At 45.6% G+C, this 72089-nt stretch overlaps 3 protein-coding genes across 3 annotated transcripts in view; all 3 read right to left on the bottom strand.

Moving 5' to 3' along the window:
* Positions 1–8140, bottom strand: part of LOC142558147 (uncharacterized) — a 16082-nt gene extending 7942 nt beyond the window's left edge. Inside the window, exons 1-3 of the mRNA XM_075670307.1 lie at positions 8040–8140; positions 4264–4437; positions 2624–2819 (exon numbers count right to left, since the gene is read on the bottom strand). Of these exons, the coding sequence (XP_075526422.1) occupies positions 2624–2819; positions 4264–4437; positions 8040–8128 (459 nt within the window). The 5' untranslated portion in view covers positions 8129–8140. The remainder of the gene's footprint in view (positions 1–2623; positions 2820–4263; positions 4438–8039) is intronic.
* Positions 8141–13808: 5668 nt separating this feature from the next.
* On the bottom strand, positions 13809–34783 carry LOC142558504 (uncharacterized). The gene is made up of 5 exons (XM_075670632.1): positions 34676–34783; positions 30849–31022; positions 29211–29406; positions 16564–16781; positions 13809–14268 (listed from the first exon to the last, which is right to left on the bottom strand). The coding sequence occupies exons 1-5, from the start codon at positions 34762–34764 to the stop codon at positions 13809–13811; spliced, it is 1137 nt and encodes a 378-aa protein (XP_075526747.1). The 5' UTR covers positions 34765–34783.
* A 12647-nt stretch (positions 34784–47430) lies between these two features.
* On the bottom strand, positions 47431–62378 carry LOC142558146 (uncharacterized). The gene is made up of 5 exons (XM_075670306.1): positions 62297–62378; positions 58471–58644; positions 56283–56478; positions 50202–50419; positions 47431–47908 (listed from the first exon to the last, which is right to left on the bottom strand). The coding sequence occupies exons 1-5, from the start codon at positions 62344–62346 to the stop codon at positions 47449–47451; spliced, it is 1098 nt and encodes a 365-aa protein (XP_075526421.1). The 5' UTR covers positions 62347–62378; the 3' UTR covers positions 47431–47448.
* Between the last annotated feature and the right edge of the window lie 9711 nt (positions 62379–72089).

Below are 72089 nucleotides of genomic sequence, written 5' to 3'. Positions count from 1 at the left end.
ATCAAGACGCCGACTGTTTATCACGCTATCCAGTGGGCGAACCACCCTACGACCCTGACCCCGATGCCGACGCTTGCGTTTTCTCCGTTTCTCAGCTGCTACACGTTGCCGACGAGCAACGCCTTGATGCCGCCTTGCGTGCCATCATTGCCGGCTTGGAATCTTCGTTTTGTGATTCGTCCCTTCCCGTCTGTTCTCCGGCATGGTGTATTATACCGCCATAATGTACGCCCCGACAGTGCTGCCCTATTCTTCGTCATTCCTTAGCACCTCCGGTCAGCTGTTCTCCAAGAACTTCATGATTTAACAACGGCAGGTCACCTTGGCGTCACCCGCACCTTCGACCAGATTCGCCGAAGCTTCTTTTAACCAGGCCTTGCCTGCTCCGTCCAGAAATACGTTGCGGCGTGTGAGAAATGCCAGCGCCTAAAACATAATCGGCGCTCCCTGCCGGATGCCTTCAATCGCTTGATCTAATTCACCAAGCATATGTATAGAAGCTGGTTATGAAGAAATCAAATGTACCCTAAATGTAAGCACTGCGAATCCCTTCTTACATCGTCATGGCTCCACATCGCGAGAGCTTTCACACTACAGTGAACTCTCACTTGAGTAAACTTCAAGGGAGCGAAGGAAATAGTTCACTTAACTGAAAGTTCACTAAACTGAATATTCACTAGACCAACACAAGACATGGCATTCATAGTCAAAAGCTTGAAGTGCAATTCATAGAGCATAAGACATGGCATCCATAGTAAGAAATGTGCGAAATGGAATTTGTACATATCAATGAAAAACACACCACGTGAGTCGTCGGTGTGCACACGCTGAACCGACGAGGCTGGAAAGAAAGCGACGACGGCCTTGCCACGACTAGCCGGTCGGAAAAAAAACACACACCACGTGGTTTGTGGTATGACAGATCGCCGCTTTGCTCTGGCGGCGTTGTAAGCGCCAGCAATGCTACTTTGTTGATGGCCGCCGAGATTACATGCTCGCTCATTTTGTGCGGGCAATCTCAGAGGCCATGCCTCGTTGCCGTTCGTTTTCCGCGCCGCCGCTTTGCCCCAGGGGCGCTGTAGCGCCAGCTACGTTACATTGCCGCTGGAGCGGCCGTTTCATGAGGGCGGGCATCAGTTGCGCCTGCAGGGCAGTGCAGTGCAAGCCTTGGTCCTCTGAGCGAGTTCGTTAAACTGAAATACTGACTGTTCCGAAATTTGTTTAAGTGAAACATTTTTGCATAAAATCTATAAGAATACTGCTGGGGATTTCTAAAAAGTTCGTTATTCTGAAATATTCGATAAACTGACGTTCGTACAACCGAGAGTTTACTGTATTAGAGTACTAGCACTCTGTTCTGAAGGAGTAAAATCTCTCGGTAAGGAGTACAAGACCTCTGTTTTGGGGAGTAGAAACACTGGGCTTGGAGGAGTAGAAGTACTCCGATTGTAGGAGTAGAACCACTCTTTCTGGGAGAGTACTTAACACCACCACAGCTCTTTCTACTAATCATTGTGGGAAACACATAAGTGGCAGGGACATAAGGATGTCTGGCTGAAGGGAATTCATTTACCTTTATGAAAATGCTAACAATCTCAGTGGGGAAACCTGCGGGGAAGAAGGTGAAGTTGAGGCCTTTAAGAAAGCGAGTGTAGTTCCCTTCAGAGCCGTAGGGACTGCAGTGAAAGTATATCTTTTCGGGCCCGCGGTTCAAATACATGGAGTTGAATGCCACCACACCAAAAAAGCCCACCTTGGCTGCGTTGTACCTCTCCTGGGGAGTACTGTTACTGATGTGGAGAGGGTATCGGAACTATGTGAAAGTGCACTAGTACTCCACTGCGGTGGGGTGATAAAACTCCCTCAGGAGGAGTTACTCTACTCCACCTGAAAGGGAGTCTATCTACACTCGAAGAGGGAGCAAAATATGGGACAAACAGTTACTCCCTTGAAGAGAGTTCCCAGAACTCTCTTTGTTTTTACTCTCTAAAAACAGTTGCACCCTTTTGGGTGTATATTTGTGACACAAGAATAGCCGTCATCTGCCTTGTCCGCATTTCCTTATTTTAGCCCTGCGAGCCCGGTACTTCCAAGTGACGAACGACACGCTGGTTATCAGCACGAAAGAAGCATTTTAGACAGGAAGGTAACGAGCACAGCGTTTTCACGAAAGGAAACGCAAGCAACACAGATGATGATTATTGTTGTGTGGCAAATTTACATCCTAAAGGTTGCAACTATTTAGACTGTAGAGTGTACACGTAATGCGTATTTTTCTTTCTAGCTTGAAGTAGCTTGGCGCCTTTGCAAATTGATAATTTTCGGTCGGCAAGTATTGCACTAGAAGTACAATGCTTTCAAGGCTTCATGCGTGCGGAACATACTTCTTATGTGTTCTGAAAACTAATGCAGGCTAAAAATTCTACTGAAGAAATTGTGATAAACACCGCTGCAAGAACGTCGGAAGCCAAAAGCACAAATACTAGACAGGTACATTTACCAATATGAATCATTGCCATGGTAGCGACACTATAGCAACGCCACAGTTCCCTCTAGTGATCATATCGGGAAACACATAAGTGGTAGGGGATTCACGCTGTCTGGCTGAAGCGATTTTGTTTACCTGTATGGGAATGCCAAAAACCTCAGTGGGGAAAACAACAGGGATGAAGGTGAAGTTGATGCCTTCCAGAAAGCGAGTGTAGTTCCCTTGAAAGCCGCAAGGACTGCAGTGAACGTATATCTTTTCGGGCCGCTGGTTCAGATACATGGAGCGGAAGGCCACCACGTCAATAAAGTCCACTTCTACCGCATTGTACCTGCGCAGATACCGAGATGATTGCAGTTAACAGCGAATACCTTTCGAGAGGGCGTTACAAGCTTGGTAATCATGAAGAAAAAATCGCAGAATAATACTTGACGTCTCATTCATGTTGAAGTGTTAACTGCAACAAATGTGCAACAAGAAAGTCGTGATTTGAGTTGCACCCGCAATTCATTTGATCGCGTTATAGAAAGTAGCGGCAAACTGCCGAAACATACATGCAAAAACAAAGACGCATCATGGCGGCCATAACGTAGTTCCATTTCCTGCAGCAATAAATTCCGATGCTTGCAGCAAAGAAAAGCATGGTGTTCAGTACCGGCGTCGGTTCCTCGAGGGGGCCGTTAAGCGTGCCAATTAATTTTTCCACAATTCAGCGTTTCCAGCCTGCTTTGCGATTCAAGTGAGGTATTAAAAAAAATTAGGACAAATTTTCTACCACCAGTGATGCGCTCAAAATATTCCAGCGATATGTGAGACCTGCAATGCACATTTAATGTCCGAAAACTTGGCGATATTGTCCCGTTTACTTAATAGAAGTAATATTAGTAATAGTAAATATAGTACATAGTAGTAATAGTACATAGTAGTAGTAGTAATAAGTAGTACTATAGTACATAGTAGTACCTATAGTACATAGTAGTAATAGTAATAATAGTACATGTCAAACTACAGCCGCATGTTGCCAGATGCTTGAGATTGAGTAATGGTTGTCAGGTACACAGTGTAGTGCAGCCGACAAAAACAACATGCTCTGCATATTTATCGGTCACGTGAACGTGAAGCTTTCGTCAAGCGGTTAAATAAATGCCACGCAACAAAGTATAAAACTCTGCACAGCGTTTTGCACAAACCATGTGACGCACGTGACCGCGCCTTACACTGTATTTGTGATTGGCCCGCTTAGCTTCGACAATATATCCTGGCTGAGCGCGCATACTTGACCCGGCCGATCCTGGAGACAGCGCAACAGTAAACAGCGGTTTGCTCGGCGGAAGGCCGACTAAAGCATATGTGCCAAACATAAACCCCGAAAATTCGCATAAAGAGGTTTGCTTTATCGAAGCAATTGTGCTCTTTATTGTGTATATTTCTTGCAATCAGAATACTTAGGTATGGTGCTTTTTGTCACTATGTAATTCCGTAAAAAAGCTTGGCCAGCATCGTGGACATAAGCAAGGGTATTAAAGCTGAGAGCGGTGTCCTAGCTGTGAGCCATTCCACAGACTGCATCATCACGCAGGCTCGGTCAGGAGAGTCCGGTAGGGGCCGCAAAGAATGATTTACCTTAAACCAAGCTGAAAAACGTCGATATACCTTAAGTGTATTCAGTTCTCAGCAGAACAGGGAGCGATAATTTCACTACCGGCCGCCTTTGAATAGTATAGAGAGCTGTATCATAGCCAGAAGTGTTCGGCTTGTCAAATTCGCTGACTTACCTAACCAAGTGCAGTATGTCTGGCACTATATCATAGTTGTACCCTGAAAGTTCGTCCGCGTCATAGAAGCTCTTTGGAAGATGCTCCTGTTTGGGGGTTCCAGTGCGGGAGAACTTCAAAAGGCCGTAGGTTCTCCCGCCAGCCACGAGGAAGGTTATGAGAGCCAGGTCCACGCTAAAACAAAAGAACGAGATTGGAATACATCACAGTCACAGCCCCCCCCCCATGTTTGAATAATCAAATTATTGCCGCGACATATAACGCGTCCTAGAAATCCCGAAGCTGGGGCACTTCAATTCATAAAGTCAAGCTATCTTGCCCGAATGCCATAGAAAGCATCGAATGCTCCCGACAAAGCCGCGGTGATTTTAGCGTCACTCTTTGGTCACGACCGGCTTTGGCAGCGGCTCATGCATAGCATACCTGTGCACACTGCTTTATAATATTGTGCTACCTAGACCGAAATTTCTATTGCCCGGTCCGGCCTGACCAGAGCGTGGACGTCGAAACCATGGCGGCTTATCAACCCCACATAGATTACAAAAGGCCTGTTGTCTTCGATTCATGACGTCGTGCTACCTCGCCCTTAATTTTGAATGCCAAGGCTGGTGTGACGATAGGGTTGACGTCAGAATCAACCCTAGCGTCACACCAGACGATAGGATACGGGGATGCTCCCGCTACTCGGGAGCATCCCTGTAGGATAGTGTGGCAGTCAACAAGCCTTGTGCAATGTTGGCGCCGTTGGGCTTACTCAATAGCGTCCCGATTAGATTCAGTGGTAAGCGGGAAACGTAGTATCAGCATCATGGATCGAACTGCATCGGTCTTGTGCTATCTATGAGGAATTGGCATTTTAAGTGTAAATTTCTGTTCTATGTAGCATGACGTCACAAAGCAGACTGCACAGACCTGCTATATAGAAGGGTTTGCGTCGAAGCTGCGGCCCTAGTTGGGGATTGAGCAGCGATGGTCGGAAAATTAGTTTTTGCACTACGCTTTTGCCACCATTCTCTCCTTTTAAAACGGCTAATTCATCTTTGTTCTTTCCGCACAAATTGAGAGACAAGGATGTTCGTACCTCAGAGGTGTTTTATTTTCAGTACGTTTATGGGACTGAAGTAAAGTACGAACATATAGCTAGCTTGCTGTGTACTTGTAGCCTATGAAATTATTTGGAAATATGACACAAATTTTATATTTCTTATTTATACATAAACCGAATTGGTTACATCGAAAATTATCTTCGCCGGAAATTTGAGGTTGAAAATGTGCATTAATATGTTTATGCCAGTTGCGCTGAGAGGTTCGACTACAGTGTTCATCATAAGCTCTAGAATCGTTGAACACTCAAAGTTAAGTAAAGTAGTTTACATTTAAAGTACAACAATGTACATTAATACACAAGCCTCTTCGTTCTTTATTGTCTGAAACATGGCAAGGGTATCAGTTCGCCTGTTTGAGGTTGAAAGAACGAGAAACTTGAAAAGTAACTTCAGAATTTTCTCTCCATGGCGTTCTGGTTACATTATAGTGCAGCTTGTATAACATATTTCAGATTTATTCTTACTGTACACTAGCATTTTATGCAGATAGGACTGGTTTAATGCAACGTCTCCGCCAAGTACATAAGTATTCCGGTTATAAACAAACAGCGATACTTCCAAAACTGGTATCTAAAGAACAAAGCAACAAACCGTTAGAGCTATGCATAGGCAAATCTTCGTTGGTTTTACCGTTTCACTTAATGTTTTCAAAATTAATATTATCATATTCTTTTCAAGTCTGGGTGTTAATTTTTTATATATTCAATGAAATGTACATGTGTATTGCGTATTAGGACAATTTATGCATACAATGTGTAATTTCAAAATCAACCATCCATTACCTCAGTAGTCAATCACTATTCGTAAATTGAATTTCGTCTTCAGACTCCTGAAAGTACTCATGTCGACCTGTCAACTTTCACATTCGCAAAATAGCGCAAACAAGAATCGAACGAGATCTTTCCTGTTTTAAGCCTTTCTATAGCACTCTCGAGAAAATTTTGAATCATACAGATGCGCTTTATTAACAATGATTTACCTTCTGAGGCACCACAACCGCAGTCACAAACTTGGTTTAACAAATAACGACAAGGATGATATTTTATTTAGGTGACACCGACTTCTTGAGCAACTTTCTTTTTTCTCATACTAACCTTTATGGGAACTTCTCGGTATCAGCTTGTTCGATGCAAGTGTCTCTGGCGTTTTCTTTATAATCACAAGGCTTCCAAATCAATTTTCTAAGAACGACAAGTTGACGTTATTCGCAAACTGAATTTACTATACGTAACACTTCATAGAAAATTCGTATAATCGTAAAACTAGTTGAAATTGGTATAGGTTGCCAAAACTTTGGGAGACTTGTCAGGCATGCTGAAAGCTAGAAAATTACTAGAGAAATAATTACAAAAAGACCGTCGACAGTAATGCGCAAGGCATTTGACTAAAGTAGGGACACAAATAGATAGATAGATAGATAGATAGATAGATAGATAGATAGATAGATAGATAGATAGATAGATAGATAGATAGATAGATAGATAGATAGATAGATAGATAGATAGATAGATAGATAGATAGATAGATAGATAAATCGTTGATGATCATTTTCAATATGAACAAAAAAGCTTTCTCCCATCTTTACACGAGAATTTAGAGCTAAAAATAGCAATTTTATTATAGCAACCGAGTTAGTTGTGTAAACTTGATGGCTGATGTTCTTTTGAAGTTTTGCGACTTCAGGAAACTGTTGCGTAAAAATAGGTGTTTCAAATAAAAATTTATTGCCACCGCTTGCAGTAGGTAGATATTAACTTGTACTCATCAATGCAATATCTTCCAGGAAAACCAGTCGAAAACATTACGTATTAAAGTATTCCCCGGAGTGCAGCACAAATTAAACGGCCGGAAGAACGCAAACTTCCGCAAATCCCACTCGTTTGGAATCTGACGCGGCTGCGACAAAGCCAGCAACACTTATTCGGAAAGAAGCCTGTGTGCGCGGAAGTTACTGCCTTGCGCATGCATAAAATGCAGCCTCCGTAGACTGTCATCGAACGCGTGACCTTGTGCTGAGTGGCAGAATGCCCTAACGACAAAGCCACTTTGCGTTGTGTGAACAGCTAATAGGTAGAGAGAGAGAGAGAGCGAAGAAAAAAGCGTTTCATGGTATATGACGATGCTGACGTCTCTAAAGCACAGTCCTTGTCAAAAGTATACGAGCCATGTCGGTATGCCCCAAGTTTTACCACACTAGGGATTGAGAAGCGTTCCCGCACTCAGTATACAGAGATAGAGTGTGTCAGGAGCGCCACGAAAATTGAATCCTAAAAACGCACGGGGAAGGCTCTGCGTAACCCAAGTTTTGACACAAGCTGAACGATCCCGTCAACCTGTGAGCGCCACAGTGTTGATTCAATCTGGGTAAATTGGTCAGCTGCTCCCGATTAGGTTTAAGCACGTTTAGGTTTCTCTATATTAGGTGTCTGCAAGTTTGCATCCCATCTCACTCTGTTTCCCATCGTTTGTGCATGGGAATCACCGCAAAGGGAAAGATGAAGGACAGGTAGCGGCGATTCGATCTTTTCCTTCTAGCTCATCGTCAGTCGTCAGAGCGGCTCTCCGCTTCAATTACCGCAAGTTTCCGCCCTTAACGTCTCTGACTATAAGAATCAAACAGAACTGAGAAGAACGAATCTTGGTTAATACCGGAAAGGATTTCAGACATACCATAGTAAGAGTACCAGCAAACGACTCCAGAGGCTGGCCGGACAAGTCATTCGTTTCGGGAGTCGAGGCAACTGATTTCGCGGCTTCATGATGGCTACGTGTACTTGTTCTGAACAATTACTGGCACATGCCCACTGCCGGCGCAAACCAGCATGCACGCGGGAAGAGAAAGAAGAAGAAAAAGCAAATATAAATAAGGTCCTAGGATTCAATGGCGTCCGAATATACAGCGAAATATACAAAGCAACATTGTGAACTTTGAAAACCACACTTCACTTTGATGCTTTCAAAAGAAGTATGTGGATTTTTTTCATTGGTTTTGCATTATCCGAGCAGGTGACGCGAAACCGAAAGTAGCACTAAAGGAGCATCGTCCGGAACGCTTTTCTTGCTTGTTTTCATTCATCTAAAGGCTGATACCCCCTAAGAGGGATCAAACAAGAAAGGAGTGGACATAGCTAAACGACCACACAAATGAAATTAGACTTGTTCTTAAAAATAAACCCCTCTAAAAGGGTTAAATTTCACAGTACAATCCTTATAATGAAATCAGTCGGGGGGCATGGTCTGAAAAAAGTATATGGATAAGGTGAAAATTAAAATGTACTTAAATTACAATGGTTTTAAACATTCGCAATAGAATTTATACTCGCTGTTCTTTGTTTCGCCCCAGACGTATGTGCGATGGGATTTTAACAGAAAGGTTTTTTTTAGGTGACCCTGGCAGAGTTACGACAAGTCCTCATAGCTGTCTCTCACTTAGCTCTTACCTCTCACCATGATGGCTGCTTTGATTAAAAACTTGTTAAATGCCTTCCGCAGTCAACACCTTGATATTGTAAACAGCTCTCTTCAACGAACGTGATCTCCAATTTCTTAGAAACGTCTCAAAATTGTGCCTAAATTATCCAAGGCTGCTCAATTTCTTGAAGGCTGACACGTACTTCCCATGGCCTTCGAGATACTGCAGCGAAAAATAAGATCTCGAACTCCATGCCGTCGTTTCTGTACTTAGAACTGCTTCCGGGAGGAGGATGCTGTCTCGTGATGTTCTCCGCTCGTTGATGCATCGTTGCCATCGTCGGAATACCTTATAGCCGCCGCTGTGCGATAATTAGGCGTTGCTGAAGTTAAGCTTACAAAGCGCAATTTCGACGTGTTTTGCGCTGTGCTCGTAATAACACACGGGCGAAAATCGCACACTGAATTTTTAACCTCTTCTGGTTGACCTTTTCTCACGGTTCCGCAACGCACCAAATCTCACCTCGTGAATCCCCACTGGATGGCTAAGCGAGATAAATCCTGATATTGAAGTGATGTGGTGTCATCGAGGGAAAACCGAGTAAGCGTATCTCGACTTGGGTTACTGAGAAAATAACGCTCCGCGTATGAGGATTCTAACAAAAGCGAACACTCCAACAAGCTCATGCGGATACGTGCAATCAAGGACGTATGTTGTACCCACAATCTCGTCGATACTGACTGCTTTTCAGCTCCATAAGGTACAAGACGGCTCACCTGCCAAGTCTTAACTTGCTCAGTGCGAAAACATTCTAAGGCATTGCTTTGGGCTGAATTCACGTTTGCGATGAGCTTTTGGGACTAGGTGACCTGTAGTCAGAACGCCGCTGCTAAAATTAAGGTGCGTGGCAACAACAGTGGGGTGCGGAGTACATATTTTGCGCGCGAGAGTAACTGATCATCCCTTCAAGTTGGCGTGACGTGTGTGAGGCCGCGAGGCAAGTGAACGAGGGAAGCGCCTGCATGCAAAGGAAATCGCGTACCGGGTAAAGTACGAGGGAGCGATTGCGTGACAAAGCAGCGCCACCTAGAGGACGGTGTAGGTAACCTTGAGCGAAGTGGAGATGGAGACACGAGGCGAAGGGTCGCGGCGAAGGAAGCTAGGTGTATGCGCGCTGCGGTGACCACCTCTGACAGTTGCTAGATTTTCTTTACGATGCATGCGTATCGCGTTCGTCTCCTGATAACATCGTCCTCCTGCCCTGTACGCTGTGTGTTCGTGTGAATGCGTGCGACGGTGGGTCGACGTTGGCGGCCCGATCTCGCGTGCGCAAAGGTAAGAAGCGCGCCGTATTCCGTCACGCGCATGTTACCTGAGCAGGGGAAACAGGGGTAGGGGCGTTGTACTTCAGCCGTGAGTGGTCGCGCGGGCTTTATCTTGAAAGCGGTATCTTTTAGGGGCACAGTCTACGTAATCCCACGGCTATGTTCTCACCAATTAGTGTCTGTTGAAGCGACAGACAGAGCGAGTGTCACTTCGCTCGCTGTTGCTGCCGCGATTCCTCACGCCAGCGTTTTGCAGGCGAGTGTCCGGTGTGATCGAGGGTGAAGCGCTCATGTTTGCTTGTACGCGCTGACGCGATGCTGGGTGATTAGATATTATGTGAATGTTAAAAATGGCGCGTTCTACTCCGGCGGCTGCTTGGTATGGTGCAGCGTTGCGAACATGGCATTGAGTACGATACGTGATGCGGACAGTGTAAGCGTCTAGGTGCACCGAATTCCGATAGCGTCGTGTGCACTGTAGAACCCATACGCTTACTCGTCACCGGCGTTCGCGAAGGATAACGTCACTGTAACTTTTCTTATATTCCGTCTTTAGGATGCGAGCTGAACGCTATACTCGCGTCAAAGAGGCACAAGATGTTCTGTGTCGAGTTACTTATGTTTCAGCTTTGCGTGTAAGTGGTGGGCACATTGTGTGCAGCATGCAGAGGGCCAAAATAACTCTCTTTGATAACTAATGACTGAGCTACTGAATGAAAACCAGGGTAATTCTTGTTGACTCCTATTAACGTTGTGTGGCCTGTTTGTGTATTAGCCAGTGTTTTCATTTCGTTTGTGTACCATGTCATTCTGTCACTGCGCAGTAAATAATGGACTATGCATACGACTTTAGCTTGGGGTAAGTTCGGCATTCCGCGACGAAGAGATGTACATGCGGACCCCGTAGTACCTCGTTGCAAGGTGCGTACTACATTATAAAATGTACGTCTTATACAACGGTGTCTCTTAAACGTGAACTTTTTCGTAAACATGGCTGCTTTGGGCACGTAGTGCGTCTTATACAAATGTGCGAATTATACACAGGAAAATGCGGCATGTTCTTACTGTAGCGCAAGCGCAACAATTTCAGCAATAGAGAATATTTTCACCGGAATACCCTTCGCAACTACACATAAAATTTCAGACAACAAATAAGTAAGAGCTTCAAGTGGATGTATCATGTGTGTGGTTTGTCTGTATTATATCGTTTCAACAATGTGTAATTTCTAAGATTCTCAAAAGAGGCGATGCTACGAGGAATTACTGCTGAACCAACGCTGATTTTATTATCCAAAGGAAACGTATGAATGTTATAAAATGGCGAAAGCTTGAAACGATGTCGATAAATTTTACTGCACTTCGGTGAAACAAAAGCAGAAAACATATCCCTAGTCAAAAGCAATATTATTGCTCATATATTGAAAGGTTGCGCCAAAGCTCATGAAAATCTACAACCTAAAACAAAAACTAGAGTGCAGTTTACCAATAAACTTGCTCAATAACAGAACCAGCTATCGTAATTACGAAAGTTTAAGCGGATCCATTTAATCAAGAAAGGTACACCTTACTTAATATGTTTGCAATTCTCAGAGGGTACTGAAAATTCCCTGCTTACAAATCATAGGTGCTTATGAGAGTGTGTACAATATGACAGTTTTTGTCTGCGTCAGATTTCGTAATTGTGATAAAGAGTTATGCACTGGGCATTCAAGTATTTTTTGGAGCTTTCAACAATTTTCGAATAAAAATGACAATTCTGTAAATACGAAAATTGCCTTGTACAATAACTCTATGTATGTACATATATATATATATATATATATATATATATATATATATATATATATATATATATATATATATATATATATATATATATATATGGTTTCTTTCTGGCGCTATGGGATTAATATAAGGTGCAGAAAAGAAGGACAAGAGTAATGGATAGGACAAACGTAGAACACGCGGCATGCAGGCGAATGTATTAAAGACTTGAATTGAGGAGAATTGAGGACAATGGTCCATGAGATCCCGCGTGGTTTCCAAAGTATTTCATTCTATGCGCTGTCATCGTGGTTAGGTGAAGAAAAACGAACACCTCCCGCTGTTAACATAAAGACCGAGGCGGTGGAAATAGTCCATTTTTTAGATACACGGTGAAGATTTTCACTGTGTTCTGCATCTGGTGAACGCATATAGGAAAGATGCGACGGAAATTTGAGAGTCGTAATTACGTGTAAACCATACGCTTAGAGCGCACAAGTTTAACATTTTGTGGCTTTAGTTGGTACAGCAGCCTCTCAAGTGCTAAATAAATCAATTTTCCTTTTGCATTTGTCAGGTCAAGACCCAAATGAATTATGAGGACGGGGACATCTTCGATGACGAATTGGTACGTCAACGTTTCTGAAAACAACAAAATGTTGCAGGGGATTAGAGCTCCGGTTTTCCTAATCACAGAGACGTGTGGCCGAATGCTGTACGATCGAATATGGCAGCAAAGATGTGCTTCCTTCGTTAGTCTTTAGTTATCTTCAATAATTGATTCTGTTTACGTCGCGACTCACCCTTGGTTGACTGTTTAAAAGTGTTCAACTATTCACTACAAGCATCCATGAATCAGTGGTTGTAATTTCGATGAGAGACGATGAAAATTGGAAGCGTCAAGCACTAAGGCGCCTGCAAATGACCTTTTAGTTTAGTATTTCGCTGATTTCTTCTCAAGTGATCCTTCAATCGGCGGTTTCTGTAACACGGCACAGAACGACATAACAATGTTTTCTGCACTCAATCTTGACGTTTCTCAGTTGGCTTCATATTTAGCGCTCATAGTGCGTACACTGTATTTGTCAGGTGTCTTCATCAGGAAAAAAAAACACGCCTTGAAATTTTTTTGAACGGTAATTACTTATTATGTCAGGCTTGATAAAGCAAACTACACGTAGACTCCTGGTTTACTCTTGATAAAATAAAATTCAGTATCTATATTATTCTAGAAAGATAAAGGTAACATTCAAAAACTTCCATTTAGGCGTTACGCAGCTGCGCTACAATAAAAGTACAAGTTGCCAATTCGTGCATCTCGCTTAGCCTTTCAAACTGCTCAGCATTTCTTTTTATCTTAATGATTTGAAATATTTTTTTATCATACTGCACTTTTAACTTTAATTTCGACCTACAACCTAGCCTCCTTGGGTAGTATGTCAGGAATTTCTCTAGGGAAACACATTCAGTTTTATTTAAATCATTTCACACTTCTACTCGAAAAGTCAGGACTACCAAAAACGATCAACTTCAGAAAATGTATAGGTAAAATATGACGATCCCCTAAGTACCAGAAAGTAAATTAGACAGAGCTCAACATAGAGTATATCTAACCAGAAGTAGGCCTAAATGGTACAGCTGGTGAGTCTCGTGTATTTATTTTCGTTTTCAGATGTCAGGATCTTTTTCGTTTTTCATTTTCCAGAAGCCCGCGGAAAAAGCCCTAACTTGTTGAAAGTTGTCCCTGTACTTCATTAATCTCGCTTGTATAGGTGCTCTACACATTACAGGTAACAATCCAGCAGAACTTTCCCTCGGAGCCACTGCAAATGTAACGATAGGAACATCGACGTCACACATCTTCAAGGTAAGTAGCAAAAGTTATTTAGCATCAGCACATATCACACACATCACACACACAGCACATCAGCCCACACGTCAGTGGTGGCGTTTAAACTTGGTCACGTTTATCATAGGGTAAAAAAATGGCCGCTCATTTCCTGGGCGCACGCTGGTCAGGTCCTCGCCCCGGTCCTTTCTGGCCGCGAGCTCGGCGAGGCTCAGAATGGGCGCATCCGGGGGCACGAAGGCGGAGGTGCCGAACAGAACCGAGCGCGCCATCTCTCCAAAGGCATTGTCGACGTCTCGGATGTTAGTTTCGTTAAACGGAGCGGCGTGCAATGCATCGTATGGCGACTCCCCGCGGAAACGCGACAGAAGGTGTATGGCAAAAGCGTTCCGCCAATACGGGTAGGCGTGTGGCTCGTACAGGGCGCCTAGCATGTCCATTCCGGTTTCCAGGCCATAGTGTATTCGATGGACGAGATGCGGATGCGGTTCGAGTAGAACTTTGGTGGGCAGCTCACCCGCGTTGTAATACCAACGCGAGTCATTCAACCTGCGCAGTGAAAAGTAGAGCCGTTGAAGTGACAAGGTGCCCCCGCATCTCTAGGTGCTTCGCAACAACTTCATTAAAGAGATATTGAATGTAGTTAAGATACTCTGGAATTTGGAACTGCCGCGCACTTCCTCCTGGTTTACCTAACGGAGGGCAAGTGCTTCTTTTCTGTCTGCAATCTAGCTTTGTCCTCAGGCAAAAGGGGGTAGATAAGTGGCAAACATACGGAAGGCTTCGAGCCGAGGCAAGGCAGCAGTGTGTTACACTCACGACTACGCACATGGCGCCACCTACAGCGGCCTGCACACCTGCCTCAACTTCATCTAACCAGTACAACATAACATTGAACACGTGACGTGGGAATGTCGAGCAGACGATGCGCTGTGAAAAAAGTAATTCCGTCAGGAACGCATACGAGAAGTGGATAGGACCACTGGGCGGCCTTGACGACTCTAACATGGCCCATGAGCCTCTGCTGGCTGCAGCGAGGAAATTCTGGCTATAAAACCAGTTGTACATGCGTCTCCTTGCATTGCGCCTTGCACTCCCGACACAGTATTCCCCATTGCCATTGTTAGTAGTTGGCAAAACAGTGGCATCACTATTGAAACAGTTATTCAACCAATCAATAAGGCTGCGCGAATAGTACTCTTTCAAACCGCATTGAGTACCAAATGTATTATAACCATAAGCGTATCAGAGGCTCGATTGCGCAACATTTGGACGACACACACAGAAGAGAAACACACACCACAGAGCGCTACTTGCAACTATCGCTTTATTTTCTTGTCAATGGAATAAATACTGGCCGATGCTCGGAGGGAGGGGGGGCAGGGTTACGACAAAACAAAAAGATTTTACAAACACGGCCATCCACCAATGCCAAGCCAGCTTTGTGATGTGATCATTTTTGGCATCGCAAAATGTTCGCAAATTTCTCTTCTGTGTGTGTCGTCCAAATGTTGCGCAGTTGAGTCTCTAATATGCTATACCAACAAGCCCAGTCTTCAACCTTCTTTGTTAAAAGTACAAATGGAGTATTAGGGAAAAATTATCAGCTTGTTCACATACCCGGAAATCTTCCCGGGAAGCGCGAATGATAGTGGTTAGGCTATAGGCATCTAGATCCTCGAGGGAACTAATAGTGGAAACCACGACCGTTGGTGTTAAGGCAAAGGCGATTAAGGCACTTTCAATTAGGGTAGAGTTAATTAAGGCACTCGTAACAACGACCTTTGTAGGGAGCAAACAAGTGATATGAAGTGACAACGCATTCGACTGAATATGTCAATTAACTTCTCAAATATCTCGTGATCGCCACGGCTTCTGTCTCCATCCCGATTAGCGTATGCTAAAGTGACATGCAAATCTCCATTTTCTTTGGTTGCTGTCAAGTTATTGCTGCAAAATAAATTATTAAGCACAACCATTTTTTATGTTATTTGCCGCGACATGCATTTCTTGCGACCAAGTATTTGTAGTCTTACATATTCGCAACTCCTGCCCATGGTCCCTACGAGAAGATAGTAGAATAATTGAAATGAAAAACCATCTTTAGATAAATAACTGGCCAAGAATATTACACTCGTAAGAGCGTCGCCTTGATGGAATTAGCATTGCGGCAAGCGCGATTATACACAGATATGCGGAAATAAACTTATAAAATGCTCCAACCACTTGCATTTTATTGCAAAAACAAGCATCTGCACTTGACGTTTGCAACAGATTTTATGTGCACTTCATCCCGTATTTCTTTCCTAGAAACACCCAGTATTTTTCTTCTTCTTTATTTAATTATGTGTGTGTGTGAGGGTAAGTGTGTGGACCCCTAAACTAGCTAACTTTTTGACTGCCTAAGCTTTTGTGCATTGGATCTTCTCTGAATCGCCTCTCGTCGTCCATGCCTGCTTTTGATTCACACTGAGAACTCAACTTCACCTGCACTGGGCCTTAGAAGACAACCTTCTTAAATACCAGGAGCCTTCATTGCTCCACCTTAATATACAATCCTGTTGCGTGTGGTTTTCATTGCTATGTTCGCACTTATGTTGGGCATTCGTCTGGCGAACCGGCAAACAACAAATTGCTGTATCGTGGCGGCGTGCTAGTGGTTTCCCCATCCTCGCATCAGCGCTGTGCGGTAGCCTTTTCTTGTCCTTCCTCCAGAGTCAGTTATGTTGGCTGTAGTCTCCTATACCAGGGAAACTATATTCGCCCCGAACCATCGGACCCGCTTCTCAGGGGAGAAAGTAGTATCAGTAGCAGTAAAGTAGTAAAATTGTACGCCCGACTTACCGGCGGTAGGTGTCTAGGTAGAGACGAAGGAAGCGCGAATTCTTGTGAAAGAACATCACCATGTTTCCCATAAAGACACCGTCCGCAAAGCTAAGGGTTGCCTCGTATCGTAGGAAGCGTCGCAGTGACTGAATCACGAACACGTCTTTGTCGAAGTAGTATCCTCCGTAGCGCATCAGGGCTCTCAGACGGAGCACGTCTGTAGCGTGGTGAGATACCTGCGTGAGAAATGCAGGTGCAGAGCAAGGAATCCACCCTCGATTTCCGCACAACACTGTGTCACATTCATAAGAGTAAGTTTATGAATGAAGTAGTAAGTTAGTAATATTGTAACCAACAGTTACAACAGCCGTTTGTACGAAAGCTGATTTATGCTGGGCGAACCTGTGCCCGTCAACAAAAACCGACTGAGCACTCAACAACAACAAAAACGTCCCTCGAGCTTCGCTCCTTCGAACGTCGTTGTCCTCTTTGTCGCCTCCTGTCGCGTGCCAATCGTCCGATTCTCGCGCACGAGCCGCCGGCCTGTCAGCACCGGCCGAGCGTTGCCTTGCGGTGCTTTGCTTGACGCTCGCGGTGTGGCGGCGACGCAGTTGGGATATGTCGGTCGTCTTTGTCTTCTCGCAATGCTGGCGGCATTAGCCCCCTCCGAAGAAGCATCGTCCCGATGCGTAGGCAAGGCCTAGAGAGGCCAACTGCTTTGGAAGGACAGTGGTCAGAGGATGGCCGGTGCTAGGCTTGATCGTATATGCAACTTCTGTTAATCAATGTCTTTCATAGTATGGCTTCATTCGTACTACATGTACGACCTCTGGGCGAGTCCTGCGTCGTGTGGAGCAGACTTGGCCGTCAGGAGTTACCTCGTAGTTTAAGGGACTTAACCGGCGAAGTACTTTGTAGGGGCCAAAGTAACGGCGCAGTAACTTCTCCGAAAGACCGGGTGTACGTATAGGCGTCCATACCCACACTTTGTCTCCGGGGTTGTACTGTACCTCTCTTCGCCCTAGGTTGTACCGGTTTGCGTCCACGTGTTGCTGTTGTATGATACGGTGCCTTGCCAACTGCCGTGCTTCTTCTGCCCTTTCTATGTATTCGCTAACGTCAGGGTCGTCTTCGGTGCTGTTGTCTACAGGTAACATCGCGTCCAGTGTCGTTGTTACTGTCCGACCGTAAACAAGTTCAAATGGCGTGAAATGTGTCGTTGCTTGTACTGCAGTATTATACGCAAAGGTGGCATATCGTACAATAGTGTCCCATGTCCGATGCTCGACGTCCACGTACACTGAGATCATGTCAGCGAGCGTTCTATTGAGCCGTTTAGTCAGGCCGTTTGTTTGTGGATGGTACGCCGTGGTTTTTCTATGAGCAGTATGTGTTAGTTCCATAACAGACTGCATCAAACGGGCCACAAAAGCTGTTCCTTTGTCTGTTATGAGTACCTTAGGTGCGCCATGTCGTAATACTATGTGTGTGACAAAAAACTGAGCCACTTCGATGGCGGTTCCTTTTGTAAGAGAACAGGTCTCAGCATACCGGGTCAAATAATCGGTTGCTACCACAATCCACCGCTTTCCTGAGGTTGAGACTGGCAATGGTCCAAGTAAATCCACTCCTATTTGTTCAAATGGCGCTGTTGGTGGCTGTATCGGTTGCAGAAAACCTGCTGGTTTGAGTGGCGGTGTTTTGCGTCTTTGACAATCTCGGCACGATTTGACATAGTGCTGCACTGAATTAATCAACTTCGGCCAGTAATATTTCTGGCGGATTCTCGCCAGAGTCCTACTAACGCCTAAGTGGCCAGCTGCAGGGTCATCATGGCAAGCTTCTAAGATTTCAGCTCGCAGCGATGATGGTACGAGAAGTAGAAACGTCTCACCACTGTGCTCGAAGTTTCGTTTGTAGATGACGTTGTTCCGGAGGACATACGAACACAATCCGCGAACGAAAACTCGAGGCACTTTCACTTGTCGACCCTCGAGGTACTCGATGAGCAGGAGTAATTCCGGATCAGTACGCTGATGATGAGCCATTTCCGTCGTGTTCACAGCCCCAAGAAATGGGAAATCTTGCTCGTATTCAGGTGACGTAGTTTCGATGGGTGCGCGTGATAAGCAGTCAGCATCATTGTCCTTGAGACCGGACTTGTAAACGACCGTGATGTCATACTCCTTTAGACGCAAACTCCATCTAGCGAGTCTTCCAGAAGGGTCCTTGAGGTTCGCCAGCCAGCACAATGAGTGATGGTCGCTTATGGCTCGAAACGGTCTGCCATATAAGTAAGGCCGGAACTTACTGATGGCCCATATAACCGCCAGGCATTCCTTTTCTGTAGCTGAGTAGTTTGTCTCGGCTTTCGATAAGGTACGGCTTGCGTACGCAATGACTTTTTCTTCTCCATTCTGCCACTGAATAAGTATGGCACCGAGACCAACGTTACTCGCGTCGGTGTGGATGTCCGTTTCGGCATTTTCATCAAAATGGGCAAGTATAGGAGGACTCTGCAAACGCTGTCGTAGTTCAGAGAAGGCGTCTTCTTGTTCTTTCTCCCACGAAAAAGGGACATCTTCTTTTGTCAGTCGCGTGAGTGGTTCGGCAATTTTAGAAAAATTTTCTACGAAACGCCTGTAGTAGGCACACAGTCCCAGGAAACGTCTAATAGCTTTTTTGTCTCTTGGCTTCGGAAACATTTCTACTGCAGCGACCTTCTCAGGATCGGGACGGACGCCTTCAGCACTGACAATGTGTCCGAGAAAGCGGAGCTCGCGAAAGCCGAAGTGGCATTTTTCAGGTTTTATGGTCAATCCTGCCGTGCGAATAGCATCCAGAACTGCTCTCAGTCGCTGCACGTGCTGCTCGAATGTAGTGGAGAAGACCACCACATCATCAAGGTAGACGAGGCACGACTGCCATTTCAGTCCGGAGAGAACAGTGTCCATCATCCGTTATAATGTGGCTGGCGTAGAACACAGACCAAATGGAAGCACCTTAAACTCGTATAAACCATCCGGTGTCACAAATGCCGTTTTTTCGCGATCTCGCTCGTCCACTTCTATCTGCCAGTATCCGCTTTTGAGATCCAGAGAAGAGAAGAAGTAAGCATTGCGTAGTTTGTCCAAGGTGTCGTCGATGCGGGGGAGTGGATAAACATCCCGCTTCGTGACGAGGTTGAGTTTCCTGTAGTCAACACAAAATCGTAGGGTGTTATCCTTCTTTTTGACTAGGACTACCGGAGATGCCCATGGACTATTGGATGGCTGTATTACATCGTCCTTGAGCATTTCCTGTACTTGACTTCTTATAGCTTCTCTTTCCTTTGGAGCTACTCGGTACGGGTGTTGACGAACTGGTCTTGCAGGTTCTTCGACCACAATGCGGTGTTTTGCGACGGGAGTGCGACGGACTTTCGATGAAGTCGAAAAGCATTCCGCAAACTCTGTGACCAAGTTCACAATCTCATCTCGTTGTAGTGATGACAGCTCTCGGTCAATGTCGATAGAGGTAAGAACACTGTCTAAGGTGGCAGAAGCTGGTGATGCTGCATCGAGGGTTGACACATCCGCAAATTGTGCATAGTCATGAAGAGACGCTATGGCTGTTCCCTTCGCCACTTGTTGTGCCTCATTGCCAAAGTTAGTCAAAAGGACGTCCGCATATCCGTTACGCAGGTGAACTAGGCCTCTTGCCACGCATATTTGCTTTTCCAGTAGCAGCCCGATATTTCCGTCTGCAAGTCCCTCATAGTCACGAAATATGTCGCTCCTTACAACGACAGTCATACTGCACATTGCCGGCACCGTCACGTCTTCATCCACAATACGGAGAGAGGAAATATGTGGCTCTTCTGTATCAGAAATGGTAACAGCATTTTCTGTGGAAAACAACACGCGTGATTCTTGCAAGTCGATAATTGCGCCATTCGTTCGCAAAAAGTCCATGCCCAGTATCAGATCACGGGAACACTCAGGGAGAACAATAAAGGTGCTGACGTATGTAAAGCCTCTAATTCCGATTCTTGCTGCGCACATTCCGACGGGGTCGACTAAGTGTCCCCCCGCTGTACGTATTGGAGATCCGGTCCAATGGGTCAATACCTTTTTCAGTTTTCTGGCGAGTACACTGCTAATAACTGAATAGTCCGCACCAGTGTCTATCAATGCAGTCACTTCGAAGTCGTCGATGATGACGCGCAACTCGGAAGTAACGGTGTCATCACTGCACTTGTCCGTCGTTTCGTCACTGCCGTCGTCTTGTCGGATTGGCGATGGAGGGCCTTCGGTGTTCCGGGCGTCAGCGGCCTTGCCTCCACAGGTCGCTGGCTCTAGTTTTCCCGTCGCGGACTTTGGGAGCGTCGCCTCGGTGAAATGGAAGCGGGACGCGGACTGGGCGACCTATAACGCATAGGCGCTGCTGATCGAGGTTCATGTTGCTGGGTGTTCCGACCAGTTTGGCGCGTAGATAAAAATGCCTCAATCTCATAAGGGCGCTCACCGTTTCGAGGGCAAGGTGCATTCACAGAGAAGCCACGCAGTCCTACTCGGCGATACTGGCATTTCCGGTATAGGTGACCAGCCTCTCCACAGTGGTAGCAGAGGGGACGCCGGTCTGCAGTGCGCCATACATCGCTTTTACGTGGGCTTCCTTCTGGCATGGGCTGCACATTGCGAGAAAGTACCTGGGGTATTGTGGCCGTTCGTCCAAAGTCGGGCCGTCCTAGGTCCTGACGTAAAGCTTGGGCGTACGATATCCGCGGCTGACGCTCTGGCTGTGCGTGGGGCCGTACCTGAGGCTCTGGCTCACAAATTACTTGCCGGACTTCTTCACGTATGACATCAGCAAGTGAGGACACCGTAGGAGGGCTTTGGGCCAGCTGCAGTTTCTGCAGCTCTTCCCTTACGACGGACCTCACCATTTCGCGTAGGATGTCCATGTTGTTGGGGAGGGCTCCTGACCCAACGTCAAATGATGCGATGCATACATCTCTGTTGTACTGCCGCGCACGCTGCTGCAGCGTCTTCTCCATCGTCGTTGCCTCTGATCGAAATTCGGCTACAGAGCGGGGCGGATTACGAACCAGGCCGGCAAAGAGTTCCTGTTTCACACCGCGCTTTAGGTGCCGCAATTTCTTGTCCTCAGCCATGTTTGGATCGGCTCGGCGGAAGAACTGGGTCATGTCTTCAATGTACATGGTCACACTTTCGTTGTTCCGCTGGTTCCTCGCCTGAAGAGCGGCTTCTGCCCTCTCTCTGCGGTCCGTGCTCGGGTATGTAGCTAGCAGCTCTCGTCGGAAGTCGTTCCACGATGATAGCGACGCTTCGTGGTTCTGAAACCACGTGCGGGCAGATTCCTCCAGCGCGAAGTACACATACCGGAGTTTCTTTGTCTCGTCCCAACCGTTACACCTGGCGACACGCTCGAAGTTTTCGAGCCAGTCCTCGGCATCCTCAAATGTGTCTCCGTGGAAGGATTCTGGCGTCCGGGGTGAGTCAACGACGACGTGAGAAGGGGTTATTTGAGTAGCCATCGCACTAGTACCTCGGCTGGCTGCCGCCGCTGCCCTTGGTGAATCGGCGAGAGGACAAAACTCGGGGGCCTCACCTCGTATGCGGCGACTCGTGCGTTGGTGAACAGGCGTTAATTCTGTTGGTTCTAAACTTCGGGGATCCGGGCTACCTTCCCTTGCGTGTGTGGGGCTTGGAATCATACGCCGCACCTCCACCAGATATGTAACCAACAGTTACAACAGCCGTTTGTACGAAAGCTGATTTATGCTGGGCGAACCTGTGCCCGTCAACAAAAACCGACTGAGCACTCAACAACAACAAAAACGTCCCTCGAGCTTCGTTCCTTCGAACGTCGTTCTCCTCTTTGTCGCCTCCTGTCGCGTGCCAATCGTCCGATTCTCGCGCACGAGCCGCCGGCCTGTCAGCACCGGCCGAGCGTTGCCTTGCGGTGCTTTGCTTGACGCTCGCTGTGTGGCGGCTACGCAGTTGGGATATGTCGGTCGTCTTTGTCTTCTCGCAATGCTGGCGGCAATATTTTTTAGCCAGGGTGCATGTTGAGCAGCAGGATTTCATGTTTGCCATCAACCCTCAACTTCTGATATATATATATAGCTTAGCTATAAGTCAGGCTTAGCTTAATTTCTTTAGCTGGTTCTAACTTTGCGCATAACAACACGATCTCGCTGTAGAATAATGCGCTGAATGGATTGTACGTTTACTGAAGTGTACATTGGGAAATCTACAGCAAGAACGAACACAGTTTTGTGCCGAACTGTCCGGCTACACGACATTCAGTAAGATGTGAATATTTTGAGGAACCTGAACAATATAAGGTAAATATCTTCAAGTGCTTTTGAGCACATCGTCTACCCACGCAGTTATTTTTAATGTTCATCTGTACTGCTACATATTGATACATGCCTATTGCGTGTTTCTTGTGGCAGATGCACGCGGGCGCCCCGACGAAGGCGACGAACGCCATCTGGCTCTCGATTTGCCGGCTGAACTTGCCAGCGCTGTAGCTACGCCTTGTAAAAATGCTTTGTAAATAGTTTCCAGTCTCAATCCCTAGTTTGCTTAATATTTTGGTGGAGGGTGCCGTTCCCCGTCCTCGCCACGGAGCTCCACAGCGGCCGCACCGTCCTGCTTTTCGCCATGGCTCCCGGTGACAAACTCGTCTCCTTCTACTCCAGCAACCCCGACGACAATGTACGTTACCGTTACCGATCCCCGCGATCCTGGCTCATTTTCCGGCGAATATAATGTCGACGCTGAAGACTTGCTCCCCCTGTATGAGCGCGTTAGCCAAAACAACCGCTGGGACTATACCATTATGCTAATTATGCTAGCGAATGTCCTATTCTACTTGGGCGGCACTCCTCGTGTCTGGTTCCGAACACACGAGGACGAGATCTCTAGCAAGGATGCTTTCAAGAGAAGCTCACCGACTTCTTTGGAAATCCCACCGGTCGGCAGCGGGCTGCTAGAAAAGAGCTTGCTAGCGGAGTTCCGTCTTCTACTGAATCGTATGTCCCGTACATACAAGAGGTTCTCGCTCTTTGCCGGAAAGTCGACGTCAAAATGGCTGTGGTTTGTAAAGTCGGCCACGTACTTAAGGGGATCACGGATGACGTGTTCAACTGGTTGATCTTTAACAATGTGTCCCCCATCGACGTCCTTGTAAAGGAATGCCGCCGCTTTGAACTAGGCGAAAGCCCCCGCGTCATTCCACAGTGCTCCCGGCTCCCTAACGTGGCTGCGATGTCGTCTTGCATCGACCGTACCACTACCCCACAATTAAATGAGTGCGTAACTCGTATTGTTTACCGCGAGCTCGAGGCTACAAGGCCTGCGCCGTTCCATCCATGCCCACTTGACCGCACCATTGACCAATCAGCCCCAGCGATCTCTCTCATTCAGGCAGTTGTGCGGAAAGAATTTTCCAACATTGGTTTTCCTGCTGCATGCTCCGTCTCCCGACCTGACGCCCGACCGGTGCAGACAGCTACGAATCACAGCGATCGGTATTCGACTCACAAATACCGCAACCCTACCGAGTGGAGAACTCCGGACGACAAGCCCATTTGCTTCCGTTGCCTCCGCATTGGCCACGTCGCTCGCCACTGCCGGACCTCCTGGACGCCGCCGTATTCTAGCTCTTCTTTTCCCCGTCTCCTCGCCCATATGCCTACCCGTGCCGATACTCGCCTCGCCGTGTGCCTCCTACCTCAGGCGTATCGATCGATGACAGTCGTCGTGCTCGCTCGCCGTCACCGCAGCGCCAACGGTCCCTGTCGTCCCAGTGGCGCCGCTATTCGTCGCCGACCAATGCTGGACCCTCCCGGACGGAAAACTAGACCATGAACCTCCTGGGGGCAGTGCTGTATTATCTTCGTCGTGTAGAAATGCTCGATTGACGCTCCCAACTAACCAGAACTTACTTCATGTTCACGTCGTAGAGGGGGGGGGGTTTCACCTTGACAGCGTTAATAAATACTGGAGTCCAGGTGTCCATAATGAGTTCTTACCTCCCTCGTCGAGTGGGGAAGCTTCTCACGTCTCCTACTACTCGAGCCGTACGCATGGCCGATGGTGGCATTGATGACGCCACTGGATTGTTTGGTTCCCTTATCAGTATCACCGACCGCCAAGTTCCTGCTCTTTTTACAGTGCTGACCAATTGTCCCCATGACCTAATCCTCGGACTGGACTTTCTTACGATGCATTCAGTTTTGATCGACTGTTCCGCCGGTACCGTTTGCCTCGAACTTCCTCTGCCCGCGCGTATTCGTGCCGAACTGCCGAACAACTTTAGTACGACCATCTTCATCCGCCTGCCGCCTAAAGCCTTGACTTTCGTCGATTTGCTATCATCTTTTCCTTTGGCCGATGGTGATTACGTTGTCACACCTGTATCTGATGTCCTTTTAATACGCAATATCACTGTGCCCTTCTCCGCCATCACCGTCGCTGATAACCGGACATGCCTCCCCGTCGTCAATTTTGGCCTGACAAAGGAAATTCTACCCCAAGGCATATCGATTGCAATTCTGCGTGCTATAGGTGATGATCACCTCACGAGGTTTTAAATTGACGTCTGCTCAGGTTCTTCACTATGTCCAGAGGGTGCTATTTGCCCTGACGCAACATTTCGTCCCATGATTGCTGCGTACCTATTGCCTGAACAAGCAGCGCCTCTGTGCCGCCTTTTGGGTTCCTACCACGACATCTTCGACCTCAACAATCGCCAATTAGACCAGACTTCAATTGTTAAGCATCACATAAATACTGGTGATGCCATTCCTACTCATCGGCGGCCATATCGAGTTTCTACTTCAGAGCATAGCGTTATTCAAGATGAAGAGAACAAGATGCTTGCCAAAGGTATTGTTCAACCGACGTCGAGCCCTTGGGCGTCTTCTATGGTACATGTAAAAAAGAAAGAGGCACAGGGCGTTTCAGCGTAGATTATCGTCACCTAAACCTCAATACAAAGAAAGACGCCTACCCTTTGACTCACATTGACGACGCCCTAGATTGTCTCCATGATGCCAAATACTTTTCATCAAGAGACCTTCGGTCTGTTTATTAGCAAACTTATGCGGATGAAAAGGACCAACAAAGGACCGCGTTCGTCGCCCCTGGTGGCTTATATCAATTCAAAGTTATGCCATTCGGTCTGTGCAACGACCCAGCAATGTTCGAACCTATGATGGACTCTTTACTTCACGGGTTCAAATGGTCAGCATGCCTTTGCTACCTAGATGACGTTCTCGTATTTTCACCTACATTTGAAACACACCTTGAGCGCTTATCAGCTGTTCTTCAAGTCTTCCGCGAGGCTGGGCTGCAACTAAATTCATCGAAGTGTCACTTCAGTCGTCCGCAGATTACAGTGCTGGGCCACTTCGTCCACGCTTCCTGTATTCAACGAGACAGAGAAAATTCGTGCTGCCACGTCTTTTCATGTACATCTGTTTGTCAAAGACGTTCGAAGGTTAGTAGGGCTCTGCTGCTGCTTCCGACGCTTCGTTAAAGACTTCTCAGCGATTGCCCGACCGCTTACTGATCTTCTGAAGAAGGACGTGCTGCTTACATGAGGCTCCGCTAAAACTGCCGTGTTTGCCCAGCTCACCAACATTCTCACCACGCCACCTAAACTGGCCCACTTTGACGCGCCCTCCCCTACAGAGGTACGTACCGATGCCAGTGGTCACGGTATCGGAGCCATCTTAGCCCAGCGCCAACAGGCCGGGTTAAGGTCGTATTATCGTCTACGCTAGCCGCCTCCTCGCAGCAGCGGAGCGCAACTATTCGATCACAGATCGTGAATACCTACCTCTAGTCTAGGCGGTTTCCAAATGCCGCCCGTGATTGTATGGCACGCTCTTCTCTGTAATCACGGCCACCACGCGCTCTCCTGGCTTTCTTCACTCAAGGAACCTACCGGCCGGCTTGGTCGCTGGGCTCTGCGGCTGCAAGAATATTTCTATGCAGTAATGTACAAGTCTGGCCGATTACATCAAGACGCCGACTGTTTATCACGCTATCCAGTGGACGAACCACCCTACGACCCTGACCCCGATGCCGACGCTTGCGTTTTCTCCGTTTCTCAGCTGCTACACGTTGCCGACGAGCAACGCCTTTATGCCGCCTTGCGCGCCATCATTGCCGGCTTGGAATCTTCGTTTTGTGATTCGTCCCTTCCCGTCTGTTCTCCGGCATGGTGTATTATACCGCCATAATGTACGCCCCGACAGTGCTGCCCTATTCGTCGTCATTCCTTAGCACCTCCGGTCAGCTGTTCTCCAAGAACTTCATGATTTAACAACGGCAGGTCACCTTGGCGTCACCCGCACCTTCGACCAGATTCGCCGAAGCTTCTTTTAACCAGGCCTTGCCCGCTCCGTCCAGAAATACGTTGCGGCGTGTGAGAAATGCCAGCGCCTAAAACATAATCGGCGCTCCCTGCCGGATGCCTTCAATCGCTTGATCTAATTCAGCAAGCATATGTATAGGAGCTGGTTATGAAGAAATCAAATGTACCCTAAATGTAAGCACTGCGAATCCCTTCTTACATCATCATGGCTCCACATCGCGAGAGCTTTCACACTACAGTGAACTCTCACTTGAGTAAACTTCAAGGGAGCGAAGGAAATAGTTCACTTAACTGAAAGTTCACTAAACTGAATATTCACTAGACCAACACAAGACATGGCATTCATAGTCAAAAGCTTGAAGTGCAATTCATAGAGCATAAGACATGGCATCCATAGTAAGAAATGTGCGAAATGGAATTTGTACATATCAATGAAAAACACACCACGTGGGTCGTTTGTGTGCACACGCTGAACCGACGAGGCTGGAAAGAAAGCGACGACGGCCTTGCCACGACTAGCCGGTCGGAAAAAAAAACACACACCACGTGGTTTGTGGTATGACAGATCGCCGCTCTCCTCTGGCGGCGTTGTAAGCGCCAGCAATGTTACTTTGTTGATGGCCTCCGAGATTACATGCTCGCTCATTTTGTGCGGGCAATCTCAGAGGCCATGCCTCGTTGCCGTTCGTTTTCCGCGCCGCCGCTTTGCCCCAGGGGCGCTGTAGCGCCAGCGACGTTACATTGCCGCTGGAGCGGCCGTTTGATGAGGGCGGGCATCAGTTGCGCCTGCAGGGCAGTGCAGTGCAAGCCTTGGTCCTCTGAGCGAGTTCGTTAAACTGAAATATTGACTGTTCCGAAATTTGTTTAAGTGAACCATTTTTGCATAAAATCTATAAGAATACTGCCGGGGATTTCTAAAAAAGTTCGTTATTCTGAAATATTCGATAAACTGACGTTCGTACAACCGAGAGTTTACTGTATTAGAGTACTAGCACTCTGTTCTGAAGGAGTAAAATCTCTCGGTAAGGAGTACAAGACCTCTGTTTTGGGGAGTAGGAACACTGGGCTTGGAGGAGTAGAAGTACTCCGATTGTAGGAGTAGAACCACTCTTTGTGGGAGAGTACTTAACACCCCCACAGCTCTTTCTACTAATCATTGTGGGAAACACATAAGTGGCAGGGACATAAGGATGTCTGGCTGAAGAGAATTCATTTACCTTTATGAAAATGCTAACAATCTCAGTGGGGAAACCTGCGGGGAAGAAGGTGAAGTTGAGGCCTTTAAGAAAGCGAGTGTAGTTCTCTTCAGAGCCGTAGGGACTGCAGTGAAAGTATATATTTTCGGGCCCGCGGTTCAAATACATGGAGTTGAATGCCACCACACCAAAAAAGCCCACCTTGGCTGCGTTGTACCTCTCCTGGGGAGTACTGTTACTGATGTGGAGAGGGTATCGGAACTATGTGAAAGTGCACTAGTACTCCACTGCGGTGGGGTGATAAAACTCCCTCAGGAGGAGTTACTCTACTCCACCTGAAAGGGAGTCTATCTACACTCGAATAGGGAGCAAAATATGGGACAAGCAGTTACTCCCTTGAAGAGAGTTCCCAGAACTCTCTTTGTTTTTACACTCTAAAAACAGTTGCACCCTTTTGGGTGTATATTTGTGACACAAGAATAGCCGTCATCTGCCTTGTCCGCATTTCCTTATTTTAGCCCTGCGAGCCCGGTACTTCCAAGTGACGAACGACACGCTGGTCATCAGCACGAAAAAAGCATTTTAGACAGGAAGGTAACGAGCACAGCGTTTTCACGAAAGGAAACGCAAGCAACACAGATGATGATTATTGTTGTGTGGCAAATTTACATCCTAAAGGTTGCAACTATTTAGACTGTAGAGTGTACACGTAATGCGTATTTTTCTTTCTAGCTTGAAGTAGCTTGGCGCCTTTGCAAATTGATAATTTTCGGTCGGCAAGTATTGCACTAGAAGTACAATGCTTTCAAGGCTTCATGCGTGCGGAACATACTTCTTATGTATTCTGAAAACTAATGCAGGCTAAATATTCTACTGAAGAAATTGTGATAAACACCGCTGCAAGAACGTCGGAAGCCAAAAGCACAAATACTAGACAGGTACATTTACCAATATGAATCATTGCCATGGTAGCGACACTATAGCAACGCCACAGTTCCCTCTAGTGATCATATTGGGAAACACATAAGTGGTGGGGTATTCACGCTGTCTGGCTGAAGCGATTTTGTTTACCTGTATGGGAATGCCAAAAACCTCAGTGGGGAAAACAACAGGGATGAAGGTGAAGTTGATGCCTTCCAGAAAGCGAGTGTAGTTCCCTTGAAAGCCGCAAGGACTGCAGTGAACGTATATCTTTTCGGGCCGCTGGTTCAGATACATGGAGCGGAAGGCCACCACGTCAATAAAGTCCACTTCTACCGCATTGTACCTGCGCAGATACCGAGATGATTGCAGTTAACAGCGAATACCTTTCGAGAGGGCTGTTACAAGCTTGGTAATCATGAAGAAAAAATCGCAGAGTAATACTTGACGTCTCATTCATGTTGAAGTGTTAACTGCAACAAATTTGCAACAAGAAAGTCGTATTTGAGTTGCACCCGCAATTCATTTGATCGCGTTATAGAAAGTAGCCGCAAACTGCCGAAACGTACATGCAAAAACAAAGACGCATCATGGCGGCCATTACGTAGTTTCACTTTCTGCAGCAATAAATTCCGATGTTTGCAGCAAAGAAAAGCATGGTTATAGTACCGGCGTCGGTTCCTCGAGGGAGCCGTTAAGCGTGCCAATTAATTTTTCCCCAATTCAGCGTTTCCAGCCTGCTTTGCGATTCAAGTGAGGTATTAAAAAAATTTAGACAAATTTTCTACCACCCGTGATGCGCTCAAAATATTCCAGCGATATGTGAGACCTGCAATGCACATTTAATGTCCGAAAACTTGGCGATATTGTCCTGTTTACTTAATAGAAGTAATATTAGTAATAGTAAATATAGTACATAGTAGTAATAGTACATAGTAGTAGTAGTAATAAGTAGTACTATAGTACATAGTAGTACATATAGCACATAGTAGTTATAGTAATAATAGTACATATCAAACTACCGCCGCATGTTGCCAGATGCTTGAGATTGAGTAATGGTTGTCAGGTACACAGTGTAGTGCAGCCGACAAAAACAACATGCTCTGCATATTTATCGGTCACGTGAACGTGAAGCTTTCGTCAAGCGGTTAAATAAATGCCACGCAACAAAGTATAAAACTCTGCACAGCGTTTTGCCCAAACCATGTGACGCGCGTGACCGCGCTTTACACTGTATTTGTGATTGGCCCGCTTAGCTTCGACAATACATCCTGGCTGGGCGCGCATACTTGACCCGGCCGATCCTGGAGACAGCGCAACAGTAAACAGCGGTTTGCTCGGCGGAAGACCGACTAAAGCATATGTGCCAAACATAAACCCCGAAAATTCGCATAAAGAGGTTTGCTTTATCGAAGCAATTGTGCTCTTTATTGTGTATATTTCTTGCATTCAGAATACTTAGGTATCGTGCTTTTTGTCACCATGTAATTCTGTAAAAAAGCTTGGCCAGCATCGTGGACATAAGCAAGGGTATTAAAGCTGAGAGCGGTGTCCTCGCTGTGAGCCATTCCACAGGCTGCATCATCACGCAGGCTCGGTCAGGAGAGTCCGGTAGGGGCCGCAAAAAGTGATTTACTTTAAACCAAGCTGAAAAACGTTGATATCCCTTAAGTGTCTTCGGTTCTCAGCAGAACAGGGAGCGATAATTTCACTACCGGCCCCCTTTGAATAGTATAGAGAGCTGTATCATAGCCAGAAGTGTTCGGCTTGTCAAATTCGCTGACTTACCTAACCAAGTGCAGTATGTCTGGCACTATATCATAGTTGTACCCTGAAAGTTCGTCGGCGTCATAGAAGCTCTTTGGAAGATGCTCCTGTTTGGGGGTTCCAGTGCGGGAGAACTTCAAAAGGCCGTAGGTTGTCCCGCCAGCCACGAGGAAGGTTATGAGAGCCAGGTCCACGCTAAAACAAAAGAAGGAGATTGGAATACATCACAGTCACTACCCCCCCCCCCATGTTTGAATAATCAAATTCTTGCCGTGACATATAACGCGTCCTAGATATCCCGAAGCTGGGGCACTTCAATTCATAAGGTCAAGCTATCTTGCCCGAATGCCATAGAAAGCATCGAATGCTCCCGACAAAGCCGCGGTGATTTTAGCGTCACTCTTTGGTCACGACCGGCTTTGGCAGCGGCTCATGCATAGCATACCTGTGCACACTGCTTTATAATATTGTGCTACCTAGACCGAAATTTCTATTGCCCGGTCCAGCCTGACCAGAGCGTGGACATCGAAACCACGGCGGCTTATCAACCCCACATAGATTACAAAAGGCCTGTTGTCTTCGATTCATGACGTCCTGCTACCTCGCCCTTAATTTTGAATGCCAAGGCTGGTGTGACGATAGGGTTGACGTCAGAATCAACCCTAGCGTCACACCAGACGATAGGATACAGGGATGCTCCCGCTACTCGGGAGCATCCCTGTAGGATAGTGTGGCAGTCAACAAGCCTTGTGCAATGTTGGCGCCGTTGGGCTTACTCAATAGCGTCCCGATTAGATTCAGTGGTAAGCGGGAAACGTAGTATCAGCATCATGGATCGAACTGCATCGGTCTTGTGCTATCTATGAGGAATTGGCATTTAAGTGTAAATTTCTGTTCTATGTAGCATGACGTGACAAAGCAGACTGCACAGACCTGCTATATAGAAGGGTTTGCGTCGAAGCTGCGGCCCTAGTTGGGGATTGAGCAGCGATGGTCGGAAAATTAGTTTTTGCACTACGCTTTTGCCACCATTCTCTCCTTTTAACACAGCTAATTCATCTTTGTTCTTTCCGCACAAATTGAGAGACAAGGATGTTCGTACCTCAGAGGTGTTTTATTTTCAGTACGTTTATGGAAGGCGATATGGACTGAAGTAAAGTACCAACATATAGCTAGCTTGCTGTGTACTTGTAGCCTATGAAATTATTTGGAAATATGACACAAATTTTATATTTCTTATTTATACATAAACCGAATTGGTTACATCGAAAATTATCTTCGCCGGAAATTTGAGGTTGAAAATGTGCATTAATGTGTTTATGCCAGTTGCGCTGAGAGGTTCGACTACAGTGTTCATCATAAGCTCTAGAATCGTTGAACACTCAAAGTTAAGTAAAGTTGTTTACATTTAAAGTACAACAATGTACATTAATACACAAGCCTCTTCGTTCTTTATTGTCTGAAACATGGCAAGGGTATCAGTTCGCCTGTTTGATGTTGAAAGAACGAGAAACTTGAAAAGTAACTTCAGAATTTTCTCTCCATGGCGTTCTGGTTACATTATAGTGCAGCTTGTATAACATATTTCAGATTTATTCTTACTGTACACTAGCATTTTATGCAGATAGGACTGGTTTAATGCAACGTCTCCGCCAAGTACATAAGTATTCCGGTTATAAACAAACAGCGATACTTCCAAAACTGGTATCTAAAGAACAAAGCAACAAACCGTTAGAGCTATGCATAGGCATATCTTCGTTGGTTTTACCGTTTCACTTAATGTTTTCAAAATTAATATTATCATATTCTTTTCAAGTCTGGGTGTTAATTTTTTATATATTCAATGAAATGTACATGTGTATTGCGTATTAGGACAATTTATGCATACAATGTGTAATTTCAAAATCAACCATCCATTACCTCAGTAGTCAATCACTATTCGTAAATTGAATTTCGTCTTCAGACTCCTGAAAGTACTCATGTCGACCTGTCAACTTTCACATTCGCAAAATTGCGCAAACAAGAACCGAACGAGATCTTTCCTGTTTTAAGCCTTTCTATAGCACTCTCGAGAAAATTTTGAATCATACAGATGCGCTTTATTAACAATGATTTACCTTCTGAGGCACCACAACCGCAGTCACAAACTTGGTTTAACAAATAACGACAAGGATGATATTTTATTTAGGTGACACCGACTTCTTGAGCAACTTTCTTTTTTCTCATACTAACCTTTATGGGAACTTCTCGGTATCAGCTTGTTCGATGCAAGTGTCTCTGGCGTTTTCTTTATAATCACAAGGCTTCCAAATCAATTTTCTAAGAACGACAAGTTGACGTTATTCGCAAACTGAATTTACTATACGTAACACTTTATAGAAATTTCGTATAATCGTAAAACTAGTTGAAATTGGTATAGGTTGCCAAAACTTTGGGAGACTTGTCAGGCATACTGAAAGCTAGAAAATTACTAGAGAAATAATTACAAAAAGACCGTCGACAGTAATGCGCAAGGCATTTGACTAAAGTAGGGACACAAATAGATAGATAGATAGATAGATAGATAGATAGATAGATAGATAGATAGATAGATAGATAGATAGATAGATAGATAGATAGATAGATAGATAGATAGATAGATAGATAGATAGATAGATAGATAGATAGATAGATAGATAGATAGATAGATAGATAGATAGATAGATAGATAGATCGTTGAAGATCATTTTCAATATGAACAAAAAAGCTTTCTCCCATCTTTACACGAGAATTTAGAGCTAAAAATAGCAATTTTATTATAGCGACCGAGTTAGTTGTGTAAACTTGATGGCTGATGTTCTTTTGAAGTTTTGCGACTTCAGGAAACTGTTGCGTAAAAATAGGTGTTTCAAATAAAAATTTATTGCCACCGCTTGCAGTAGGTAGATATTAACTTGTACTCATCAATGCAATATCTTCCAGGAAAACCAGTCGAAAACATTACGCATTAAAGTATTCCCCGGAGTGCAGCACAAATTAAACGGCCGGAAGAACGCAAACTTCCGCAAATCCCACTCGTTTGGAATCTGACGCGGCTGCGACAAAGCCAGCAACACTTATTCGGAAAGAAGCCTGTGTGCGCGGAAGTTACTGCCTTGCGCATGCATAAAATGCAGCCTCCGTAGACTGTCATCGAACGCGTGACCTTGTGCTGAGTGGCAGAATGCCCTAACGACAAAGCCACTTTGCGTTGTGTGAACAGCTAATAGATAGAGAGAGAGAGAGAGCGAAGAAAAAAGCGTTTCATGGTATATGACGATGTTGACGTCTCTAAAGCACAGTCCTTGTCAAAAGTATACGAGCCATGTCGGTATGCCCCAAGTTTTACCACACTAGGGATTGAGAAGCGTTCCCGCACTCAGTATACAGAGATAGAGTGTGTCAGGAGCGCCACGAAAATTGAATCCTAAAAACGCACGGGGAAGGCTCTGCGTAACCCAAGTTTTGACACAAGCTGAACGATCCCGTCAACCTGTGAGCGCCACAGTGTTGATTCAATCTGCGTAAATTGGTCAGCTGCTCCCGATTAGGTTTAAACACGTTTAGGTTTCTCTATATTAGGTGTCTGCAAGTTTGCATCCCATCTCACTCTGTTTCCCATCGTTTGTGCATGGGAATCACCGCAAAGGGAAAGATGAAGGACAGGTAGCGGCGATTCGATCTTTTCCTTCTAGCTCATCGTCAGTCGTCAGAGCGGCTCTCCGCTTCAATTACCGCAAGTTTCCGCCCTTAACGTCTCTGACTATAAGAATCAAACAGAACTGAGAAGAACGAATCTTGGTTAATACCGGAAAGGATTTCAGACATACCACAGTAAGAGTACCAGCAAACGACTCCAGAGGCTGGCCGGACAAGTCATTCGTTTCGGGAGTCGAGGCAACTGATTTCGCGGCTTCATGATGGCTACGTGTACTTGTTCTGAACAATTACTGGCACATGCCCACTGCCGGCGCAAACCAGTATGCACGCGGGAAGAGAAAGAAGAAGAAAAAGCAAATATAAATAAGGTCCTAGGATTCAATGGCGTCCGAATATACTGCGAAATATACAAAGCAACATTGTGAACTTTGAAAACCACACTTCACTTTGATGCTTTCAAAAGAAGTATGTGGATTTTTTTCATTGGTTTTGCATTATCCGAGCAGGTGACGCGAAACCGAAAGTAGCACTAAAGGAGCATCGTCCGGAACGCTTTTCTTGCTTGTTTTCATTCATCTAAAGGCTGATACCCTCTAAGAGGGATCAAACAAGAAAGGAGTGGACATAGCTAAACGACCACACAAATGAAATTAGACTTGTTCTTAAAAATAAACCCCTCTAAAAGGGTTAAATTTCACAGTACAATCCTTATAATGAAATCAATCGGGGGGCATGGTCTGAAAAAAGTATATGGATAAGGTGAAAATTAAAATGTACTTAAATTACAATGGTTTTAAACATTCGCAATAGAATTTATACTCGCTGTTCTTTGTTTCGCCCCAGACGTATGTGCGATGGGATTTTAACAGAAAGGTTTTTTTTTAGGTGACCCTGGCAGAGTTACGACAAGTCCTCATAGCTGTCTCTCACTTAGCTCTTACCTCTCACCCTGATGGCTGCTTTGATTAAAAACTTGTTAAACGCCTTCCGCAGTCAACACCTTGATATTGTAAACAGCTCTCTTCAACGAACGTGATCTCCAATTTCTTAGAAACGTCTCAAAATTGTGCCTAAATTATCCAAGCCTGCTCAATTTCTTGAAGGCTGACACGTACTTCCCATGGCCTTCGAGATCCTGCAGCGAACAATAAGATCTCGAACTCCATGCCGTCGTTTCTGTAGTTAGAACTGCTTCCGGGAGGAGGATGCTGTCTTGTGATGTTCTCCGCTCGTTGATGCATCGTTGCCATCGTCGGAATACCTTATAGCCGCCGCTGTGCGATAATTAGGCGTTGCTGAAGTTAAGCTTACAAAGCGCAATTTCGACGTGTTTTGCGCTGTGCTCGTAATAACATAGAGACGAAAATCGCACATTGAATTTTTAACCTCTTCTGGTTGACCTTTTCTCACGGTTCCGCAACGCACCAAATCTCACCTCGTGAATCCCCACTGGATGGCTAAGCGAGATAAATCCTGATATTGAAGTGATGTGTGTCATCGAGGGAAAACCGAGTAAGCGTATCTCGACTTGGGTTACTGAGAAAATAACGCTCCGCGTATGAGGATTCTAACAAAAGCGAACACTCCAACAAGCTCATGCGGATACGTGCAATCAAGGACGTATGTTGTACCCACAATCTCGTCGATACTGACTGCTTTTCAGCTCCATAAGGTACAAGACGGCTCACCTGCCAAGTAAAAATTTGTTCAGTGCGAAAACATTCTAAGGCACTGCTTTGGGCTGAATTCACGTTTGCGCTGAGCTTTTGGGACTAGGTGACCTGTAGTCAGAACGCCGCTGCTAAAATTAAGGTGCGTGGCAACAACAGTGGGGTGCGGAGTACATATGTTGCGCGCGAGAGTAACTGATATCCCTTCAAGTTGGCGTGACGTGGGTGAGGCCGCAAGGCAAGTGAACGAGCTAAGCGCCTGCATGCAAAGAAAATCGCGTACCGGGTAAAGTACGAGGGAGCGATTGCGTGACAAAGCAGCGCCACCTAGAGGACGGTGTAGGTAACCTTGAGCGAAGTGGAGATGGAGACACGAGGCGAAGGGTCGCGGCGGAGGAAGCTAGGTGTATGCGCGCTGCGGTGACCACCTCTGACAGTTGCTAGATTTTCTTTACGATGCATGCGTATCGCGTTCGTCTCCTGATAACATCGTCCTCCTGCCCTGTACGCTGTGTGTTCGTGTGAATGCGTGCGACGGTGGGTCGACGTTGGCGGCCCAATCTCGCGTGCGCAAAGGTAAGAAGCGCGCCGTATTCCGTCACGCGCATGTTACTTGAGCAGGGGAAAGAGGGGTAGGGGCGTTGTTCTTCTGCCGTGAGTGGTCGCGCGGGCTTTATCTTGAAAGCGGTATCCTTTAGGGGCACAGTCTACGTAATCCCACGGCTATGTTCTCACCAATTAGTGTCTGTTGAAGCGACAGACAGAGCGAGTGTCACTTCGCTCGCTGTTGCTGCCGCGATTCCTCACGCCAGCGTTTTGCAGGCGAGTGTCCGGGGTGATCGAGGGTGAAGCGCTCATGTTTGCTTGTACGCGCTGACGCGATGCTGGGTGATTAGATATTATGTGAATGTTAAAAATGGCGCGTTCTACTCCGGCGGCTGCTTGGTATGGTGCAGCGTTGCGAACATGGCATTGAGTACGATACGTGATGCGGACAGTGTAAGCGTCTAGGTGCACCGAATTCCGATAGCGTCGTGTGCACTGTAGAACCCATACGCTTACTCGTCAGCGGCGTTCGCGAAGGATAACGTCACCGTAACTTTTCTTATATTCCGTCTTTAGGATGCGAGCTGAACGCTATACTCGCGTCAAAGAGGCACAAGATGTTCTGTGTCGAGTTACTTATGTTTCAGCTTTGCGTGTAAGTGGTGGGCATATTGTGTGCAGCATGCAGAGGGCCAAAATAACTCTCTTTGATAACTAATGACTGAGCTACTGAATGAAAACCAGGGTAATTGTTGTTGACTCCTATTAACGTTGTGTGGCCTGTTTGTGTATTAGCCAGTGTTTTCATTTCGTTTGTGTACCATGTCATTCTGTCACTGCGCAGTAAATAATGGACTATGCATACGACTTTAGCTTGGGGTAAGTTCGGCATTCCGCGACGAAGAGATGTACATGCGGACCCCGTAGTACCTCGTTGCAAGGTGCGTACTACAAATATAAAATGTACGTCTTATACAACGGTGTCTCTTATACGTGAACTTTTTCGTAAACATGGCTGCTTTGGGCACGTAGTGCGTCTTATACAAATGTGCGAATTATACACAGGAAAAAGCGGCATGTTCTTACTTTAGCGCAAGCGCAACAAATTCAGCAATAGAGAATATCTTCACCGGAATGCCCTTCGCAACTACACATAAAATTTCAGACAACAAATAAGTAAGAGCTTCAAGTGGATGTATCATGTGTGTGGTTTGTCTGTATTATATCGTTTCAACAATGTGTAATTTCTAAGATTCTCAAAAGAGGCGATGCTACGAGGAATTACTGCTGAACCAACGCTGATTTTATTATCCAAAGGAAACGTATGAATGTTATAAAATGGCGAAAGCTTGAAACAATGTCGATAAATTTTACTGCACTTCGGTGAAACAAAAGCAGAAAACATATCCCTAGTCAAAAGCAATATTATTGCTCATATATTGAAAGGTTGCGCCAAAGCTCACGAAAATCTACAACCTAAAAAAAAAAACTAGAGTGCAGTTTACCAATAAACTTGCTCAATAACAGAACCAGCTATCGTAATTACGAAAGTTTAAGCGGATCCATTTAATCAAGAAAGGTACACTTTACTTAATATGTTTGCAATTCTCAGAGGGTACTGAAAATGCCCTGCTTACAAATCATAGGTGCTTATGAGAGTGTGTACAATATAACAGTTTTTGTCTGCGTCAGATTTCGTAATTGTGATAAAGAGTTATGCACTGGGCATTCAAGTATTTTTTGGAGCTTTCCACAATTTTCGAATAAAAATGACAATTCTGTAAAAACGAAAATTGCCTTGTACAATATCTCTATGTATGTACATATATATATATATATATATATATATATATATATATATATATATATATATATATATATATATATATATATATATATATATATATATATATATGGTTTCTTTCTGGCGCTATGGGATTAATATAAGGTGCAGAGAAGAAGGACAAGAGTAATGGATAGGACAAACGTAGAACACGCGGCATGCAGGCGAATGTATTAAAGACTTGAATTGAGGAGAATTGAGGACAATGGTCCATCAGATCCCGCGTGGTTTCCAAAGTACTTCATTATATGCGCTGTCATCGTGGTTAGGTGAAGAAAAACGAACACCTTCCGCTGTTAACATAAAGACCGAGGCGGTGGATATAGTCCATTTTTTAGGTACACGGTGAAGATTTTCACTGTGTTCTGCATCTGGTGAACGCATATAGGAAAGATGCGACGGAAATTTGAGAGTCGTAATTACGTGTAAACCATACGCTTAGAGCGCACAAGTTTAACATTTTGCGGCTTTAGTTGGTACAGCAGCCTCTCAAGTGCTAAATAAATCAATTTTCCTTTTGTATTTGTCAGGTCAAGACCCAAATGAATTATGAGGATGGGAACATCTTCGATGACGAATTGGTACGTCAACGTTTCTGAAGACAACAAAATGATGCAAGGGCTTAGAGCTCCGGTTTTCCTAATCACAGAGACGTGTGGCCGAATGCTGTACGATCGAATATGGCAGCAAAGATGTGCTTCCTTCGTTAGTCTTTAGTTATCTTCAATAATTTATGCTGTTTACGTCGCGACTCACCCTTGGTTGACTGTTTAAAAGTGTTCAACTATTCACTACAAGCATCCATGAATCAGAGGTTGTAATTACGATGAGAGACGATGACAATTGCAAGCGTCAAGCACTAAGGCGCATGCAAATGACCTTTTAGTTTTGTATTTCGCTGCTTTCTTCTCTAGTGATCCCTCAATCGACGATTTCTGTAACACGGCACAGAACGACATAACAATGTTTTCTGCGCTGAATCTTGACGTTTCTCAGTTGGCTTCATATTTAGAGCTCATAGTGCTTTCACTGTACTTGTCAGGTGTCTTTATCAGGACAAAAAAAAGAACACGCCTTGAAATTTTTCTGAACGGTAATTACTTATCATGTCAGGCTTGATAAAGCAAACTACACGTAGACTCCTGGTTTACTCTTGATAAAATAAAATTCAGTATCTGTATTATTCTAGAAAGGAAAAGGTAACACTAAAAAACTTCCATTTAGGCGTTATGCAGCTACGCTACAATAAAAGTACAAGTTGCTCATTCGTGCATCTCGCTTAGCCTTTCGAACTGCTCAGTATTTCTTTTGATCTTACTGATTTGAAATCTTTTTTTATCATGCTGCCCTTTTAAATTTTAATTTCGACCTACAACCTAACCTCCTTGGGTAGTATGTCAGGAATTTCTCTAAGGAAACACATTCAGTTTTATTTAAATCATTTGACTCTTCTACTCGAAAAGTCAGGACTACCAAAAACGATCAACTTCAGATGAGGTATAGGCAAAATATGACGATCTCCTAAGTACCAGAAAGTAAATTAGACAGAGCTCAACATAGAGTATATCTAACCAGAAGTAGGCTTAAATGGTACAGCTGGTGAGTTTCGTGTAGTTATTTTCGTTTTCAGGTATCGGGATCTTTTTCGTTTTTCATTTTCCAGAAGCCCGCGGAAAAAGCCCTAACATCTTTGAAGTTGTCCCTGCACTTCATTAATCTCGCTTGTGTAAGTGCTCTCCACATTACAGGTAACAATCCAGCAGAACTCTCCCTCGGAGCCACTGCAAATGTAACGATAGGAACATCGACGTCACACATCTTCTAGGTAAGTAGCAAAAGTTATTTAGCATCAGCACATATAAGGCGCTGCAAAAAGGAAACTGACCCTTTCACGTAGTTTTCTAGCAAGGGAAGGCGGTTAAGACCGGAAGACATAAAAAAAACACGAGGGAGTAAACCACTAGCAGTTGCCGCTGCGAAAACTCATCAAACATTTTATACACTACGCATCACAATACTGAAGCCTAGGCACGATGGCCCTGTTCGGTAAACCAGAACACTTTTTTAAGTTTTGAAATTAATGCACAACCAAAAAGCCCCCCGTATACAATCTCCGTGTGAGCTCACGTCAGTGGTGGCGTTTAAACTTGGTCACGTTTATCATAGGGTAAAAAAATGGCCGCTCATTTCCGGGGCGCACGCTGGTCAGGTCCTCGCCCCGGTCCTTTCTAGCGGCGAGCTCGGCGACGCTCAGGATGGGGGCCTCCGGGGGCACGAAGGCGGGCGTTCCGAACAGAACCGAGCGCGCCATCTCTCCAAAGGCATTGTCGACGTCTCGGATGTTCGTTTCGGTAAACGTAGCTCCGTGCAACGCATCGTATGGCAAACTCCATCGGAAGCGTGACAGAAGGTGTATGGCAAAAGCGTCCCGCCAATACGGGTAGGCGTGTGGCTTGTACAGGACGTCCAGCATGTCCATTCCGGTTTCCAGGCCATAGAGCATTCGATGGACGAGATGCGGATGCGGTGTGAAAAGAACTTTGGCGGGCACCTCACCCGCGTTGTAATACAAGACTGAGTCATTGAACCTGCGCCATGGAAAGTTGGACCGCTGAAGTGATAACGCTGTCCTGCGTCTCTACGTGTTTCACAACAAACTTGTTAGAGACTGGTGCGACGCATCTACGGGGATCTGTACCTCCAGACTGCCACGCACTACCCCTTGGTTTATTTAACGCCGGGCAAGTGCTTATTTTCTTGCTGTAGTCTTGCCTTGTCCTCAGGCCAAAGGTGGCCCATAACTTGCAAACTTACGCAAGACTTCGAGCCGAGGCAAGGCAGCCGGATGTTATGCACACGATTACGCACGCAGGGCCTCCTCCAGCGGCCTGTACACTTGCCCCAACTTTAGGCAACCAGTAAAACCCAAAACCGAGCACGTGATGTAGGAATGTCGAGTAGGCGGTGTGCTGTGGAAAAAATTTCCGTGTGGAACACACATGTAGGATCCCACCAGTGGGTGGCCTAAAGGACTGTAACATGGCCCATGGGTCCCTGCTGGCTCCAGCCAGGATATTCGGGCTGTAACACCAGCTGTACATCCATATGCTTGCATTGTGCCTTACATCCCGGCACAGTATTCCACATTCACATTGTTCGTATTAGGCAAAAGAGGCATATCATCAATAAAACATCAACTCACCCAATCAATAAGGCTGAGCTAATAGTACTCTTTGAAATCGAGTAGAATACCAGATGTAATGGTACCGAAGCAATTTAATAAATATCAAATACTTCTCGAATAACTGGCGAATTAAAAACAGTCGCGTTCGCTCAGAAATTTAAAACTATTATCACAATGTAGATTATTCAAAACGTTAACAAGCTTCTGTCGTTACATTGCACATTATGAAATGTTGTTTATTTAAAGTACAAATGGAGCATTAGGCACAAATTATCAGCACAATTGTTACTTTCGGGGACGCACGAATGATCGTGGTTAACCTGGAAGCGTCCACGTCTTTGGGTGCAGTAATGGTGGAAACTATGAGCATTAGTGTTAAGGCAAAGGCAATAAAGGCACTTTCAATTAAGGTAGAGTTAATGAAGCCACTCGAACGAGCGACCCTTAAATGGAGCAAACAAGTAATATGAAGTAACAACGCTTTCGAATGAGAATGTCAATGAACTTCTCGAATATCTCGTGATCACCCATGCTTTCGCCTTCCTCGCCCTTAGCGCATGCTAAGGTGACTGCAAACCTCCTTTTTCTTCGGTCGCTTCGAAGTTATTGCTGCAAAGTATATTGCTTCGTACAACCATTGTTTATGTTATCTGCCGGGATATGCATATCTTGCGACTAAGTTTTTGTAGTCTTACGCATTCGTAAGAACTCTTGCCCAATGTACCTGCGAGAAGATGGTAAAATATTTGAAATGAAAAGCAATCTTTAGATAACTACGTGCGTGGTCAAGAATGTTACACTCGCAAAGGCACCGCCATGACGGAATTCGCATTGTGGCATGCGCGATCATTCACACATATGCAGAAATAAACTTATAATATGCTCCAACTACTTCCATTGTAATGCAAAAAAAAAAGCATCTGCACTTGATATTTGTATAGATCTTATGGGAGCTTCATCCCGTATTTCTTTCCTAGAGAGACCCAATATTTTTCTTCTTCTTTATTTATTTTTTTGTGTGTGTGAGGGTAAGTGTGTGGACCCCTAAACTAGTTAACTTATCGACTGCATAAGCCTTTGCTACGAATTTTATTATTCAACATAAAAGAAGAAACGTTGTACATTGCGAACGGTTGAAACGATGTCCATAAATTTTCAAAGCAAAAACGCTATTGCTGCTCTTATATTTAAACGTTGCGCCAAAGCTCCCGGCTATCGACAACCCAGAAAAGAAACTGGAACGCCGTTTATCAATCAGATTGCTCAATACAAAAAACAGCTATAACTACTATAAAAGTTTAGGTGCACCCAATTAATCAGTGAATTCACACTTTAGTTAAAATTGTAACAATTCTTAGAGGGTTCTGGAAATGCCCTATTCACAAAACATGGGTATAGATGAGAGCGGTGTTCATCATAAAAATGTTTGTCAGATTCAAGTTTCGTAATTGTCATATAGTTATGCACTGGGCACTCAAGCTTTCTTAGAGTTTTCAACAAGTTTCAAAGAAACACTGTAATTCTGTATATAAAGATAACTTTCTACAGTATATATATATACTCTCTTAAACGCAACAAACATTACAACAACATTGGTTCGGTGTTTGCTCATAAAAATAATTTCTCCTTTCACATTTTCTTGTACAAGTGGCTCCCGAGCTACAGCTTCTTGTTAAGCCCTGATATATATTGTTTTCGTCTTATGCTGTGGGAATAATATAAGGGGCATAGAAAGACGGCGAAACAGAATGGATAAGAAGATCGTAGATTACGCGGCATGCGGCTGACTGTATGAAAGTCTTAAATTAAGGAAAACGGTTCATTTGATCCTGCATGGTTCCCAAAGTCCTGCATTCTCTGCGCTGTCATCGTGGATAGGTTAAGAAAAGTGAACTCCTCCCTCTGTTTGCATAAAGACCATGGCGGAAGAACTACACCATCTTTTACGTACACGGTAAAGACATAAGGAAGTATAATGTGGATAGCATTGAACATGCTCTTAGGAACGGAGGAAGCCTAAAAGCAGTGAAGAAGAAACTAGAAATTGGCAAGAATCAAATGTATGCGTTAAGAGACAAAGCCGGCAATATCATTATATCATTACTAATATGGATGAGCTAGTTGAAGTGGCTGAGGAGTTATATAGAGATTTATACAGTACCAGCGGCACCCACGACGATAATGGAAGAGAGAATAGTTTAGAGGAATTCGAAATCCCACAGGTAACGCCGGAAGAAGTAAAGAAAGCCTTGGGAGCTATGCAAAGGGGGGAAGGCAGCTGGGGAGGATCAGGTAATAGCAGATTTGTTGAAGGATGGTGGGCAGATTGTTCTAGAGAAACTGGCCCCCCTCTATACGCAATGCCTCATGACTTCGAGCGTACCGGAATCTTGGAAAAACGCTAACATAATCCTAATCCATAAGAAAGGGGACGCCAAAGACTTGAAAAATTGTAGACCAATCAGCTTACTGTCCGTTGCCTACAAAGTATTTACTAAGGTAATTGCAAATAGAATCAGGAAAACCTTAGACTTCCGTCAACCAAAGGACCAGGCAGGATTCCGTAAAGGCTACTCCGCAATAGACCATATTCACACTATCAATCAGGTGATAGAAAAACGTGCGGAATATAACCAACCTTTATATATAGCTTTCATTGATTACGAGAAAGCGTTTGATTCAGTCGAAACCTCAGCAGTCATGGAGGCATTGCGGAATCAGGGTGTAGACGAGCCATATGTACAAATACTGAAAAATATCTATAGCGGTTCCACAGCCATCGTAGTCCTCCATAAAGGAAGCAACAAAATCCCTATAAAGAAATGCGTCAGGCAGGGAGATACGATCTCACCAATGCTATTCACAGTGTGTTTACACGAGGTATTCAGAGACCTGGATTGGGAAGAATTGGGGATAAGAGTTAATGGAGAATTCCCTAGTAACTTGCGATTCGCTGATGATATTGCCTTGCTTAGTAACTCAGGGGACCAACTGCAATGTATGCTCGCTGACCTGGAGAGGCAAAGCCGAAGGGTGGGTCTAAAAATTAATATGCAGAAAACTAAAGTAATGTTTGACAGTCTCGGAAGAGAACAGCAGTTTACGATAGGCAGTGAGGCACTCGAAGTGGTAAAGGAATACATCTACTTAGGACAAGTAGTGACTGCAGATCAGGATCATGAGACTGAAATAGTCAAAGAATAAGAACGGGCTGGGGTGCATTTGGAAGGCATTCTCCGATCATGAACAGCAGGTTGCTATTATCCCTCAAGAGAAAAGTTTATAACAGCTGTGTCTTACCAATACTCACGTATGGGGCAGAAACCTGGAGGCTTTCGAAAAGGGTTCTACTTACGCCGACGCCACGAGCTATGGAAAGAAGAATGACAGGTGTAACGTTAAGGTATAAGAAAAGAGCAGATTGGGTGAGGGAACAAACGCGAGTTAATGATATCTTAGTTGAAATCAAGAAAAAGAAATCGGCATGGGCAGGGCACGTAATGAGGAGGGAAGATATCAGATGGTCATTAAGTGTTACGGTATGGACTTCAAGGGATGGGAAGCGTAGCAGAGGGTGGCAGAAAGTTAGGTGGGCGGATGAGATTAAGAAGTTTGCAGGGACAACATGGCCAAAATTAGTAGATGACCGGGGTAGTTGCAGAAGTATGGGAGAGGCCTTTGCCCTACAGTGGGCCTAAGCAAGCTGATGATGATGATGAAAGATTTGCAACATGCTCATGGCACTGGAGAACACATATTGCAAACAAACGCTGGCCATTCATGAATTGCAAGTTGTAACCGCACGCTCAGAGCACATTAATTTCTAATTTTGTTTCTACAGTTGGTAGAGCGGCCTCTCTATTACGAAATAAATCTATTTCCCTTTTACATTTTGAAGGCAAACACCGGAACGAATTATGAGGACGCGAAGATCTTCGACGACGTAATGGCACGTCAACGTTTGTGAAGACAACTAAATGATGCTAGGGCTTACAGAGGACGTGTGACCGGTCGCTTTGTGATCGAGTATGGAAGCAAACATGTGCTTCCTGTGTTAATGTTTACTTATCTTCGCGACTTATGCACTGGGCGTCATGACTCACTCCCTCTTGTCTTAGCTGTTTAAAAGTGTTGAACTATTCACTAGAAAGATCCATGAATCAGAGGTGTTAATTTCTATGGCGATAAAAATGAGAAGCGTGAAGCATTAGAGCGCATGAATATATATTTTTCAATTTTTTGCTCCCCTACTCTTGTCGAAAATGGTCCTCCAATCGGCGGTTTCAGTAACACGTCCCAGAAAGTCACAACTATGTTTTCTGAGCTCAATTTTTGCCTTCCTCAGTTCACTTCATGTTTAGCGCTCTTAGTGTGGACACTGTATTTGTGAGGTGTCCTTAAAAAGGCTAAAAATGACATGTCTTGAGAGTTTTTTAACAGAAACTACTTATTATTATGTCATGCTTGATAAAGCAAATAACACTCAGACATCAGGTTTGCTCTGAGGAAAAGAAATTCCAAGTCTTTATTATTTTAGAAAGAAAAAAAGATAACATGGAAAACTTTATTCATCCTTTGTGCAGCTATGCGGCGTTAAAAGTACAAGTTCGTCATTCGTAGATATCACTTCTCCGTTCAATTTCTTCAGTATTTCTTTCCGTATTTCTTTTTTCCTTTTTTCTTCGTTGTATTAGCCTTACTGATTTGTTGTGTTGTCTCTTCTTTCTTTTCTTGCCATATTAAAGTATTTGCAATCTGCAACCTAAACATCTTATGTAATACGTCAAGAACTTCGCTAGGGAAAAACCTTCAGGTTTATTTAAACGCTTTGACCCTTGTACTCGAAAGGCCAGATGTAGCAAAAACAAGCAACTTCAGAAGATGTATAGATGAAATACGACGATCACGAAAGTCTCGAAGACGACGACGATCCCGAAGAAAGTATATCAGACACAGATTTCAACAAAGTGTAGATAATTTCTAACCACAAGTAGGCTAAAATGGCAAAGGTAGTGGCTTGCCTTCTTTTTTTTTTTCGTTTTCAGGAGTGCCTCAAGAAGTCACTGGGCTTTTGACTATCCCAGGAAAGCGTTTTAATTTGACAGCATTGGTCAAAAAACACGCAGCAAGATGAAATGAGTGGTGATGCTGAGAAGAAATTCGAGTAAACGACATTCGTGCCGCCTATAGTTCCTTCACTGTAATGTATTTCACAGGAAGAACGTTTTGTTTTTTAAGAAACCTGCGGAAAAAGCCCTAACTTCTCGGACGTTGTTTCTGCCCTTGATTTGTCTCGCTTCTGTAGGTGCTCTACACGCTACAGAAAACAAACCAGGAGAACTGTCCACCGGAGTCATTGCAAATGCATCGATAGGAACATCGACGTTACATGTCTTGTACGCAAGTAGCAGAAGTTGCGTAGCTTCAGCACATATAAGGCCACAGGAAAAAGGAAATTGACCATTTCATGTAGTTTTTCGGCAATAGAAGGCGGTTAGCTCCGGTAGACATAAAAAAACGCGAGGGAGTCAACCACTAGCCGTTGTCGCTGCAAAAACGCATCAAACATTTTACACAATATACATCACAACACTTCAGTCTAGACACGCTGTCCCGGTTCGCTAAACCAAAACTCTTTTTTATGTTTTGAATTTATTCAAAATTAAAGAGCACCCTTATCAATCTGCCTGTGAAGTTGCGTCAGCGGCGGCGTTTAAGCTTGGTGGCGTTTATCACAGGGTAAAAAAATGGCCGCTCATTTCCTGGGCGCACGCTGGTCAGGTCCTCGCCCCGGTCCTTTCTGGCCGCGAGCTCGGCAAGGCTCAGAATGGGCGCATCCGGGGGCACGAAGGCGGAGGTTCCGAACAGAACCGAGCGCGCCATCTCTCCAAAGGCATTGTCGACGTCTCGGATGTTAGTTTCGTTAAAGGGAGCGGCGTGCAAGGGATCGTATGGCGACTCCCAGCGGAAACGCGCCAGAAGGTGTATGGCAAAAGCGTTCCGCCAGTACGGGTAGGCGTGTGGCTCGTACAGGGCGCCTAGCATGTCCGTTCCGGTTTCCAGGCCATAGTGCATTCGATGGACGAGGTGCGGATGCGGTTGGTAGAGAACTTTGGCGGGCACCTCGCCCGCGTTGTAATACCAACGCGAGTCATTCAACCTGCGCAGTGAAAAGTAGAGCCGTTGAAGCGACAAGGCGCCCCCGCATCTCTACGTGCTTCGCAACAATTTCTTTAAAGAGATATTGAATGTAGTTAAGATAATCTGTAACTCGGGACTGCCGCGCACTTCCTCCTGGTTTACTTAACGGAGGGCAAGTGCTTCTTTTCTGTCTTCAATCTAGCTTTGTCCTCAGGCAAAAGGGGGTAGATAAGTGGCAAACATACGGAAGACTTCGAGCCGAGGCAAGGCAGCAGTGTGTTACGCTCACGACTACGCACATGGCGCCACCTCCAGCGGCCTGCACACCTGCCTCAACTTCATCTAACCAGTACAACATAACATTGAACACGTGACGTGGGAATGTCGAGCAGACGATGCGCTGTGAAAAAAGTACTTCCGTCAGGAACGCATACGAGAAGTGGATATGACCACTGGGCGGCCTAGACGACTCTAACATGGCCCATGAGCCTCTGCTGGCTGCAGCGAGGAAATTCTGGCTATAAAACCAGTTGTACATGCGTCTCCTTGCATTGCGCCTTGCACTCCGGGCACAGTATTCCCCATTGCCATTGTTAGTAGTAGGCAAAACAGTGGCATCACTATTGGAAACGTTATTCAACCAATCAATAAGGCTGCGCGAATAGTACTCTTTCAAACCCCATTGAGTAACAAATGTATTATAACTATAAGCGTATTAGAGGCTCCATTGCACAACATTTGGACGACACACACGGAAGAGAAACACACACCACAGAGCGCTACTTGCAACTATCGCTTTATTTCCTTGTCAATGGAATAAATACTGGCAGATGCTCGGAGGGAGGGGGGCAGGGTAACGACAAAACAAAAAGATTTTACAAACACGGCCATCCACCAATGCCAAGCCAGCTTTGTGATGTGATCATTTTTGGCATCGCAAAATGTTCGCAAATTTGTCTTCTATATGTGTCGTCCAAATGTTGCGCAGTCGAGTCTCTAATATACTATACCAACACGCCCAGTCTTCAACCTTCTTTGTTAAAAGTACAAATGGAGTATTAGGGAAAAATTATCAGCTTGTTCACATACCCGGAAATCTTCCCGGGAAGCGCGAATGATAGTGGTTAGGCTATAGGCGTCTAGATCCTCGTGGGAACTAATGGTGGAAACCACGACCGTTGGTGTTAAGGCAAAGGCGATTACGGCACTTTCAATTAGGGTAGAGTTAATTAAGGCACTCGTAACAACGACCTTTGTATTGAGCAAACAAGTGATATGAAGTAACAACGCATTCCACTGAAAATGTCAATTAACTTCTCGAATGTCTCGTGATCGCCCAGGCTTTTGTCTCCATCCCCATTAGCGTATGCTAAAGGGACATGCAAACCTCCATTTTCTTTGGTCGCTCTCAAGTTATTGCTGCAAAATAAATTATTAAGCACAACCATTTTTTATGTTATTTGCCGCGATATGCATTTCTTGCGACCAAGTATTTGTAGTCTTACATATTCGCAACTCCTGCCCAAGGTCCCTACGAGAAGATAGTAGAATAATTGAAATGAAAAACAATCTTTAGATAATTACCTGGCCAAGAAAATTACACTCGTAAGAGCGTCGCCATGATGGAATTAGCATTGCGGCTAACGCGCGATTATACACAGATATGCGGAAATAAACGTATAAAATGCTCCAACCACTTGCATTTTATTGCAAAAACAAGCATCTGCACTTGACGTTTGCACAGATTTTATGTGCGCTTCATCCCGTATTTCTTTCCTAGAAAGACCCAGTATTTTTCTTCTTTATTTAACTATGTGTGTGTGTGAGGGTAAGTGTGTGGACCCCTAAACTAGCTAACTTATCGACTGCCTAAGCTTTTGTGCATTGGATCTTCTCTGAATCACCCCTCGTCGTCCACGCCTGCTGTTGATTCACACTGAGAACTCAACTTCACCTGCACTGGGCCTTAGAAGAAAACCTTCTTAAATACCAGGAGCCTTCATTGCTCCACCTCAATATACAATCCTGTTGCGTGTGGTTTTCATTGCTACGTTCGCACTTAAGTTGGGCATTCGTCTGGCGAACCGGCAAAAAACAAATTGCTGTATCGTGGCGGCGTGCTAGCGGTTTCCCAATCCATGCATCAGCGCTGTGCGGTAGCCTTTTCTTGTCCTTTCTCCAGAGTCAGTTATGTTGGCTGTAGTCTCCTATACCAGGGAAATTATATTCTCCCCGAACCATCGAACCCGCTTCTCAGCGGGGAAAGTGGTATCAGTAGTAGTAAAGTAGCAAAGTATTACTACTCGACTTACTGGCGGTAGGTGTCTAGGTAGAGACGAAGGAAGCGCGAATTCTTGTGAAAGAACATCACCATGTTTCCCATTAGGACACCGTCCGCAAAGTGGAGGGTTGCCTCGTATCGTAGGAAGCGTCGCAGTGACTGAATCACGAACACGTCTTTGTCGAAGTAGTATCCTCCGTAGCGCATCAGGGCTATCAGACGGAGCACGTCTGTAGCGTGGTGAGATACCTGCGTGAGAAATGTTTATGAAGAGTAAGTTTATGAATGAAGTAGTAAGTTAGTAATATTTTTTAGCCAGGGTAGGGTGCATGTTGAGCAGCAGGATTTCATGTTTGCCATCAACCCTCAACTTCTAATATATAGCTTAGCTATAAGTCAGGCTTAGCTTAATTTCTTTAGCTGGTTCTAACTTTGCGCATAACAACACGTTCTCGCTGTAGAATAACGCGCTGAATGGCTTGTACGTTTACTGAAGTGTACATTGGGAAATCTACAGCAAAAACGAACACAGTTTTGTGCCGAACTGTCCGGCTACACGACATTCAGTAAGATGTGAATATTTTGAGGAACCTGAGCAATATAGGGTAAATATCTTCAAGTGCTTTTGAGCACATCGTCTAGGCACGCAGTTATTTTTAGTGTTCATCTGTACTGCTGCATATTGATACATGCCTATTGCGTGTTTCTTGTGGCAGATGTACGCGGGCGCCCCGACGAAGACGACGAACGCCGTCTGGCTCTGGATTTGATGGCTGAACTTGCCAGCGCTGTAGCTACGCCTTGTAAATATACTTTGTAACTAGTTTCCAGTCTCAATCCCTAGTTCGCTTGACATTTTGGTGGAGGGTGCCGTTCCCCGTCCTCGCCACGGAGCTCCACAGCGGCCGCACCGTTCTGCTTTTCGCCATGGCTCCCGGTGACAAACTCGTCTCCTTCTACTCCAGCAACCCCGACGACAATGTACGTTACCGTTACCGATCCCGGCGATCCTGGCTCATTTTCCGGCGAATATAATGTCGACGCTGAAGACTTGCTCACCCTGTATGAACGTGTTAGCCAAAACAACCGCTGGGACTATACCATTATGCTAGCGAATGTCCTATTCTACTTGGGCGGCACTCCTCGTGTCTGGTTCCGAACACACGAGGACGAGATCTCTAGCTAGGATGCTTTCAAGAGAAGCTCACCGACTTCTTTGGAAATTCCACCGGTCGGCAGCGGGCTGCTAGAAAAGAGCTTGCTAGCGGAGTTCAGTCTTCTACTGAATCGTATGTCCCGTACATGCAAGAGGTTCTCGCTCTTTGCCGGAAGGTCGACGTCAAAATGGCTGTGGTTTACAAAGTCGGCCACGTATTTAAGGGGATCACGGATGACGTTTTCAACTTGTTGATCTTTAACAATGTGTCCCCCATCAACGTCCTTGTAAAGGAATGCCGCCGCTTTGAACTAGGCGAAAGCCCCCGCGTCATTCCACAGTGCTCCCGGCTCCCTAACGTGGCTGCGATGTCGTCTTGCATCGACCGTACCACTATCCCACCCTTAAATGAGTGCGTAACTCGTATTGTTTACCGCGAGCTCGAGGCTACAAGGCCTGCGCCGTTCCATCCATGCCCACTTGACCCCACCATTGACCAATCAGCCCCAGCGATCTCTCTCATTCAGGCAGTTGTGCGGAAAGAATTTTCCAACATTGGTTTTCCTGCTGCATGCTCCGTCTCCCGACCTGACGCCCGACCGGCGCCGACAGCTACGAATCACAGCGATCGGTATTCGACTCACAAATACCGCAACTCTACCGAGTGGAGAACCCCGGACGACAAGCCCGTTTGCTTCCGTTGCCTGCGCATTGGCCACGTCGCTCGCCACTGCCGGACCTCCTGGACGTCGCCATATTCTAGTTCTTCTTTTCCCCGTCTCCTCCCCCATATGCCTACCCGTGCCGTTAGTCGCCTCGCCGTATGCCTCCTACCTCAGGCGTCTCCATCGATGCCAGTCGTCGTGCTCGCTCGCCGTCACCTCAGTGCCAACGGTCCCCGTCGTCCCAGTGGCGCCGCTATTCGTCGCCGATCAATTCTGGACCCTCCCGGACGGAAAACTAGACCTTGAAGCTCCTGGGGGTAGTGCTGTATTGTCTTCGTTGTGTAGAAATGCTCGATTGAGGCTCCCAACTAACCAGAACTTACTTCATGTTCACGTCGAAGAGGGGGGGGGGGATGTCACTTTGAGAGCGTTCATAAATACTGGAGTCCAGGTGACCATAATGAGTTCTAACCTCCCTCGTCGAGTGAGGAAGCTTCTCACGCCTCCTACTACTCGAGCCGTACACGTGGCCGATGGTAGCATTCATGATGCCACTGGAATGTGTGCTTCCCTTATCAGTATCACCGACCGCCACGTTCCTGCTCTTTTTACAGTGCTGACCAATTGTCCCGATGAGCAAATCCTCGGACTGGACTTTCTTACGGCGCATTCAGTTTTGATCGACTGTTCCGCCGGTACCGTTTGCCTCGAACTTCCTCTGCTCGCGCATATTCGTGCCGAACTGCCGAACAACTTTAGTAAGACCATCTTCATCCGCCTGCCGCCTAAAGCCATGACTTTCGTCGATTCGCTATCATCTTTCCCTTTGCCCGATGGTGATTACGTTGTCACACCTGTACCTGATGTCCTTTTAATACGCAAAATCACTGTGCCCTTCTCCGTCATCACCGTCGCTGATAACCGGACATGCCTCCCCGTCGTCAATCTTGGCCTAAACTAAGGAAATTATACCCCAAGGCATATCGATTGCAATTCAGCGTGCTATAGGTGATGACCACATCACGACGTTTTAAATTGACGTCTGCTCAGGTTCTTCACTATGTCCAGAGGGTCCTATTTGCCCTGACGCAACATTTCGTCCCATGATTGCTGCGTACCTATTGCCTGAACAAGCAGCGCCTCTGTGCCGCCTTTTGGGTTCCTACCACGACATCTTCGACCTCAACAATCGCCAATTAGACCAGACTTCAATTGTTAAGCATCACAATAAATACTGGTGATGCCATTCCTACTCATCGGCGGCCATATCGAGTTTCTACTTCAGAGCATAGGGTTATTCAAGATGAAGAGAACAAGATGCTTGCCAAAGGTATTGTTCAACCGACGTCGAGCCCTTGGGCGTCTTCCATGGTACATGTAAAAAAGAAAGAGGCACAGGGCGTTTCTGCGTAGATTATCGTCACCTAAACCTCAATACAAAGAAAGACGCCTACCCTTTGACTCACATTGACGACGCCCTAGATTGTCTCCATGATGCCAAATACTTTTCATCAAGAGACCTTCGGTCTGTTTATTAGCAAACTTCTGCGGACGAAAAGGACCAAAAAAGGACCGCGTTCGTCGCCCCTGGTGGCTTATATCAATTCAAAGTTATGCCATTCGGTCTGTACAACGCCCCAGCAACGTTCGAACCTATGATGGACTCTTTACTTCACGGGTTCAAATGGTCAACATGTCTTTGCTACCTATATGACGTTCTCGTATGTTCACCTATATTTGAAACACACCTTGAGCGCTTATAAGCTGTTCTTCAAGTCTTCCGCGAGGCTGGGCTGCAACTAAATTCATCGAAATGTCACTTCGGTCGTCCGCAGGTTACAGTGCTGGACCACTTCGCCCACGCTTCCGGTATTCAACGAGACAGGAAATTCGTGCTGCCACGTCTTTTCCTGTACCTCCGTTTGTCAAAGACGTCCGAAGTTTTGTAGGGCTCTGCTGCTGCATCCCACGCTTCGTTAAAGGCTTCTCAGCGATTGCCCGACCGCTTACTGATCTTCTGAAGAAGGACGTGCTGCTTACATGAGGCTCCGCTAAAACTGCCGTGTTTGCCCAGCTCAACAACATTCTCACCACGCCACCTAAACTGGCCCACTTTGACCCGCCCTCTCCTACAGAGGTACGTACTGATGCCAGTGGTCACGGTATCGGAGCCGTCTTAGCCCAGCGCCAACATGCCGGGTCAAGATCGTATTATCGCCTACGCTAGCCGCCTCCTCGCAGCAGCGGAGCGCAACTATTCGATCACAGATCGTGAATACCTGCCTCTAGTCTACGCGGTTTTCAAATTCCGCCCGTGATTGTATGGAACGCTCTTCTCTGTAATCACGGCCACCACGCGCTCTCCTGGCTTTCTTCACTCAAGGAACCTACCGGCCGGCTTGGTCGCTGGGCTCTGCGGCTGCAAGAATATTTCTATGCAGTAGTGTATAAGTCTTGCCGATTACATCAAGACGCCGAATGTTTATCACGCTATCGGGTGGACGAACCACCCGCCGACCCTGACCCCGATGCCGACGCTTGCGTTTTCTCCGTTTCTCAGCTGCTACACGTTGCCGACAAGCAACGCCTTGATGCCGCCTTGCACGCCATCATTGCCGGCTTGGAATCTTCGTTTTGTGATTCGTCCCTTCCCCTGCCTGTTCTCCGGCATGGTGTATTATATCGCCACAATGTACGCCCCGACAGTGCTGCCCTATTCCTCGTCATTCCATAGCACCTCCGGTCAGTTGTTCTCCAAGAACTTCATGATTTAACAATGGCAGGTCACCTTGGCGTCTCCCGCACCTTCGACCAGATTCGCCAAGGCTTCTTTTAACCAGGCCTTGCCCGCTCCGTCCAGAAATACGTTGCGGCGTGTGAGAAAGGCCAGCGCTTAAAACATAATCGGCGCTCCCTGCCAGATGCCTTCAATCGCTTGATCTAATTCACCAAGCATAAGTATAGGAGCTGGTTATGAAGAAATCAAATATACCCCAAATGTAAACACTCCGAATCCCTTCTTACATCACCATGGCTCCACATCGCGAGAGCTTTCACACTATTAGAAAGAGTACTAGCACTCTGCTTTGAAAGTGTAAAATCTCTCGGTAATGAGTACAAGACCTCTGTTTTGGGGAGTAGAACCACTGCGCTTGGAGGAGTAGAAGTACTCGTTTTGTAGGAGTAGAAGCACTCTGTCTGGGAGAGTACTTAACAGCACCATAGTTCTTTTTACTGATCATTGTGGGAAACACATAAGTGGTAGGGGCATAAGGATGTCTGGCTGAAGAGAATTCATTTACCTTTACGGAAATGCTAACAATCTCAGTGGGGAAACCAGCGGGGAAGAAGGGACTACAGTGAACGTATATCTTTTCGGGCCGGCGCTTCAAATTCATGGAGTTGAATGCCACCACATCAAAAAAGCCCACTTTGGCCGCGTTGTACCTGTCCTGGGGAGTACTGTTACTGATGTGGAGAGGGTATCGGAACTATGTGAAAGTGCACTAGCATTCCCTCGCGGTGGGGTGATAAAACTCCGTCAGGAGGACTCCCCCTGAAAGGGGGTCTATCTACACTCGAAGAGGGAGCAAAATATGGGACAAACAGTTACTCCCTTGAAGAGAGTTCCCAGAACTCTCTTAGTTTTTACACTCTAAGAACAGTTGCACCCTTTTGGGTGCATATTTGTGACACAAGAATATCCGTCATCTGTCTTGTCCGCATTTCCTTATTTTAACCCTGCGAGCCCGGTACTTCCAAGTGACGAACGACATGCGGGTTATCAGCACGAAAGAGCATTTTAGACAGGAAGGTAACGAGCACAGCGTTTTCACGAAAGGAAGCGCAAGCAACACAGATGATGATTATTGTTGTGTTGCAAATTTACACCCTAAAGGTTGCAACTATTTAGACTGTAGAGTGTACACGTAATGCGTATTTTTCTTTCTAGCTTGAAGTGGCTTGGCGCCTTTGGAAATTGATAATTTTCGGTCGGCAAGTATTGCGCTAGAAGTACAATGCTTTCAAGGCTTCATGCGCGCGGAACATACTTCTTATGTGTTCTGAAAACTAATGCAGGCTAAAAATTCTACTGAAGAAATCGTGATAAACACCGCTGCAAGAACGTCGGAAGGCAAAAGCACAAATACTAGACAGATACATTTACTAATATGAATCATTGCCATGGTAGCGACACTATAGCAACGCCACAGTTCCCTCTAGTGATCATTTTGGGAAACATATAGGTGGTAGGGGATTCACGCAGTCTGGCTGAAGCGATTTTGTTTACCTGTATGGGAATGCCAAAAATCTCAGTGGGGAAAACAGCAGGGATGAAGGTGAAGTTTATGCCTTCCAGAAAGCGAGTGTAGTTCCCTTGAAAGCCGCAAGGACTGCAGTGAACGTATATCTTTTCGGGCCTCTGGTTGAGATACATGGAGCGGAAGGCCACCACGTCAATAAAGTCCACTTCTACCTGATTGTACCTGCGCAGATACCGAGATGATTGCAGTTAACAGCGAATACCTTTCAAGAGGGCGTTACAAGCTTGGTAATCATGAAGAAAAAATCGCAGAGTAATACTTGACGTGTCATTCATGTTGAAGAGTTAACTGCATCAAATTTGCAACAAGAAAGTCGTGATTTGAGTTGAACCCGCAATTGATTTGATCGCGCTATAGAAAGTAGCCGCAAACTGCCGAAACATACATGCAAAAACAAAGACGCATCATGGCGGCCATTACGTAGTTCCATTTCCTGCAGCAATAAATTCCGATGCTTGCAGCAAAGAAAAGCATGGTGTTCGGTACCGGCATCGGTTCCTCGAGGGAGCCGTTAAGCGTGCCAATTAATTTTTCCACAATTCAGCGTTTCCAGCCTGCTTGGCGATTCAAGTGAGGTATTAAAAAAAATTAGGACAAATTTTCTACCACCCGTGATGCGCTCAAAATTTTCCAGCTACATGTGGGACCTGCAATGCACATTTAATGTCCGAAAACTTGGCGATATTGTCCCGTTTACTTAATAGATGTAATATTAGTAATAGTACATATAGTACTTAGTAGTAATAGCAGTAGTAATAGTACATATTAGTAGTAGTAATAAGTGGTAGTATAGTACATAGTAGTACATATAGCACATAGTAGTTATAGTAATAATAGTTCATATCAAACTTCCGCCGCATGTTGCCAGATGCTTGAGATTCAGTACCGGTTGTCAGGTACACAGTGTAGTGCAGCCGACAAAAACAACCTGCTGTGCATATTTCTCGGTCACGTGAACGTGAAGCTTTCGTCAAGCGGTTAAATAAATGCCACGCAACAAAGTATAAAACTCTGCACAGCGTTTTGCACAAACCATGTGACGCGCGTGACCGCGCTTTACACTGTATTTGTGATTGGCCCGCTTAGCTTCGACAATACATCCTGGCTGGGCGCGCATACTTGACCCGGCCGATCCTAGAGACAGCGAAACAGTAAACAGCGGTTTGCTCGGCGGAAGAACGACTAAAGTATATGTGCCAAACATAAACCCCGAAAATTTGCATAAAAAGGTTTGCTTCATTGAAGCTATTGTGCTCGTTATTGTGTATATTTCTTGCAATCAGAATACTTAGGTATCGTGCTTTTTGTCACTATGTAATTCCGTAAAGAAAGCATGGCCAACATCGTGGACATTGTGGGGATGCGCGACTCTCACGCCTCCCCTGAGATCTAGTTTTCCCGCATAGCTCGTCTCCTGCAGGGCGGCTTCGCCCGCCGTGTGGCCTGGCGCCCGCGGCGGTTGGAGTGGTTGAAGCGCAGTGCGAGAGATGGCGCGAGTGTTGCGCTGCTAACGCCGCCTCACGGCAGGGTTACTTGGGGGCGCAGGGCAGAACGGGCTGGCTCTTCCCCGGCTGGTCGACGCGCGGCGACCGATGCGTCTGCGAGACCGCCTCGCGTGGCCGCCTTCGAACGCACCACCGTTGGCGTGACCGAACACGCGAACGACCAGGCGTTGGGATCCAGCATGGGGCGAACATATTCGCTCGCTTCCGGTCGCGGTGAGTCAGACTTCTAGATTTGTCGCGCGCCCATCGGCATGTTTTGTGGATAGCAACTCTGCTAGCAGGCACTGATCTATGAAAGGTGCAATAAATGCCCTTGTGATTGTTTGCACTACTGTGTTGTCGTTCCTTTGTCCCAAAAGCACGGGTGAGAGACCCCACAACATAAGCAAGGGTATTAAAGCTGAGAGCGGTGTCCTAGCTGTGAGCCATTCCACAGACTGCATCATCACGCAGGCTCGGTCAGGAGAGTCCGGTAGGGGCCGCAAAGAATGATTTACTTTAAACCAAGCTGAAAAACGTTGATATCCCTTAAGTGTCTTCGGTTCTCAGCAGAACAGGGAGCGATAATTTCACTACCGGCCCCCTTTGAATAGTATAGAGAGCTGTATCATAGCCAGAAGTGTTCGGCTTGTCAAATTCGCTGACTTACCTAACCAAGTGCAGTATGTCTGGCACTATATCATAGTTGTACCCTGAAAGTTCGTCCGCGTCATAGAAGCTCTTTGGAAGATGCTCCTGTTTGGGGGTTCCGGTGCGGGAGAACTTCAAAAGGCCGTAGGTTGTCCCGCCAGCCACGAGGAAGGTTATGAGAGCCAGGTCCACGCTAAAACAAAAGAACGAGATTGGAATACATCACAGTCACTGCCCCCCCCCCCCCATGTTTGAATAATCAAATTATTGCCGTGACATATAACGCGTCCTAGATATCCCGAAGCTGGGGCACTTCAATTCATAAGGTCAAGCTATCTTGCCCGAATGCCATAGAAAGCATCGAATGCTCCCGACAAAGCCGCCGTGATTTTAGCGTCACTCTTTGGTCACGACCGGCTTTGGCAGCGGCTCATGCATAGCATACCTGTGCACACTGCTTTATAACATCGTGCTACCTAGACTGAAATTTCTATTGCCCGGTCTAGCCTGACCAGAGCATGGACGTCGAAACCACGGCGGCTTATCAACACCACATAGATTACAAAAGGCCTGTTGTCTTCGATTCATGACGTCGTGCTACCTCGCCCTTAATCTCGAATGCCAAGGGTGGTGTGACGATAGGGTTGACGTCAAAATCAACCCTAGCGTCACACCAGACGATACGATAGAGGGATGCTCCCGTTACTCGGGAGCATCCCTGTAGGATTGAGTGGCAGTCAACAGGCCTTGTGCAAAATTGGTGCCGTTGGGCTTACTCAGTAGCCTCCCGATTAGATTATTTGGTAAGCGGGAAACGTAGTATTGGCATCAGGGATCGAACTGCACCGGTCTTGTGCTATCTAAGAGGCATTGGCATTTAAGTGTAAATTTCTGTTCTAGGTAGCATGACGTCACAAAGCAGACTGCACAGGCCTGCTATATAAAAGCGTTTGCGTCGAAGCTGCGGCCCTAGTTGGGGATTGAGCAGCGATGGTCGGAAAATTAGTTTTTGCACTACGCTTTTGCCACCATTCTCTCCTTTTAACACAGCTAATTCATCTTTGTTCTTTCCGCACAAATTGAGAGACAAGGATGTTCGTACCTCAGAGGTGTTTTATTTTCAGTACGTTTATGGAAGACGATATGGACTGAAGTAAAGTACGAACATATAGCTAGCTTGCTGTGTACTTGTAGCCCATGAAATTATTTGGAAATATGACACAAGTTTTATATTTCTAATTTATACATAAACCGAATTGGTTACATCGAAAATTATCTTCACCGGAAACTTGAGGTTGAAAATGTGCATTAATGTGTTTATGTCAGTTGCGCTGAGACGTTCGACTACAGTGTTCATCATAAGCTCTAGAATCGTTGAACACTCAAAGTTAAGTAAAGTAGTTTACATTTAATGTACAACAATGTAAATTAATACACAAGCCTCTTCGTTCTTTATTGTCTGAAACATGGCAAGGGTATCAGTTCGCCTGTTTGAGGTTGAAAGAACGAGAAACTTGAAAAGTAACTTCAGAATTTTCTCTCCATGGCGTTCTGGTTACATCATAGTGCAGCTTGTATAACATATTTCAGATTTATTCTTACTGTACACTAGCAGTTTATGCAGAGAGGTCTGGAGGTATAATGCAACGTCTCCACCAAGTACATAAGTATTCCGGTTATAAACAAACAGTGATACTTCCAAAACTGGTATCTAAAGAACAAAGCAACAAACCGTTAGAGCTAGGCATAGGCAAATCTTCGTTGGATTTACCGTTTCGCTCAATGTTTTCAAAATCAAGATTATCATATTCTTTTCAAGTCTGGGTGTTAATTATTTATATATTCAATGAAATATACACGTGTACTGTGTATTAGGACAATTTATGCATACAATGTGTAATTTCAAAATCAACCATCCATTACGTCAGTAGTCAATCATTATTCGTAAATTGAATTTCGTCTTCAGACTCCTGAAAGTACTCATGGCGACCTGTCAACTTTCACATTCGCAAAATTGCGCAAACAAGAACCGAACGAGATCTTTCCTGTTTTAAGCCTTTCTATAGCACTCTCGAGAACATTTTGAATCATACAGATGCGCTTTATTAACAATGATTTACCTTCTGAGGCACCACAACCGCAGTCACAAACTTGGTTTAACAATTAACGACAAGGATGATATTTTTTTTAGGTGACACCGACTTTTTGAGCAACTTTCTTTTTTCTCATACTAACCTTTATGGGAACTTCTCGGTATCAGCTTGTTCGATGAAAGTGTCTCTGGCGTTTTCTTTATAATCACAAGGCTTCCAAATCAATTTTCTAAGAACGACAAGTTGACGTTATTCGCAAACTGAATTTCCTATACGTAACACGTTATAGAAAATTCAGTATAATCGTAAAACTAGTTGAAATTGGTATGGGTTGCGAAAAATTTGGGAGACTTGTCAGGCATGCTGAAAGCTAGAAAATTACTACAGAAATAATTACAAAAAGACCGTCAACAGTAATGCGCAAGGCATTTGACTAAAGTAGGGACACAAATAGATAGATAGATAGATAGATAGATAGATAGATAGATAGATAGATAGATAGATAGATAGATAGATAGATAGATAGATAGATAGATAGATAGATAGATAGATAGATAGATAGATAGATAGATAGATAGATAGATAGATAGATAGATAGATAGATTGATCGATCGATCGTCGAAGATCATTTTTAATATGAACAAAAAAGCTTTCTCCCATCTTTACATGAGAATTTAGAGCTAAAAATAGCAATTTTATTATAGCGACTGAGTTAGTTGTGTAAACTTGATGGCTGATGTTCTTTTGAAGTTTTACGACTTCAGGAAGCTGTTGCGTAAAAATAGGTGTTTCAAATAAAAATTTATTGCCACCGCTTGCAGTAGGTAGATATTATCTTGTACTCATCAATGCAATATCTTCCAGGAAAACCAGTCGAAAACATTACGCATTAAAGAATTCCCCGGAGCGCAGCACAAATTAAACGGCCGGAAGAACGCAAACTTCCATAAATCCCACTCGTTTAGAATCTGACGCGGCTGCGACAAAGCCAGCAACACTTATTCGGAAAGAAGCCTGTGCGCGCGAAAGTTGCTGCCTTGCGCTTGCATAAAATGCAGCCTCCGTAGACTGTCATCGAACGCGTGACCTTGTGCTGAGTGCCAGAATGCCCTAACGACAAAGCCACTTTGCGTTGTGTAAACAGTTAATAGAGAGAGAGAGAGAGAGAGAGAGAAGAAAAAAGCGTTTCATGGTATATGACGATGTTGACTTCTCTAATGCACAGTCCTTGTCAAAAGTATACGAGCCATGTCGGTATGCCCGAAGTTTTACCACACTAGGGATTGAGAAGAGCTCCGGCACTCAGTACGCAGAGATAGAGTGTGTCAGGAGCGCCAAGAAAATTGAATCCTAAAAATGCATGGGGAAGGCTCTGCGTAACCCAAATTTTGACGCAAGCTGAACGATCCCGTAAACCTGTGAGTGCCACAGTGTTGATTCAATCTGGGTAAATTGGTCAGCTGCTCCCGATTAGGTTTAAGCACGTTTAGGTTTCTCTATATTAGGTGTCTGCAAGTTTGCATCCCATCTGACTGTTTCCCATCGTTTTTGCATGGGAATCACCACAAAGGCAAAGATGAAGGACAGGTAGCGGCGATTCCATCTTTTCCTTCTTGCTTATCGTCAGTCGTCAGAGCGGCTCTCCGCTTCAATTACCGCAAGTTTCTGCCCTTAACGTTCCTCGACTATAAGAATCAAACAGAACTGAGAAGAACGAATCTTAGTAAACACCGGAAAGGATTTCAGACATACCACAGTAAGAGTACCAGCAAACGACTGTAGAGGCCGGCCGGACAAGTCATTCCTTTCGGGAGTGGAGGCAACTGATTTCGCGGCTCCATGATGGCTACGTGTACTTGTTCTGAACAATTACTGGCACATGCCCACTGCCGGCGCAAACCAGCATGCACGCGGGAAGAGAAAGAAGAAGAAAAAGCAAATATAAATAAGGTCCTAGGATTCAATGGCGTCCGAATACACAGCGAAGTATACAAAGCAACATTGTAAACTTTCAAAACCACACTTCACTGTGATGCTTGCAAAAGAAGTACGTAGATTTATTAAATTTTTTTTACGTTACCCGAGCAGATGACGCAAAACCGAAAGTAGCACTCAAGGAGCATCGTCCGGAACGCTTTTCTTGCTTGTTTTCATTCATCTAAAGGCTGATACCCTCTAAGAGGGATCAAACTAGAATGGTGTGGAGATAGCTAAACGACCACACAAATGAAATTAGACTTGTTCTTAAAAAGAAACCCCTCTAAACGGGTCAAATTTAACAGTACAATCCTTATAATGAAATCCATCGGGGGGTATGGTCTGAAAAAAAGTATATGGATAAGGTGGACATTAAAATGTATTTAAATTACAATGGTTTTAAATATTCGCAAATGGAATTTATACTCGCTGATCTTTGTTTCGCCCCAGACGTATGTGCGATGGGATTTTAACAGAAAGGTTTTTTAAATGACCCTGGCAGAATTACGACACGTCGTCATAGCTGTCTCTCACTAAGCTCTTACCTCTCACCACGATGGCTGCTTTGAATAAAAACTTGTTCAATTCCTTCCACAGTCAACACCTTGATATTGTAAACAGCTCTCTCCAACGGACGTGATCACCAATTTCTTAGAAACTTCTCAAAATTGTGCCTACATTTGCCAAGATTGCTCAATTTCTTGATGGTCGACACGTACTTCCCATGGCCTTCGAGATCCTGCAGCCAACAGGGAGATCTCGAAGGACATGCCGTCGTTTCTGTAGTTAGAACTGCTTCCAGGAGGAGCGCTGGTCGAAAATTAGGCGGTGCTTGACTTAAACTTACAAAGCGCAATTTCGCAGTGTTTTGCGCTGTGCTCGTAATAACACACGGACGAAAATCGCACACTGAATTTTTAACCTCTTCTGGTTGACCTTTTCTCACGGTTCCGCAACGCACCAAATCTCACCTCATGAATCCCCACTGGAGGGCTAAGCGAGATAAATCCTGATATTCAAGTGATGTGGTGTCACCGAGGGAAAACCGAGTAAGCGTATCTCGACTTGGGTTACTGAGAAAACAACCATCCGCGTATGAGGATTCTAACAAAAATGAACATTCCAACAAGCTCATGCGGATACGTGCAATGAAGCACGTATGTTGTACCCAAAATCAAGTCGATGCTGACTGCTTTTCAGCCCAATAAGGTACAAGACGGCTCACCTGCCAAGTATTAATTTGTTCAGTGCGAAAACATTCTAAGGCACTGCTTTGGGCTGAATTCACGTTTGCGCTGAGCTTTTGGGACTAGGTGACCTGTAGTCAGAACGCCGCTGCTAAAATTAAGGTGCGTGGCAACAACAGTGGGGTGCGGAGTACATATGTTGCGCGCGAGAGTAACTGATATCCCTTCAAGTTGGCGTGACGTGGGTGAGGCCGCGAGGCAAGTGAACGAGGGAAGCGCCTGCATGCAAAGAAAATCGCGTACCGGGTAAAGTACGAGGGAGCGATTGCGTGACAAAGCAGCGCCACCTAGAGGACGGTGTAGGTAACCTTGAGCGAAGTGGAGATGGAGACACGAGGCGAAGGGTCGCGGCGGAGGAAGCTAGGTGTATGCGCGCTGCGGTGACCACCTCAGACAGTTGCTAGATTTTTAACGCGATAGCGTTAAGGAGCTCGTGTCGCAGAAAAGCCGGTGTCGTCGGCGTCGGTGTCGGGTGTCGGCGTCGGCGTCCGCGGCGTTGGCCGTGAGCGATAAATCATTGCAGGCACTTCATAAATAAAAAGCAACTTCCAAGATAAGATGGGCTGGGTGGGAATCGAACCAGGGTCTCCGGAGTGTGAGACGGAGACGCTACCACTCAGCCACGAGTTCGATGCTTGAAAGCGGTACAAAAGCGCGTCTAGTGAATGCGGTGTTGCCTTAGAAACGAGCCGTAGAAAGTTATACTGCGGTGTATATCGGTAATTATGAGCATGTAACTTACAGAAGTCGCATTTACACGAATAGCGAAGTACGTTTCCGCTACATTTCTTCTGCGCTTACCACACACGCAGAGCCATCTTGCGGCAAACAATAGACCCCCTCCTCTCAATGTACGGCGCTGCCCCGACAGGTGGCGCGCCGCGCGCGCATTGTGGCTGTGCGCGGACCGGTGCCAGGCGCCTCGCGTCCCCGACTCCCTCTCCCCTGACGACGCTTCGCCGTGCTCCCACACGGGTTGCAGAATCAAGCGCCGTTCCTTTCTTTAGATTACTATCTATCTATCTCTCTGCCCGTGCCGATCACGACGTTTGGCTGGCATAGATCGTTTCCCCCTCCGAGACACCGAGTTCTTTGCTTCGTTCCGTTTGTTCAGGCGCGCGTTTCGTTGCCGCGCCGAACGCTGCGTTGCTCGACGCTCACCGCGTGATAGGTGGGCGCAGAGTCCGATGCGGGGCGCCTCGTAAGTGATCACTGTCTGAGCGCATTGCCTTACACCCCTTGGCGGGTCGACGGCAACGCTGTCGCGTTCCACTCTTGAAGGCGAAGCTTAAGCGTCCTCCAATTTTCTTTACGATGCATGCGTATCGCGTTCGTCTCCTGATAACATCGTCCTCCTGCCCTGTACGCTGTGTGTTCGTGTGAATGCGTGCGACGGTGGGTCGACGTTGGCGGCCCAATCTCGCGTGCGCAAAGGTAAGAAGCGCGCCGTATTCCGTCACGCGCATGTTACCTGAGCAGGGGAAAGAGGGGTAGGGGCGTTGTACTTCAGCCGTGAGTGGTCGCGCGGGCTTTATCTTGAAAGCGGTATCTTTTAGGGGCACAGTCTACGTAATCCCACGGCTATGTTCTCACCAATTAGTGTCTGTTGAAGCGACAGACAGAGCGAGTGTCACTTCGCTCGCTGTTGCTGCCGCGATTCCTCACGCCAGCGTTTTGCAGGCGAGTGTCCGGGGTGATCGAGGGCGAAGCGCTCATGTTTGCTTGTACGCGCTGACGCGATGCTGGGTGATTAGATATTATGTGAATGTTAAAAATGGCGCGTTCTACTCCGGCGGCAGCTTGGTATGGTGCAGCGTTGCGAACCTGGCCTTGAGTACGATACGTGATGCGGACAGTCTAAGCGTCAAGGTGCACCGAATTCCGATAGCGTCGTGTGCACTGTAGAACCCATACGCTTACTCGTCACCGGCGTTCGCGAAGGATAATGTCACTGTAACTTTTCTTATATTCCGTCTTTAGGATGCGAGCTGAACGCTATACTCGCGTCAAAGAGGCACAAGATGTTCTGTGTCGCGTTACTTATGTTTCAGCTTTGCGTGTAAGTGGTGGGCACATTGTGTGCAGCATGCAGAGAGCCAAAATAACTCTCTTTGATAACTAATGACTGAGCTACTGAATGAAAACTAAGGTAATTCTTGTTGACTCCTATTAACGTTGTGTGGCCTGTTTGTGTATTAGCCAGTGTTTTCATTTCGTTTGTGTACCATGTCATTCTGTCACTACGCAGTAAATATTGGACTTTGCATACGACTTTAGCTTGGGGTAAGTTCGGCATTCCGCGACGAAGAGATGTACCCGCGGACCCTCTAGTACCTCGTTGCAAGGTGCGTACTACATTTTAAAATGTATGTCTTATACAACGGTGTCTCTTATACGTGAACTTTTTTGTAAACATGGCTGCTTTGGGCACGAAGTGCGTCTTATACAAATGTGCGAATTATACACAGGAAAATGCGGCATGTTCTTACTTTAGCGCAAGCGCAACAAATTCAGCAATTGAGAATATTTTCACCGGAATGCCCTTCGCAACTACACATAAAATTTCAGACAACAAATAAGTAAGAGCTTCAAGTGGATGTATCATGTGTGTGGTTTGTCTGTATTATATCGTTTCAACAATGTGTAATTTCTAAGATTCTCAAAAGGGGCGATGCTACGAGGAATTACTGCTGAACCAATGCTGATGCGAACGCTTGAAACGATGTCGATAAATTTTACTGCACTTGGGTGAAACAAAAACAGAAAACATATCCCTAGTCAAAAGCAATATTATTGCTCATATATTAAAAGAAAAACGAACACCTCCCGTTGTTAACATAAAGACCGAGGCGGTGGAAATAGTCCATTTTTTAGGTACACGGTGAAGATTCTCACTGTGTTCTGCATCTGGTGAACGCATATAGGAAAGATGCGACGGAAATTTGAGAGTTGTAATTACGTGTAAACCATACGCTTAGAGCGCACAAGTTTAACATTTTGTGGCTTCAGTTGGTACAGCAGCCTCGCAAGTGCTAAATAAATCAATTTTCCTTTTGCATTTGTCTGGTCAAGACCCAAATGAATTATGAGGACGGGAACATCTTCGATGACGAATTGGTACGTCAACGTTTCTGAAGACAACAAAATGATGCAGGGGCTGAGAGCTCCGGTTTTCCTAATCCCAGAGACGTGTGGCCCAATGCTGTACGATCGAATATGGCAGCAAAGATGTGCTTCCTGTGTTACTCTTTAGTTATCTTCAATAATTGATTCTGTTTACGTCGCGACTCACCCTTGGTTAACTGAACTGTTTAAAAGTGTTCAACTATTCACTACAAGCATCCATGAATCAGAGGTTGTAATTTCGATGAGAGACGATGACAATTGCAAGCGTCAAGCACTAAGGCGCATGCAAATGACCTTTTAGTTTTGTATTTCGCTGCTTCCTTCTCTAGTGATCCTTCAATCAGCGATTTCTGTAACACGGCACAGAACGACATAACAATGTTTTCTGCGCTCAATCTTGACGTTTCTCAGTTGGCTTCATATTTAGCGTTCTTAGTGCGTACACTGTACTTGTCAGGTGTCGTTATCAGGACAAAAAAAAACACGCCTTGAAATTTTTTTGAACGGTAATTACTTATCATGTCAGGCTTGATAAAGCAAACTACACGTAGACTCCTGGTTTACTCTTGATAAAATAAAATTCAGTATCTATATTATTCTAGAAAGGAAAAGGTAACATTAAAAAACTTCCATTTAGGCGTTATGCAGCTACGCTACAATAAAAGTACAAGTTGCTCATTCGTGCATCTCGCTTAGCCTTTCGAACTGCTCAGTATTTCTTTTGATCTTACTGATTTGAAATCTTTTTTTATCATACTGCCCTTTTAAATTTTAATTTCAACCTACAACCTAAACCCCTTGGGTAGTATGTCAGGAATTTCTCTAGGGAAACACATTCAGTTTTATTTAAACATTTGACACTTCTACTCGAAAAGTCAGGACTACCAAAAACGATCAACTTCAGAAGAAGTATAGGCAAAATATGACGATCTCCTAAGTACCAGAAAGTAAATTAGACTGAGCTCAACATGGAGTATATCTAACCAGAAGTAGGCTTAAATGGTACAGCTGGTGAGTCTCGTGTATTTATTTTCGTTTTCAGGTATCAGGATCTTTTTCGTTAGCATTAACTTCTTGGAAGTTCTCCCTGTACTTCATTAATCTCGCTTGTGTAAGTGCTCTACACATTACAGGTAGCACTACAGAACTTTCCTTCGGAGCCACTGCAAATAAAACGACAGGAACATCGACGTCACACATCTTCTAGGTAAGTAGCAAAAGTTATTTAGCATCAGCACATATAAGGCGCTGCAAAAAGGAAACTGACCCTTTCACGTAGTTTTCTAGCACGGGAAGGCGGTTAAGACGGGAAGACATAAAAAAAACACGAGGGAATAAACCACTAGCAGTTGCCGCTGCGAAAACTCATCAAACATTTTATACACTATGCATCACAATACTGAAGCCTAGGCACGATGGCCCTGTTCGGTAAAGCAGTACACTTTTTTAAGTTTTGAAATTAATGCACAACCCAAAAGCACCCCGTATACAATCTCCGTGTGAGCTCACGTCAGTGGTGGTGTTTAAACTTGGTCGCGTTTATCATAGGGTAAAAAAATGGCCGCTCATTTCCGGGGTGCACGCTGGTCAGGTCCTCGCCCCGGTCCTTTCTAGCGGCGAGCTCGGCGACGCTCAGGATGGGGGCCTCCGGGGGCACGAAGGCGGACGTTCCGAACAGAACCGAGCGCGCCATCTCTCCAAAGGCATTGTCGACGTCTCGGATGTTAGTTTCCTTAAACGGAGCAGCGTGCAACGCATCGTATGGCAAACCCCATCGGAAGCGTGACAGAAGGTGTATGGCAAAAGCGTTCCGCCAATACGGGTAGGCGTGTGGCTTGTACAGGACGTCCAGCATGTCCATTCCGGTTTCCAGGCCATAGTGCATTCGATGAACGAGATGCGGATGCGGTTGGAACAGAACTTTGGCGGGCAAATCACCCGCGTTGTAATACCAAACTGAGTCATTGAACCTGCGCCATGGAAAGTAGGACCGCTGAAGTGGTAACGCTGTCCTGCGTCTCTACATGCTTCACAACAAACTTGTTGGAGACTGGTGCGACGCATCTACGGAGACCTGTACCTCCAGATTGCCACGCACTATCCCTTGGTTTACTTAACGCCGGGCAAGTGCTTATTTTCTTGCTGTAGTCTTGCCTTGTCCTCAGGCCAAAGGTGGCCCATAACTTGCAAACTTACGCAAGACTTCGAGCCCAAGCAACGCAGCCGGATGTTATGCCAACGATTACGCACGCGGGGCCTCCTTCAGCGGCCTGTACACTTGCCCCAACTTTAGGCAACCAGTACAACCCAAAACCGAGCACGTGATGTAGGAATGTCGAGTAGGCGGTGTGCTGTGGAAAAAATTTCCGTGTGGAACACACATGTAGGATCCCACCAGTGGGTGGCCTATAGGACTGTAACATGGCCCATGAGTCCCTGCTGGCTCTAGCCAGGATATTCGGGCTGTAACACCTGCTGTACATCCATATGCTTGCATTGTGTCTTACATCCCGGCAAAGTATTCCACATTCACATTGTTCGTATTAGGCAAAAGAGGCATATCATCAATGAAACATCAATCCACCCAATTAATAAGGCTGTGCTAATAGTACTCTTTGAAATCGAGTCATCATCATCATCATCATCAGCCTAGTTACGCCCACTGCAGGGCAAAGGCCTCTCCCATACTTCTCCAACTACCCCGGTCATGTACTAATTGTGGCCATGTTGTCCCTGCAAACGTCTTAATGTCATCCGCCCACCTTACTTTCTGCCGCCCCCTGCTACGCATCCCTTCCCTTGGAATCCAGTCCGTAACCCTTAGTGACCATCGGTTATCTTCCCTCCTCATTACATGTCCGGCCCATGCCCATTTCTTTTTCTTGATTTCAACTAAGATGTCGTTTACCCGCGTTTGTTGCCTCACCCAATCTGCTCTTTTCTTATCCCTTAACGTCACACCCATCATTCTTCTTTCCATAGCTCGTTGCGTCGTCCTCAATTTCAGCAGAACCCTTTTCGTAAGTCTCCAGGTTTCTGCCCCATATGTGAGTACTGGTAACACACAGCTGTTATACACTTTCCTTTTGAGGGATAGTGGCAACCTGCTGTTCATGATTTGAGAATGCCTCCCAAACGCACCCCAGCCCATTCTTATTCTTCTGGTTATTTCAGTCTCATGATCCGGATCCGTGGTCACTACCTGCCCTAAGTAGATGTAGTCCCTTACTCCTTCCAGTGCTTCGCTACCTATCGTAAACTGCTGTTCTCTTCCGAGCCTGTTAAACATTACTTTAGTTTTCTGCAGATTAATTTTCAGACCCACCCTTCTGCTTTGCCTCTCCAGGTCAGTGAGCATGCATTGCAATTGGTCTCCTGAGTTACTAAGCAAGGCAATATCATCAGCGAATCGCAAGTTGCTAAGGTATTCTCCATCAACTTTTATCCCCAATTCTTCCCACTCCAGGCCTCTGAATACCTCCTGTTAACATGCTGTGAATAGCATTGGAGATATCGTATCTCCCTGTCTGACGCCTTTCTTTATAGGGATTTTGTTGCTTTCTTTGTGGAGGACTACGGTGGCTGTGGAGCCGCTATAGATATCTTCCAGTATCTTTACATATGGCTCATCTACACCCTGATTCCGTAATGCCTCCATGACTGCTGAGGTTTCGACTGAATCAAACGCTTTCTCGTAATCAATGAAAGCTATATATAAGGGTTGGTTATATTCTGCACATTTCTCTATCACTTGATTGATAGTGTGAATATGGTCTATTGTTGAGTAGCCTTTACGGAATCCTGCCTGGTCCTTTGGTTGACAGAAGTCTAAGGTGTTCCTGATTCTATTTGCGATTACCTTAGTAAATACTTTGTAGGCAACGGACAGTAAGCTGATCGGTCTATAATTTTTCAAGTCTTTGGCATCCCCTTTCTTATGGATTAGGATTATGTTAGCGTTCTTCCAAGATTCCGGTACGCTCGAGGTTATGAGGCATTGCGTATACAGGGTGGCCAGTTTCTCTAGAACAATCTGACCACCATCCTTCAACAAATCTGCTGTTACCTGATCCTCCCCGGCTGCCTTCCCCCTTTGCATAGCTCTTAAGGCTTTCTTTACTTCTTCTGGCGTTACCTGTGGGATATCGAATTCCTCTAGGCTATTCTCTCTTCCACTATCGTCGTGGGTGCCACTGGTACTGTATAAATCTCTATAGAACTCCTCAGCCACTTGAACTATCTCATCCATATTAATAACGATATTGCCGGCTTTGTCTCTTAACGCACACATCTGATTCTTGCCTATTCCTAGTTTCTTCTTCACTGTTTTTAGGCTTCCTCCGTTCCTGAGAGCCTGTTCAATTCTATCCATATTATAGTTCCTGATGTCCGCTGTCTTACGCTTGTTGATTAACTTAGAAAGTTCTGCCAGTTCTATTCTAGCTGTAGGGTTAGAGGCTTTCATACATTGGCGTTTCTTGATCAGATCTTTCGTCTCCTGCGATAGCTTACTGGTTTCCCGTCTAACGGAGTTACCACCGACTTCTATTGCGCACTCCTTAATGGTTCCCATGAGATAGTCGTTCATTGCTTCAACACTAAGGTCCTCTTCCTGAGTTAAAGCCGAATACCTGTTCTGTAGCTTGATCCGGAATTCCTCTAGTTTCCCTCTTACCGCTAATTCATTGATTGGCTTCTTGTGTACCAGTTTCTTCCGTTCCCTCCTCAAGTCTAGGCTAATTCGAGTTCTTACCATCCTATGGTCACTGCAGCGTACCTTGCCGAGTACGTCTACATCTTGTATGATGCCAGGGTTCGCGCAGAGTATGAAGTCGATTTCATTTCTAGTCTCACCATTCGGGCTCCTCCACGTCCACTTTCGGCTAACCCGCTTGCGGAAAAAGGTGTTCCTTATCCGCATATTATTCTGTTCTGCAAACTCTACTAATAATTCTCCTCTGCTATTCCTAGAGCCTATGCCATATTCCCCCACTGACTTGTCTCCAGCCTGCTTCTTGCCTACCCTGGCATTGAAGTCGCCCATCAGTATAGTGTATTTTGTTTTGACTTTACCCATCGCCGATTCCACGTCTTCATAAAAGCTTTCGACTTCCTGGTCATTATGACTGCATGTAGGGACATAGACTTGTACCACCTTCAATTTGTACCTCTTATTAAGTTTCACAACAAGACCT

This window comes from Dermacentor variabilis, chromosome 9 (assembly GCF_050947875.1).
Source record: "Dermacentor variabilis isolate Ectoservices chromosome 9, ASM5094787v1, whole genome shotgun sequence".
NCBI classification, from domain to species: Eukaryota; Metazoa; Arthropoda; class Arachnida; order Ixodida; family Ixodidae; genus Dermacentor; species Dermacentor variabilis.
Note: the sequence above shows the minus strand (reverse complement) of the source record. Positions and strands in the feature narration are given on the sequence as shown.

Coding starts and splice junctions, on each gene's coding strand:
- LOC142558146 (XM_075670306.1), bottom strand. CDS start 62,346: ATGACTTGTCCGGCCGGCCTCTACAGTCGTTTGCTGGTACTCTTACTG. Junction 56,479..58,470: donor GACATACTGCACTTGGTTAG/GTAAGTCAGCGA, acceptor GTATCTGCGCAG/GTACAATCAGGTAGAAGTGG. Junction 47,909..50,201: donor TACCTAGACACCTACCGCCA/GTAAGTCGAGTA, acceptor TTCACTGCGCAG/GTTGAATGACTCGCGTTGGT.
- LOC142558504 (XM_075670632.1), bottom strand. CDS start 34,764: ATGAAGCCGCGAAATCAGTTGCCTCGACTCCCGAAACGAATGACTTGT. Junction 31,023..34,675: donor TTGCTGGTACTCTTACTGTG/GTATGTCTGAAA, acceptor CTTTTGTTTTAG/CGTGGACCTGGCTCTCATAA. Junction 16,782..29,210: donor TTTTTGGCATTCCCATACAG/GTAAACAAAATC, acceptor TTTCTCACGCAG/GTATCTCACCACGCTACAGA.